This window comes from Caretta caretta, chromosome 11, assembly GCF_965140235.1.
Source record: "Caretta caretta isolate rCarCar2 chromosome 11, rCarCar1.hap1, whole genome shotgun sequence".
In the NCBI taxonomy this organism is placed as follows: Eukaryota; Metazoa; Chordata; order Testudines; family Cheloniidae; genus Caretta; species Caretta caretta.
In genome coordinates this window covers 9418591-9490311 of record NC_134216.1, presented here as the reverse complement: position 1 = coordinate 9490311, position 71721 = coordinate 9418591, and the positions used below count along the sequence as shown (strand labels likewise).

At 44.7% G+C, this 71721-nt stretch overlaps 1 protein-coding gene across 2 annotated transcripts; it reads left to right on the top strand.

The window, feature by feature from the left end:
• The first annotated feature begins 15217 nt into the window (after positions 1-15217).
• TFCP2L1 (transcription factor CP2 like 1) lies at positions 15218-57226 on the top strand. 2 transcript variants are annotated; one of them, XM_048870008.2, is made up of 15 exons: positions 15218-15364; positions 22217-22368; positions 38241-38317; positions 39731-39836; positions 40101-40207; positions 40893-41045; positions 42382-42492; positions 44324-44415; positions 45933-45981; positions 46079-46172; positions 47972-48062; positions 48791-48891; positions 50090-50232; positions 53784-53835; positions 54774-57226. In XM_048870008.2, the coding sequence occupies exons 1-15, from the start codon at positions 15303-15305 to the stop codon at positions 54809-54811; spliced, it is 1428 nt and encodes a 475-aa protein (XP_048725965.1). In that variant the 5' UTR covers positions 15218-15302; the 3' UTR covers positions 54812-57226. The 2 variants fall into 2 exon arrangements, with proteins under 2 accessions (XP_048725965.1, XP_048725966.1); XM_048870009.2 differs by lacking the exon at positions 38241-38317 and having other exon boundaries at positions 15235-15364.
• Positions 57227-71721: the final 14495 nt, after the last annotated feature.

Genomic DNA, 71721 nt, shown 5'->3' with positions numbered 1-71721 from the left:
TCCTCTGGTGTTTTTGAGTTCACAAGGAGCCGTGTTCTTGAAATCGCATCTGCTGAGAATTCTGAACTGATCTTTGGTGGGAAACAGAGATTTGGGTGGAGTCTCTTAACCAGCAGGCAAAATGAAAAATGCTGCTATCTTTCACATAAAAAAGAAAGTATGGCTTCATTTGCTGGCCGAGCCACAAGTGCCTCGTTCACAGTATAATTATTAACCTAGCTCCACATCATGGGGCGACTATTGCAATCACTGACATACATAGCTGGGTGATAGGCTGTGGGTAATGGAAGCGAAGGCCAGGCTGAATTCAATGGCTTGTACACGTTAATCACCATCTGTGATGGGTTGGATCACAGAAACCCCTTGGGAACTGCCAACTGATGTGCCAAGGCTACATCTGCCCCTGCTTTCCCTGCCAGCTTGAGACTCCAGCACCCTGTCTTGCTGAGCCAGACACGCCAGTCTGCTCCAACACAGACTCAGGGTCTGAACCACGTGCCCCAAAACTTCAGACTTAGCTGAAAGCAATTTAAGAAGTATTCCTGCCTTTAACACTCAGATGCCCAACTCCCAATGGGGTCCAAACCCCAAATAAATCCATTTTACCCTGTATAAAGCTTATACAGGGTAAACTCATAAATTGGTCGCCCTCTATAACACTGATAGAAAGAGATGCACAGCTGTTTGCCCCACCAGGTACTAATACATACTCTGGGTTACTTAATAAGTAAAAAGTGATTTTATTAAATACAGAAAGTAGGATTTAAGTGATTCCAAGTAGTAACAGACAGAACAAAGTGAATTACCAAACAAAACAAAATAAAACCTGCAAATCTATGCTAATACAGTAAGAAGCTGAATACAGATAAAATCTCACCCTCAGAGATGTTCCAATAAGCCTCTTTTACAGACTAGGCTCCTTCTAGTCTGGGTCCAGCAAGCACTCACACCCCCTGTAGTTACTAGCCTTTGTTCCAGTTTCTTTCAGGTATCCTTGGGGGTAGAGAGGCTATCTCTTGAGCAAGCTGAAGACAAAATGGAGGGGTCTCCCACGGGCTTAAATAGACTTTATCTTGTGGGTGGAGACCCCCTCCTCTCTCCTATGCAAAGTCCAGCTCCAGGATGGAGTTTTAGAGTCACATTGGCAAATCGTACGTCCCTGCATGACGCAGAACTTACAGATGGCAGCCATGGTTCACATGCTTCCTTGAAGGTCCTCAGGTAGACTTCCTATGTGGATTGGAGCCTTATAAGATTCATTGTCCTTTAAGTGTTTCTTGATTGGGTGCCTAATTTGCACATTCCTTTCTCAAGGAACTGACCAAATGCTCTACTAAGGTTACTTAGAAATCAAGCCAGTACACAGCCAATATTCATAATTTTGAATAGGAAAATGATACACACATATAAATAGGATTAATAGATTCAGTAGATCATAACCTTTACATAGATATGTTACATGGCATACGTAGCATAAAACATATTCCAGTTAGGTCATTTATATATATTCATACGCATATTTTCATAAAGCCTTATGGGGGGCCCTGTCACACCATCATCTTATCGATTCTTACTAAAATGGTGAAGGTTCTGGAATTGCTCCTGGCGTCTATCATGTCATAATCCTTAATTCCCTGCTTGATGCATGTGGCAATGATGTGTTTTGGGTGCTGGAGGGAAGCAACAAGATTGTAGCTGGCAGTATGGCAGCATGAGTTTTGGGCATCATTATTTGATCTGAGTTTCTTGCTGGGTGAGGATGTCAATCACCTTGTCTAGCATAATGCTAGCTAGCTAGTCCCTTTTAGAGCAAGACTTACCTTCAATGTTAAATTGGCAAATTTGTAGAGCTGGGCCTATGGTTCTGCTAAAGTGGCTGTCAGGGAAAACACTTTTGCAGTTTTTCCCCCACTTTTTCCCATTGGTGTTCCATTGCTGTTTGATCCAGGACTTTGCTAAGGCACATTTGGATGCTGATTTGATTACGTGGGTTGGGCCTTAGCATGTAACAGAGCAGATCATGAGAAGGTTGTCTTAATGCATGTCTTAATTTGACTCCTAAATATTGTAGTGATATGTGCCATATAAATACTAATATAGAGAGAAGTTTTTATTCAGTCCTTACTCGGGCTAACTCCCATTGACTTCATCTAGTTTAGCCAAGCTCAATTTCATTTTGAAACTTTCAGAATGAAGGTTTTTTTAAATTTTCCCTTTAGTGGGAAATTTTGTTCCAAAATTAAATGACACCCCCATCCCCAATTTCAGAATTTCCCTTAGAATGGAATTTCTGACTTTTGATGACCATTATTTAAAGGTCATCTTATTTATTTTTACATACTTTTTTTGGTTTACAATTAATAATGATGATACAGTACAAAGGGTGCGCTAAATAATCATTCAATGGCAATTTATGGACACCAACTTAAAACATTTTCTTTTCAAGGAGCTAAACTGTCTTTAAAGGATTTAAGATTAAAGGCTTCATGACATACATTTTCATGGTTACTTCTGCCCTGCAGTGATATGCATGTCTTAAGGAGTTGAGTATTTCAGATCTTTATACATGCCAAACTGTGTCTAATTATTATACTGGAATAATTTCACAAATAGTGGGTTTACATTCATGGCAATGTCTCCTTTTGTGTCTTACACAAGTCTCATTGTTACTATGCTGGTTCCAGATCTAATCCTCTAAATCCTTTTGTGCCCAACACCCGCCTTCCTTAAGGGACCCCTGTAAAAAAAGTCAACCTGTGCACACATTGCATTGATCAGTATGGGCTGACGGAGGAATTTGACTGATGGCAGTGCTGCAATTGGGTGTTTGTTCAATATACTGTTTCTGCATCCTAAAGAAAACCTTAACCTGACCACTATTGCAATGGATTTTTTATGTCATGATGAGGCATAGGCACATAGGAATTGCCATACAAAATCAGACCCATGATCCATCTACTCCAGTGAACTGTCTCCAACCGTGGTCAGCACCAGATGCTTCAGAGGAAAGTGCAGGAAACCCCATAGTAGGCACAGCACATATGGGGTAATTTGCCAGCCTTAGAGATTGTCTTAAACCCCAAGGCATGAGATTTTATGTATTCTTTCCCAAACTCTCCTTTTCCGTTGGCGTTAACTCTTATAACTCTGTTTTTTCTTGTTATCCAAATAATCATCCAATCTCTCTCTTTGAATCTTGTTAAATTCTAGGTCCTGATGGCATCTTATGGCAATGAGTTCCCTAGTCTGAACACATGCTGAGTGAAAAAGAGTTGGCAGGCAGCCCAGTTCCCTGGGCTGCCCAGTTCCCCAGCCAGGTGGGGAGCTGGAGAGTCCAAGGAGCCTGGGAGCCTGAGAACCTGGGAAGATGGGCAGCCCACCAGACAGGCTGCCAGGGAGCAACCCATGGAACTTATTTTGTTTCAGAAACACTGAAAAATTCCCATGGCAGGAATGTTTTAGTGTTTTCTAATAGAAATATTGTGGCTTTTTAGTCCCTCAAAATTTTTTGAATGTTTTGTCCCGATTCAGAAAAAAATTCTAAAACCTTGACATTTTTTATAGGTCAGAAATTTCATCTCCCAGCCAGCTCTCTGTATTGTATGAAAACACAACACTGGCTTTATTTTTGGTAAACTATCATGACCTACTTCTTGCTCATTTTTTTAAACTGCTGTTCCAGTTTTGGTTTGGTTTATGCTATCTCTGTGTGATATCTGTTTCCTATATATAGGGGAGTGTGTATATATATATATATATATATGTATGTGTTGGAAATGTTTCAGAGGAACAGCCGTGTTAGTCTGTATTCGCAAAAAGAAAAGGAGTACTTGTGGCACCTTAGAGACTAACCAATTTATTTGAGCATGAGCTTTCGTGAGCTACAGCTCACTTCATCAGATGTATACCGTGGAAACTGCAGCAGACTTTATATACACACAGAGAATATGAAACAATACCTCCTCCCACCCCACTGTCCTGCTGGTAATAGCTTATCTAAAGTGATCAACAGGTGGGCCATTTCCAGCACAAATCCAGGTTTTCTCACCCTCCACCCCCCCCACACAAATTCACTCTCCTGCTGGTGCTAGCCCATCCAAAGTGACAACTCTTTACATAATCAAGTCGGGCTATTTCCTGCATAGATCCAGGTTTTCTCACATCCCTCCCACCCCCATACACACACATATTATGTGTTTCATATTCTCTGTGTGTATATAAAGTCTGCTGCAGTTTCCACGGTATACATCTGATGAAGTGAACTGTAGCTCACGAAAGCTCATGCTCAAATAAATTGGTTAGTCTCTAAGGTGCCACAAGTACTCCTTTTCTTTTTGTGTTGGAAATGTTTCTATTTTTGCCTCAAATCTACGTATGAACTTAAACTTTTTAAGGCACCATATCAAGGAGTAATGCTAAGTATCAAAGGTTGGTTTGAGCATTGGCCTCATGATAGCTTCTTTAAGAGCTCCTACCACTCTTCTCTACCCTTCCCTCCCTGCTGTGGGGAACTACCGGCTGCCTCACCCAACAATGGACCTAGTACTTCTGCACTGGCCTTCACCACCCAGGAAGGGGAAGCGGCCAGCTGAGAGGTTTTGCGGGAAGTCACCCCAGCACCTACATAAACTCAGTGTGTGATACAGGCTGAGACACAAGCAGAGAAGACTAATTTTGAATTTTGGGAGTGAACTAAGCTAAACTGATTAGGGCACTTTAATTCTGAATGCGTGCATCCACACAGAGGTTTGATGTGGTTTAACTATTCTTTAAATTCACACCTTTGAGTAATTCAGATTAATTTTCCTGTGGGCGTGTCTGCACGGCACCAGCAAAACACACGTGAGGGGTGTGATTTGCAAGAGCTCTAACTGCCCTGTTGAGACCCTCCAGCCCACTCTGAAAGGTACCTCATTCTTTTGTTAACATCATCCTATATGTACCTTTCAGAGCATGCCAACAGGCTCTATGCAGGGCAGTTAAAGTGCAGAATGTTAGAACACTTTATAAATTGTACCCCTCTGGAGCGCTTTGCCGTGCCGTGTAGACAAGCCCTGCATGTCCCCATGTAGATAAGTCCAAAGGCTTGGTCTAACCACAGCTTTTATACCAGGGTAACTATGCTGGTTAGGGGTGTAAGTTTTCTACTGAACTAATGAAATTGGTACATCCTCAAGTATGGGTGCAGTTATGGATACACTTACACTAGCCTAGTTTATTCCCTTTATAGGAATAAGCTAGACTGGGATAAGCACCTTTATACTGTTATAACAGTGCCCACAAACAGGGGTGGGGGTGGGGGTTGTGTACTGGGTTAATTTTTCAAATAATTTTTTTCTGCCCCCCTTTTTTTGTAACTTTGTAGAAATAGAATCAGTCGGGCCCAATTCTCCTCTCTTTCCAGTGTTACCCCGGAGGGGCTTGTCTTCACTGGAGGTAAGATGTTTGTTAAGGCTAGTCTGGACATGCCCCACGTTTTTGTTCCAGGCTTCTAACTGCTTGGTTTTACTTTAGCACAAAGGTTTGGGCAGTTTCCAGTCCCAACGTGTGAACTGCCTCCAGTGAACTGGAAATCAGTTGACTGGAGGGGAAAAAGCTTAGTGTAGACATACCCACTTCTGTACATCCCAGCTCCTTGTGTAGTCCATCTGTGCCAAATGGGTGTCAAATGCTGCAATTCTGATCACTTTTCACATCTGTAAGTGGCTACACAAAGTGTATCAAGAAGGGCAATGGAGAATCGGGCCCTCTGATTTCAGTTGCATGATCCCATTGTAACTGAACAGGGGTAGCTTTCTTTTCCTGACATTTGTCAGACCTCATAGGGGTGTTCATTATGTAGCTTGTATCTTCTACTGTCATGTTGATTACTTAGAACCTGCATCTTGACAGCACTTTGCAAAGATTGGGCCTGTTCTCCACTGCCTTGTGTTGCCACTTACAGGGAAAAGTGGCGACCAAACACTAAAGGAGCAGAAAATCCAGATTTGGACACATACTACGCTCACTTTGCACAAGCATAAATAACTACACAAGGCAGTGGAGCAGTGAGGGGCATGGATCAGCGTTCATGTCGTGCTCTGTCAGTGCCTGGCCCAGGCAAGCTAATGATCCAAATTCGGTGATGAATCCTGGTCATGTGCCACCTGAGGCATGTTGCTCATATGCTAAGAAGAAGTAGATCATTACGTACACAGACAAATGAAGAGCTTCGTCTAGGGTGACCAGATCGCAAGAGTGAAATATCAGGACGCATTGGGCGAGCGGGGGGCGGGGAGCAGGGGTAGAGAGAGAAAGAGAGCCACAGGTGCATAGCCCCGACCGGGGCGCACAGCTCTAGGAAGCTGCAAGAGGGGTGTACGGCCCATGCTGCAGCCTGTACCACAAGCTGCCCATGGGGCAAGGACGCATGGCCTCAGCTCCAGCCCCTAGCAGAAGCCATGGAGCCAGGAGCACAGGTTTCTCCTCCCTCCCAGTGCCCTTCCCCACAGCCCCACCACCACAACTAAACAATGCCCTACATAGACCCCCACTGGCCAGTGCCCTGACACAGAAAGATCTCCCCCACTGCCCAGCACCCCCCAACAGGTCCCCACTGCCTCGCACCCCAAAACACACAAACCTCCCGCACTGCCCAGTGCCGTCCACGCCTTCACAGCCAAGCACCCCACACACACCTCCCAGACACTCACCATCACACCCTGCCTCCTTCCCTGGCCGCACTCACCAGCCTTGCTGGGAGGTCTCTGGCTCCGAGGGTCAGAGCGGCGAGGGGGGTCTCCAGACTGTCCATGTGCTGTGCCTGCCACAAGTGTGAGCTCCATGGCTACCATTGGCCAGGAAAAGCACCAATGGGAGCTGCCGGAGCCGTGGAGAGGGGCTTGCAGGCACCGGCAGTGTGCAGAGAGCCCCCTGCCCCCCTGCCATGACCCTAAGAGCCAGAGGGACCTGCTGGGGGGCGAGGTGGGGAGTCCTGGCGGTGCTTACCTGGGGCAGCTCCCAGGAAGTATCCGGCAGGTCCCTCTGGCTCCTAGGGTTGCATGGGGTGGCGTGGGGGGACGGAGGGCTCTCAGCCCGCTGCTGGCGCCTGCAAGCCCCACCCCCGCAGCTCTGATTGGGCAGGAGGGAGCCGGTGCAGCATGCAGAGACCCCCTCCGCCTCTGTGCCCAGAGGCCACCCGCACTGCAGGCTCCTGCTGGTGGCAGGTGCGCACGCGTCTAGGAGCTGCCCCAGGAAGTGCCGCCACGTCAGCCCCTGGACTTTGGCGGTGATGGTGAGCGGTCCATCCCCGATATCGGGACAAAGGGCGCCCCGACTGATGTGCGGTTGGGACTTGGGACAAATGGGGACTGTCCCGATAATATCTGGACGTCTGGTCACCCTAGCTTGGTCCTGCAAACTGTTATGGACATGGGTAGCATGTCCTGATGTGACTGGTTGGCATTTGCCATTTCAGGCCCTAAATTAATGTTAGCTGCAGTATTTTGGCTTTTTGTTCCAAATCTTTCCCATCCCAGGTATCTTCACATCACCCTCATAACTTCCTCCCCTCCCTCTTCTCACCTGCTCCATCCCTTTCACTCCCTCCTTTCCCTTGTCAGCAAACCCTGTCCTGACCTAAACCCCAACATGTCCCCTGTCATCAGCACACTGATCACTCTGCTCATGTTTTATATTCCTTTTCCCCCACCCTGTATCTGTCATGTCGATTTAGGTTTTGGGACAACGTGTGTCTTTTGCTATATGTCTGTACGCACTTAGCACGATGGTCTGTAATGAGGCGGCTTGCCCTTGGGCTGGACAGCCTGAGGCCAACCAGCCCTGATAACAGAATGAGCCCCACCTGAGGGGAATCAGGCAGTTTCCTGAAAAGAGCAGAAGGTGGCTGTGATGAGAATGGGAGAGGCCCCTGCAGGGAAGATCCTGAGAACAGGGGAATGGCTCTAGCGAGGAAGGGCTGAGCCTTGCCTCATTCTGACCAGTCCACGAGGGAAGGATTGTCTGTTTAGTTTTGAACTTTAAGTTAATAAGTCAGACCCTGAGGAGGGTTGTTGTGATTGGACTGGAAAAACCCTGCATGGAGTTTATCTGGGGATCCAAGAAGGGAAACTGAGGTGAAGAGCGGCATTTGGGGCTGCCTTGAGGCCACCAGGGGGCGCTCATCTGGAGGGGCTCTGATCTGGGTTGGTCCCTCAGCACTACCATAGCAACCACAATGAATAATAAAGTACTGGAGTTTGAGGAAACCTTTTGCTGCGAAACAAACTGCGTAAAGCAATAAAAGTGCAGCCTCTCCTGTCTGAAACCGTCTCCTAATTCTTGTTTCTGTGAGTTGCGTTAGCTCTCTGGACCTTCTGTTTCCAGCATTCTAGCAATGTAAACAATAAACACTGTGTTTGCATAGGACATAAAACTAACAAAAAAATTTGCTGGTGGGGCCAGAGTTGTCATTCTGGTGAGTGAAGCTTGGCGCTGTGACGGGAAATCCAGTGCCAGGAGCTGAAGTAACAGCATTTTAAAAGCTTCTGCTTTGTTGTCCTGTCATCAATCATACCCTTGTATAAACATGTTTGTTTTCACAACAGGGTTTTAAAAGAAATGTTCATTGGGAAGGAAAATAATACATGGTTCAATTCAGCTGATAAAATCAGGGCAGTTGTAATTACTAGTAATAATACTGATCAAGGCTTGCAAACTGGACCTAGATTCTGCAGCAATGACCGGAGATTTGGTAACAGCTGGATATTTGGTGGCAGCTTCTGGTAAATGAGAAAATGTTTGTTTTTTAATTAATGTAATAAGAAAATAATCCAATCTGTATGGTAGTCTTCTGTGTTATGTGCTTTGATATTCAGTTCAGGTTGGTTTTACTCTGCCCCTAAATTCAGTTTTCAACGTGTTACCAGTATTTATGTTGATGCCAGAATTTCTGGAGGTTTGGGCCTTTGGGTAAGGGACATGTGGGGCACCCGCTGGACATGCGGGGCCCCCGCTGGACACGCAGTAAGGCTTAGGAGGTCGTTTGGAATTGCTCTGAAATAAATAGTTATCAATGTTAACATTTAAATTGTCATCATTAAGTATCAGAGTCAACGGCTCTCTGAGATGAATGAGGGCCTTCAGCTTAATGTGTTTAACTCTGAAGCCCAGTGACAAGGTTGACTGGTGACCTAATTGCGCCTCCAGAAATAGTTCAAAACACTTTTTGCCAGAGTAGGGTTGGTAGTTCTGATATCTTGGCAAAACTCCAACATGGGTAATCCTATTCTGCTTGCCCAACATCCTTATACAGTGTCAGTTGGATACTTAAGTCTTTAGTTATCATGTAATGTTGCTGTGAGCTGCTAAGCAAACATTCCACCCCAAACTACTGTGTATGAGCGATAGGGGACGTGATCCCGTTTGTATAGCCCTCAGTCCCACAGGTGGATCTGAGCAGTAACCTTCTAAAGTCAATGGCCTCTGGGTAGGCACAGGGGTCTGCTAAGAGGAATCAGATTGCTGAACTGGGGCTATTGTTGATCCATCATTTTGGCATCCTTTGGAAAGATGGGGAGTATGTCAATGAAAGTTTTTGGTTTTTAATGTATAAAAATCTGTACTTGAGAGGAAATAAACTCTGTATTCTTTCTCTTTCCATAATTCTATATTTAGTTGCCATAACACATTAACACGTAAATGCATATGAAGTAACACTGTAAAACACATACAATTAATGGGATTAATGCTCTGGCTTCCCTGAATGTCCAAATACCTGCAGTTCATCCAGACATTTTAATTCTCAGGATATTGAGCCAGTGTCCTAGAAGACAGGTTTCAGAGTAGCAGCTGTGTTAGTCTGTATCCGTAAAAAGAAAAGGAGGACTTGTGGCACCTTAGAGACTAACAAATTTATTTGAGAGTATCCAGTTTTGAGAGCTCATTCTTAATCTTTCCCTGTTTGCTGTACAGGATATCGATCAGGTGGTTCCGCAGTTTCTTTGAGTGTGTGTGACACAAGCTGTACAGATACAGACAGACATCATCTTCCTTTCCAAATGCAAACTCCAGATGGACATCATACCAAAAGGACTGAAGGTAAAAAATCCATTACAATCTACATACCACACAGACTATGCTGACAGCTTTTGCCACACGGTCTCAAAAGAAACTGCAGAACCACCTGATCAACATCCTCTACAGCAAACAGGGAAAGATTAAGAAAGAGCTCTCAAAACTGGATACTCTCTAATAAATCTGTTAGTCTCTAAGGTGCCACAAGTATTCCTTTCCTTTGTCCTAGAAGACTTTCTGCATGTACCCTAAGAAAAATCTCCCTCACATCTACATGACATAGTCTTGGATATTCTTCTTGCCTGATACTGTAGATAGTTCATGTAGCAGATAGAACTGTCTTTGTTATCATGATTGCCTTCCAGCCAGCAAGCATGTCTGTCTGCACTAGCTGGTAGCCAGGAACAGAGCCATTACATGGACATTTGAAGGGTGAAGGTAAAGAAGCTGTGTGATCCTGATGATTACAACAAAAAGGAGGAGAGCAAATTCTTTCCCTTTAAATAGTGGATTATATTTTGTGGGATCTGTGCCAATATCAGACACTCTGGTTCATGCCTCACAGGGCAACTTACAAACTCCCCAATGCTGTATGAGCCAATTGGCACGTTTTGGAAACTATTCCGTACAGTACAATATAACATTAGAACTTGATTCTGGAAACACTTGCCAGTGGTCAGAGAGCATTTCGGGGGGTACCTAGCGTACAAAAGTGCCTAACTGAGTTAGGAACCTGTCACATTTTCAAAAGTGAGTTAAGGCTCCTAAATTGCATTGAAAGTCAAGTGTGGTGTGTTGAAAATGGTACTGAAATTGTCCGCTTTAAATGCTCCAGGGCGGTTTCCTGGTCCTACCTGCAGGCCAGGAGGCTCCCTTATAGAAGAGTGCAATCTGGGCCTAGCAGCAGTCAGTCTGAGAGAGCCAGACTAATTATTATAGTAAATGTCATGCCCAGCTGTGTCAGTAGGCCTGAATCCTTATTTTGTACTGAATTTTTCATACAAACGGTATCCCAAAATGCATTACGGAGGTACTTGACATAAACTGAGTTAAATATTTATCCTGCCAACTTTGTATTATATGGACAAAGCCTTTAGCAGCAGAACAAGGAGAGGGGGAAAGAGATTAGAGCCATAGGAAAAGCAGAAGAGCGAGACTTGCATCTGAGAGGGAAGTGAGATAAGGTGGAATGATGATCCAGGTGACAGAAGATGTGGAAGGGAAGACTTTTGTGTGAATTGGAGCCTAGGTAAGGGGCAGAGAGAAGGGCAGGGGTTGGATGAGCAGAAGAAAGGTGGAGGGAAAAAAAAGCAGAGAGAGAGAGAGAGACCAGGTCTATAATTTGGGGAAAGTTTTGAAAACCAGGAGAGCAGATTTGATACTGTGGGAGAGTTTTCACGCTGAAAGAAGCAGAAGTTTGACTGGGAATGAAGCAGAATTGGTTTCAGGAGAGGTAGATGAAGAACAGAGATGTCTTTTCCTCACAGATTTGGCTGAGAAAGGGAGGGTCCGAGGCAGGATGATTTAGAGGAGAAAGGTGCTGGGAGGAGGAGATGGTCAGCAAACAGTACTTTGTTTTCTGCATTTAGCGACAATAATGAAACTGGAGAGGAAATAAACAGAATTATTTTAAACTCACTTGACCTCCAACATTAAATTTCTAGAAATGAAGCAAACAAAATATTGACAGGCCAGACCCGATTGGATCATTCACATGGCCTTGCACTCTAAGACAAAACCGTGTATTTTACCAGCCAATGCTGCAATGGATCCAAAATCGTGGAATGATATTTACTATTTCAGAAGTCTCTGGACACCTCAACAAACTTAGTGCTGAGTCTCTGTTCAAGAACTGTATTTAGGTACTTTGCTCTAGCAAGCACCTGAACAGCTGTGTTGCTCAGATGTTGACTTGTGTGAACTGAGCTGTGCATTTATTGCTGAATAATTTTAAAAGCATTTAAAAATGCAATCCAGAATGAATCATTTTGCTTTGAAAGAAGCAAGCTTTCTTACTGCACTATAGAAGGGTAAAAAAAGAGAAGCTACTTTAAAGAGACACTTTAAAGTACTTTTAATACTGTCTCTCTGTTCTATTAAAGTTCTCAGTTTGTGACACCTTCTTAGTTTGAAAACAATAAAATACTCATAAATATATTTCTCAAAATACTTTACAGATATTAGCTGACTCAGCCTTCCAACACCTCTGTGAAGTAGGTAACAAATACACAGGATTCACATATCTTTTTAGATTGTAAGCTCTTTGGAAAAGGGACTGCCATTTATTTGTGTTTGTACAGCACCTAGCACAACGAAGGTCAAACTGTTTGTGGCCTTGAGGTGCTAATACAGTATAAATGTTAAATAATAATAATCAAAAATACCCTCACTTACTACTGAAATGGAATATAGAAGCTGTTAATCAACATACAGAAACACTACCTAACAGCTTAGACGAGGAAGGGAAGAATAGTGACTCTGATTGAAACTACAACGAGGAAGGTAGGTGAGGAGATTTAGTTACCTCAGTTCAAATTGTACTAGGATCCTTGGGGTTAACAGGGCTACTCCTGCAAAAATGTGCCATGAGATCCTTAATGATCACAGGTGAGTGTGAGCTCAGTTTTACATCTCATCTCAAGGACAGGTGGGAGGACCCAGTAGCGGGTGTGAGGCTGACACTGGAAAAAGGAAACTAAGCTGAGAGGACTGTGAAGAGCTTAGGGGGCATAAGGTTGAAAATAAGAGCACAGCTGTAGGTAGGGATGAGAATATATAGGGCTTTGTGGATTTGGATGAGATGCTTGAATTTGATGCAGTAGAAAATTAGATTGAGGGATGCAGGGAAGGGACTGTGTGTGGCACAGTTGGTATGGGAGGGCAAGATGATTTTAGCAGCAGCATTTTGGACGGACTAGAAGGGGAGATATAAGTTGTGTGTGACAGGCAGGGTGCCCTTGTGGTTAAGACACTGGACTGGGCCAGTGTTCAGCTCTGCCACAGTTTCCCTGTGTGACCTTGGGCAAGTCATTTAACCTCTCAGCTCCTCATCTGTAAAATAGGGATAAATTTCCCACCTCACAAAATGTTGTGATGCTAAATTCATTAATGTGAGGACCCAGTGTACTAGGCAGGCCACATACAATAGGCCAGAGATACAGTTACCATAATCTGATGACCTTAAATAATAGAACAGATACATTAAAATAAACTTGAACGGTTATCACACGTCCACACACGTAACCCTCATTGAAGTCAGTGGGAGTTGCTGGCATGACCCCAGGGCATGATGGGAAGAGAGCTGCTTATAAAAAAATAACTGGAGCACATACTGTACCTCAGACTATAAACAATCTATGGTGAAGGATACTGGACAGACTCCTTTAAATCTATGAGTGCTCCTAGGTTTTTAAAAGGCCCACCTTTTATTTTATATAAACAAATACAACAATTTACATACAGCTGTTGCTTATTCTAGCACTGGCCGCCTGGCTTTTAGTGTGTATGCTTTATTTCTGGAGAACCGTCAGTGGTAACACAGGCCAAGCCCCAGGCACCTCTGGTGCTATTTAATAAAGAACATCTTTTTACGGAGCATGCCATTTACAATAATAATACCTTACATACACACAATGCCCTTCCTCATAAGGAATCCCTGAGGGCTTTACGATATACCTAGCACACAGTGCCATTTAAATGCAGCTGCCTCTGGTGTGGCCGATCATGGCCAAAGAGAGTAAACATCACAAAAACACTGGGAGGAGAAATTTTGGGACAAACTCACTCACATAAAGCACCATTGTATAAAAAAAGTGGATTTAAACCTCCTGGGGCCAGGAAGTCAGTCTATGGGGCTGATTCCCTTCCCTACCCAGCTTCTGCTGGGGCTGCCGGATGTCAGGGGGTTGGAGCTGGTTAGAATGGCCCCAGATGCTCTAACTTACATTAGCTGGTTATGGTCCTCTGAAGACCATACAAGGGCTGGAGGTAGCTGGAGGTGCACTGGGCTCCTGCCACTCACCATCCCTGGCCCTTTGCTGGGGCTGCAGAGTGGAAAGTGCAGGAGCCAGTGCCAGGTGTACTCCCATTAGGGACACCCACACACCAGGAAAGGCCCCTGCAGGGGACTTCTGGGAGGCTCCTGCTCGCTTGGTGCCGTCTGAGTCTCAGTGCACAGGGAGCGGCTCTGCACCCATGTGTGGACGGATGCACGTGCATCCACAGTCATTTGGAAGGGAAAACCAAGCCCTGGGTGGTATGGGTAGGTGCGGGGTTAACCTACTGCCTGGGATGCAGTGCCAGACTGTGAGCCCCAGGGACAGAGACATGCCACAGGGCTCCCCCTGGAAACCCAACTGCTGCCTAAGGCAAAGGGGGAGGACTCCGAGGCTGTTCTCCACTGAGACTCTTCTAGGCCAACACCTTTGGGAGCTTATGGCATGGACACTTCAATCCCCTCTGGGGTGTCTGTGGGATTGGGTCACCTACCTGCCCCCTTCTTCCTGGGACACCTATGGGATTGGGAGCTCTGCCCCTCCTCCCCAGGGCACCTATGGGATTGGGTGCCCTGCCCTGCTTCTCTGGGGGCACCTATGGGTTTGTGTGCCCTATCTCCCCGGGGCACCTACGGGATTGGCTGCTCTGCCCCCCTTCTCTGGGGCACCTATGGGTTTGTGTGCCCTATCTCCCCGGGGCACCTACGGGATTGGCTGCTCTGCCCCCCTTCTCTGGGGCACCTATGGGTTTGTGTGCCCTATCTCCCTGGGGCACCTACGGGATTGGCTGCTCTCTCCCTCTTCTCCGGGGCACCTATGGGTTTGTGTGCCCTATCTCCCCGGGGCACCTACGGGATTGGCTGCTCTGCCCCCCTTCTCCGGGGCACCTATGGGTTTGTGTGCCCTATCTCCCCGGGGCACCTACGGGATTGGCTGCTCTCTCCCCCTTCTCCGGGGCACCTATGGGATTAGGTGTCCTGCCCCCTCTTTGGGGCACCTGTGGGGCTGGGCGCCCTGCCCTCCCCCCAGGGAAACGGCCGCGGCAAATCCACCTGCGCGCCCAGCCCAGGGTGGAGCCGCCCGGGCCGGGCAGCGGAGAGGAGGAGCCGGGGGAGGGCTCGGTTTGAGCTCGGCGCCAGGGCCCGGCCAACCAGCCGGCGGCGGGGCCGCGCCATAAAAGCGCAGGTGGCGGCGCGGGCGGCCGCGGTCCGGAGCGGTGCGCGCTGTGCCAGGCTGGGCGCCTGGCTCCCCAAGATGCTGTTCTGGCACACGCAGCCCGAACACTACAACCAGCACTCCACCGGCAGCTACCTGCGGTGAGTCCGGCGCCGCCGGCTGCTCCCCTGCCCCGGGCGCAGTGACCGCCCCTGCCCGCGCCGCGGCGGGGGGCTCCCGGGCAGGGCAGCCCTTGGCGCGGCAGAGGAGCCGGGGAGCGCAGCGGGGCAGGCTCCAGGCGCATTGGAAAGCCCGGTGCCCTTTGCCCGGGAGCGGCGCAGGCTGGCCCCACTGCACGTTCCGGCGGGGGGCGCTAAGGCGTAGCGGGGCTATGAGACGGGGCGCCCCCCTGCCCGCGGTGTCTCCACGGCGTTGTGCCGGGGGGGGGGGGTCTCCGCGCGAGTTCCCCGCTGGGCGGGCGCGGCGCTGCCCCGCTGTCCTCCGCGGAGGCTGCCCTGCCGCGCGGCGGGTGCCCCCGGCTCTGGGCTAAGCCAGCCTCCGCTGCAGCGTGTGTCGGCGAGGGAGAAATCCCCTGGGCGAGGGGCAGGAGCGTTGGTGTGCCAAGCTACCCCGCGTGGATCTCCTCGGGCTGGTGCAGATCCGCCACTCGGGTGACATTGGTGTGAAACCAATATTATCCGAATAAAGGAGAGGCGAATCTGCTGGCTTGTTTCTTTTAATTTGAGCTGTCTTGTGCTGTTTCCAGGGGGAATCCGCTTCCTAGAAAGTTTTCTTCTTTTTGGGTTCCCTTGGAAACGTTCCCACCTTTGCTGTCTAGAACTATGAACGGGTTTAAGGAATTTGCGTGGCCTTGGCTTTGAGTCACAGAAAGCTAAACTGGGGGTGAGGGCTGGGCTCTCCCCATTTCTTGCCAGAGCTGGCAGTCAGATCGGGTTGAAAGGGTTTTTAATAGACACTGCTGGCTGTTGAACTTTGGATGATCGCCCTTGAGGATTGCCTTCTTCTGTAGAGATTTAACTAGAGCACTTCAAAGGGAGAAGTTACAACTCTCTCTGCAAAGCACCGTCAAGTGGCTGTAGAAAATGCTGTCTTGGAAATTAGGAAGACCGATTTTCTCAGGATGTCGTTTTTTTTTTTTCCCCCTTTTCTTTTTGGAGGATGGCTAACTGGCCCCAGCTTCTGGCTGTGAGCTTGTCCAAACTAGTTATATCCTGTCTTGTTTTCACACCAGTCACATTGAATTAAATGACTAACCCCACATTTGCTCCCCTTTTACAGACTTCCTAGATAAAAGGTTAGAAGCATTGCTCCCCTCTAATGGACAACTGGGGATTTCATTTTTTGACTTTGCTGAATGTTCATGAAAATTGTTTAAAATATATAGGGGAAGACTTTCAGCTGGTGGGAAATGGCATAACTCAGTGGAAGTGGATAAGAGCTGATTTACACCAGCAGAGACTGGTTCACAACTTGTCATTTTCAAAGCATATCTCTGTATAACAGCTATCTCCGGGATCATTCAACTTGCCCATTTAAGCACTCAGAAGCCTGGTAATATCTTCCTTTAGGCTGCTAGACATGCGTTCTTAAACACTCTAGCCCCTATATGTATAGGATGCTTTAAGTACAAAATCCCTTGCTTTCTCCAGTGGTACAGTATACGATTTGAGTACTCTCCCCCCCCCCCCCCTTACATAATGGCCACTTTTTCATTGCCATGAAGGTCCAGTGTATCTTCAACTGTCTACATGACATGTTCTTGCCCCTCCCCCCCCCCAGGTATGTGTATTAATAACTTAGAGGGGTTGTTGCCCAGCTCCCTTTGCGTGGAGCTGGTAAATGAGCGAAGCAGGCTGCATCAACCCCGAGGGCTGGTACAGTGTGTCCGCTACCTTGGCTGTTAGGGAACATGGAGAGCATGCCATTCGCTCTAGTACAGTGACGGGTGACGGTATGCAACCCAAAGACTTCTGATGCCTCCGAACACTGTTCAATACCCCCCCCCCCCCATTTTGCACTGGAACATATGAAGACACCTGGTTTCGGTGAGGGCTACTTTTCTGCCAGACTTGTTGAGGCTTGTCTAGACTAGGAAAAGGTGCACAGATAACTACATGGATGTATCTACACTACCAGTGCAATCTCTGAGGCAGAAACACTGCGGCTGTGCAAAAGAGGCTGGTGTGTGATGTACTTTGGTAGTCTACCAGGGTAATTCAGCCCAATGCATTGGGGGTGTATTTTGGATTAAGTATAATACTGCCAAAAATCCCTGTACAAGCAGGACCTGAGGCCATGTCTACACTAGGAAGCTGAGCACTTCACTGGTCTAGGAATAATTTACCAGCAAAGCTTTCCTAGAGTGGATGCAGCTGTCCCCGTCAAAAAAGACTAAAGTAAAATCATGCCCTGTGCATGAAGCAAGCTATACTGGTAAAAATGTAGGAGCTGTCTGCACTGGGGACTTCTGTGGGTGCCCTGTATCAGCCAGGGATCACACCTCTTCACATCACTAACCGACGGCTATATGGGCAGAAGTCTGTAGTGTAGACCTGGTCTTCAAGTTGGGGCTTTTTGGTGGGGAGGGGAGAAAATCTTGATTCTTCCTCATGGGAACGGTGTTAATTTGTTTCACTCTCCTTATTCTCCCAATGGCGGAATCACTCAACAAACTCCCTCCCCGCACCTCCAAAAAAACATATGGTAAGTGCATTTGACCTCCGGTAGAGACCAGTCCTGGAGAACTTTAGCTTAAAAGTGAAACTTTAAAAATAAGTTCTGTGTGAAATAAGATGGGAACTGTTACGGAGCGTCAGTTATAGAAAAAACTGCTTTCCAGAATGGTAGACAGGACAGCACTTCACAATCTTTGTTCAGTTCTATTTGCCATGCCTAAATTTATGTACCTGCCATGTATATGATCTCAGTCCTTGACTGGCTGCTAAAACCTTGTCTCTTTGCCAGACTTTTGATACACTATGTGCCAAATACCATAAAGTAAAATGTTCTTTGTGGGTTTGATCTAAAGCATGTTATAGTTAGTGGGCTTTGGATTAACCCCTGTGAGATCATCGAATCATAGAATATCAGGGTTGGAAGGGACCTCCGAAGGTCATTTAGTCCAACCCCCTAATCAAAGCAGGACCAATCCCCAACTAAATCAGAATAAAAAGTTCTGTTTACTTATCTACAATAGCACTTTTTTGTGGAGTTTCCCAATTGTTTTTTATGATTAGACTTTCCACTAATCTTTCAAATGAAATTAAGAGTCCTTGAATGCTTGTGGTCATTAACTATCCTATAGCATGCTTTGCAAGTTTAGAGGAATTAGACTGGAATATGATATATGGCATTTAGGCACTTGACTTCTGCCTTCCGCCTTCCTACATTTCTCCATGTCATTTCAGCCAGATGAGGAATGTATCATTTGCCCAAAGTTGTTAATTATGGGCCCACTGGCTGTTTGTTTGCATTTGCAGGATCGGGCTCTTAGGGTACGTCTTCACTACCCGCCGGCTTGGCGGGTAGTGATTGATGTATCGGGGATCCATTTATCATGTCTCATCTAGATGCGATAAATCGATCCCCGAATCGACGCCGGTACTCCACCTCGGCAGGAGGAGTAAGCGGAGTTGACAGGGGAGCCGCCGCGGTCGACTCGCCGCCGTGAGGACGGCCAGGTCACTCGAACTAAGATACTTCGACTTCAGGTACGTGAATAGCATAGCGGAAGTTGTGTATCTTAGTTCGAACCCCGCCCTAGTGTAGCCCAGGCCTCAGACTGTGCAGCCTTTGAACAGGGACTGTGTGTTATATTTTCTGTAAAGCATCTTGCATCCTCGTGGCATTGTGTAGATAGTGCAGGGGTAAGAGCTCCTGTGCAGCAGAGGTGGTTGCATTTCAGTGGAGAATGATTCCGATATGAGTGTGGAAAGTATCGTGGAGTCCCTGTAGAAGAAATACTGTTCTCAAAATCTATCTGTAGGCATTTGGATCTTCTTCACTGTAATAGGCCTTCAACATCATATTGGGGAAAGCTGGTGTTTCAGTTAGGCAAGAATTGTGATCGCCTCTAAAACCAGGTTTCAGAGTAGCAGCCGTGTTAGTCTGTATTCGCAAAAAGAAAAGGAATCTGTCCACAGTATGCATCCGATGAAGTGAGCTGTAGCTCACGAAAGCTTATGCTTAAATAAATTGGTTAGTCTCTAAGGTGCCACAAGTACTCCTCTAAAACCAGTGCAATGAATGGGGCTGGACACTTTCGTGGTGGCTATAGAAGGAAAAAACTCCTGCCTTTCCTTACACTTCGCTTGATCTGCTCCATGGCTTTATTTCTCCATAAATAGGAGTGACTGTTTTTGAACCAGGAACTTTTGAGTCTTTACTGCAGGCTGCATAGTACCATTTGATTTAATGGCCTGGAGAGAGCTCCCCAAGGTTGTAGGTGCTGAGAGTTAAAAGCTAACAACAAGTGGATCATTAACCCGCATGGGCAGAACAAACTCCCTTAATGCTCTTAACTGCACAAGCATGCCATGTGCCTAGACAGTTGTTTTTGATGCTTGTTTGTGCACATAAGCATTAATGCAATGGATGGAGCTGCTGCCTGAATAACCTGAAAGTCAAGAGGTTTCATGTGCCTGGTGGAGACAAGAGGTGGCTGTAAAGATTTCTGTTCTGAGCCAGGAGGTGGTCGGGTTATACTTTAGTAGTCTTACAAACAGTACAGAATGAACAGAAGTAGGGCTCAGTGTTAGAGAAGCTGGGAAGACTAATGTGGTTCTTTATAGTGAGGCATCGTGAGATAAGGCTGCTAACACTGGCATCTATTTTCATAGGGTTTGCCTACTCTACAGCTGGGAGAGAACCCTCAGCCTGGGTGGGATGCTTGAGTTAGTAGGCTAAAAGTAGCAGCATGGGTTCGCGGTTGAGTCCAAAGCTGCCTGACCCCCTGTGTCTGAGCTTGGGTGGTTAGCCTGCACCTGACCGTGTCCACACCACTATTTTTAGGGCGCTAACTCAAGGAAAGCTCGGGCGAGTCTGTTTACGGGTGCTGGGATGCATGACCCCAGCTGCAGTGTAGGGATGCCCTTGCCTGGTCATGCTTTGACACTCTGAATGTGTATGAGCTTCGTTTTGTTCTGATGGTGTCAAGATTGATTTCATTTAAGTCAGTAGAGTTATGCCAGTGTGAAACTTGCAAAGGAGGTCAGATTTGGGTCCATGGGAGTTGTGTAGATGCATCTGAGGGCAGAACCTGATGCTATATTGTGGACAGATCAAATTCTAAAGACTTTTAAATTGGAATGAGAGAGGGACCTAGGCCAAACGGCTGGATCTGGTCTATTTTGGAGAAGCTGTGATATCTGGATTCAACCTGGTGACTGGCTACTCTAATGGGCTAGAACAAAACCCTGCACCAAGCCACAAAGTTTTGAGCTGAACTCCAAGGCTGAGCTGAACTCCAAGGCTAAGCACTATCTTCCAGTACAAACGGTACATACGGAAGCAAGTTATTCAATATGTGCCAAATCCTGAAGCTGTTTAACATAGTAGGATGAGGCATCCACATCCCAACAGGCCATATAAACTGGTTGCACAGCGGAGTGACTCTGGATTGTTGTGGAAGAAAGCTCATTCCCAATACCCATCGTTGTTAACCTGATGACTGTATTGCTTAACTCTGGCCAGGCCTCCCCCATTCTCCCCACCCTTTTTCCTGAGGTGCCCTGACCAGCCCTGACTTATTAGTCAGTCACACCAATTGTTGGGCGGGGGGGCTGACTTTTTAGGGAGTGATGAGCTCAGGGTGAGCTGATTGGCTTTGGGAGGATGGGATCAGTTTATGGGGAGTGTGTCTACATTGTGGGAGGGAGAGGCATGGTTTTGTGGGGGAATGGGAAGGGTTAGGAAGAGGAAGGGTATAGCTTGGTGGGGAGAAGGCTGTTTTCTGTGAGGAGAAGCAAATGGATGGGATTAGTAGGCGCAAGGAAGGATGCCTTACTTTTGAGAAAAGGGGCTGTTGCTTTGTTGTGCAGAATTAACCAAGCAATCCTTGACAGGTAGGGTTCATTTTACTTTTCTCTGAATTTTTTTTCCCAGGCTTTTTTCTTTCGGATGAAAATCCCAAAACTTTCTTCAAAAAGCTTTTCGCTTTCGTTGAAATGTTAGTTTTCATCATTTCCTCGCCCCTTCCTCCCCCCCGTTACAAAATCCACTTCTCAACCAGCTTTAATTTTTAGGTTTCAGAGTAACAGCCGTGTTAGTCTGTATTCGCAAAAAGAAAAGGAGGACTTGTGGCACCTTAGAGACTAACCAATTTATTTGAGCATGAGCTTTCATGAGCTACAGCTCACGCTCAAATAAATTGGTTAGTCTCTAAGGTGCCACAAGTACTCCTTTTCTTTAATTTTTACTAACTCAAGTAATTTGTGAGGACCTTCCATTGTACTGATGCTATGTGCTAAAGTGTGCCTGGTACTAACTTACTGAACGGGGAGACTCCATGCACTGTTATTCTGCGCAAGCCAAACTCTTATTTCCTCTAAAGGTACGATCTACACAAGAGCTGGAAGGTGTAAATTCCAGCTTGAGGAGACATATCTGTGCCAGCTCTGATTTAGCTAGTGCTCTAAAAATAAAAGTGTAGCCACAGTGCAGGGGGTGGGGGGCGCTAGCTACCATGGTCATAGGTATGTAGTAGGGACTGCTATCCCCTTCTACCACGGCTACACTTTTGTTTTTAGCACACAAGCTCAATCAGAGCTAGCACTGTTATGTCTACCCTGAGTTGGAACTCTCACCTTCCAGCTCTAGTGTAGACATCTACCTGTAGTGTGTATAACTCACTATGTGTGAGAAGTGATCTCCATTTCTTCTGTTCTGTTGGATCATCACCTACATGTCCAGAGTGAGGGAATTTCACATTTGGATTCTCATCTTTTGTTCCTCTAAGTTGCTGTAAGTAAACGTGTGTTAATTCTATGTTTCAGTGACGTCCTTGCACTGCCAATCTTCAAACAGGAGGAGCCCCAGCTGTCTCCTGAGAATGACACCAAACTGCCTCCGTTTCAGTATGTTCTCTGCACAGCCACATCCCCTGCTGTAAAGCTGCATGAAGAAACCCTTACCTATCTCAACCAAGGTAAGAAACTAAAGGAAGGAATGTCCCTTGGAAATGGCTTATGATAAAACAATTGAATTTTGCTCCTTTGTTTTGCCTGGGGGGAAAGCTTTGAATTTTGGACCTATATGGGTCAGGTTTTCAGCTGGTGCCAATTGGTGAAGCACCACTGAATTCATAACTGACGCACAGCAGTTAGGGATTGGTCCACACGTTTTCATGTAGCAGGTGCTGGATTCTGTTGAGCTCATTTGAAATTTTGCTTTTTGACATGCATTAGTATCCCAGCAATGGGGTGGGGGGAGCCCAGTGCTGATGGGTGAAGTTGGCAGACTGGTAAGCATTAGGAGTACCACTGACACAACTCAGTTATGAGTGCCCTAGCTGTATTTCAGTGAATTGCCAGTGGATGGGCCAGGAAGGTGTATGATGCTCTTATGTTGTTCCATGAAGAGTGTGACCTCACTCATGCTGGCCCTATCTCGTCACAGTGGTGGAATGTCATTGCTCCATGCTTCTGTAGACGGCAAAGCTAAGCATCTAACTTGGCAGCTTACTGAGCTGCAGTTTAGCAAGGTTCCATATTGCCTATATTGTAGGCTAACTTCGGCCCCCAGATGGACACATGCATGCACCTCCAGAGCAGGAGCAAACCAGAGCAGGAGAGGTTATGCTGCTTGATATCTGAAATGATCAAAGGGAGGGTAAAAGAGCTGATGAATCTTTCTGTGAAATGATCTTCCCGTCATGGAGGGTATGGGATCCTTTGCCATTAAAAGCAACCAGTAGCAAAATAATGTATCTGCCTGCAAAATACCCAAGCCCATTTCAAACTGCTCTCTCCTCTGACTCTGCCTTAGCTCCAGAGAAGGGTGGAGATGCTAATTTGCAGTTCTTCCATGGCTCTGCATACAGAGGCTGGAGAGAGTTCATGGCTAACCATCAGGTTTCCGTGAATGGGGAAGTCTAAAGTTCCCTTTGTAAAGTTGAGACTGATCATATTTGAACATCTCCTGATAAATCCCATTGTGACTTTGGGCTTTGTTCCCTGTTGTCTGTCAACAGCTTTGAAAATGGGGTATCTCCTGCTCCATCTTTGTAAGAGACAAAGGGCTTGGCTACATGAGGACTCTAATTGATTTGCCTTTGTCTTCCTGAAAGGCATGGAGTCAATGCATGTATGTTAAAGTGCATCAGAACAACCACGTGGATGCTTTTACTCAGGGGTAAAGTGATCTTAATTTGCTGTAATTTAATCATTGGATTTTTTTTCTTTTAACAAAGCCGGAAATATGAGTGTGTGGAGAAGGATTAAGTTACAGAGAGCATCCACTTGGGGTGTTTAACACACCAACACATGGGCATTGACTTCATACCATTTATTGATTTGCCTTCCCTCTCCTGAGTGTCCCCATGTAGACCTGGCCAAGGAGCCAACTTCCGCCCTCATTGTAATAGAGAAGTCAAGAGGCTTGCGCGGTGTGATGGGCACACAGACTGGGGTTTTCAAAAGTGCTCTGCTTTGGCCTAATTCTGCTCCCATGGAAATGGATGGGACTCTTAGCAATGACTTCATGGGAGCAGAGTTAGGTCAGTGTTGAGCATTTCTGACAATCCCACCTAGAATGGATTTGCCTAAAGGAGTAGGGGAAGGTCCAGTTTTGGTCTTTTCTCTAGTGGGGTCACAAACAAGCTGGCTGCAGCCGTGGCTAGCTGGACTGAACTACAGTGCAGAAGAGCATGACTAGAGTAGAATGTGAAAATGGGCTTTGTTGTTGTTGAGAATTGTATGAGACAAACTGTGCTGCAAGTGTGGAATCCTGCTCTGTCTTCAGCGTGTGTTCTGGGGAGGAAGAGGTATAAGGAATTCCTGCCTCTCGATAGGAGGGTCCCAGAGCTCCTGAGCCCAAATGTCTACACTGAAGTTAAACGGCCTCTTAGCCCAAGCCCCACAAGCCCAAGTCAGCTGGCACAGGCCAGCCATGTGTGTCTAATTGCAGGGTAGACATACCCAAAGTGACTAGAACATTCCCTTGAAATTGAGGTCTGTGCAGAGGGCCAGCTCAAGATCTATGCACTGCTTAAGTCAGGAGTGGGCAAACTATGGCCTGTGGGCCAGATCCGGCCTGTCAGGGCTTTGGATCCGGCCTGCGGGATTGCCACTCCCGTGGTGCCACGGGCCCGCTGCTGCTTCCAGAAGCAGCTGGCACCATGTCCCTGTGGCCTCTGGGGGAGGGAGGGCAGAGCGCTCTGTGTGCTGCCCTCACCTGCAGGCACTGCTCCCTGCAGCTTCCATTGGCCGGGAACAGGGAACTGTGGCCAATGGGAGCTTCAGGGGAGGAACCTGCAGGCGAGGGCAGTGCGTGGAGCCCTCTGCCCCCCTCCTCCTCTAGGGGCCACAGGGACATGGTACTGGCCACTTCCAGGAGCAGCGCGGGGCCAGGGAAGGCAGGGAGCCTGCCTTAGCCCCGCTGCATGCCGCTGCCACCCTGGAGATGCTCCAGGTAAGTGGTGGTGTCGGGCTGGAGCCTGCACCCTGAGCCCCCTCCTGCACCCCAACCCCCTACCCTGAGCCCCCTCCTGCACCCTTGCTCCACCCCTTTCCCTTGCCCTGAGCCCCTTCCTGCTCACTTGCCCTGAGCCCCCTCCTACACCCCAGCGCCCCAACCCCTTGCCCTGAGCCCCTTCCTGCACGCTGCACCCCCTCCAACACCCCGCACTCCCTCCTGCACCCCACCCCTCTGCCCCAGCCCTACATTCATGTCCCTGCATGCAATTTGCCCACCCAGATGTGGCCCTTGGGCCAAAAAGTTTGCCCATCCCTGGCTTAAGTGGTTTGCTCTGTGTATGCAGATGAATTTCACCCATGCTCATGGCATGTACCTGCTGAAGCTAAATTGTATATATTTGGTATTTCTTGGTATATATTTGCAGTCAGCTCTACTCTGCGCTCCACACAGTGCCCTCCCAATAGGAAGGATAGGATTTAGTCCTTCCCTGGCTCTCTACCGCATCCCTCAGACAAAAATCCTTTGTCCTTGCTGGTTAGGGAAAAGGTGCCAGAGCCCTGCTAGCATGTCTCTTGGTTTGATATAGACATGGCCTTTTCCGAGCAAAAGCCAAGCTTGTATTGGTCTAGGGATTGTTTTAAAATATTATTTCTGGGGTAATCTCTTGTGGGGTGGGGAGAAGCAATTTTAAATTCCACCTTCCAATCAGATTTGCAACGGGTTTTGCACTAAATTAAAAATAAATCATAACTTGCCTTGAAGTCCCACGACAGAGTCCTTTTGAACTGGCAGATGATGTCTGATTTAAATGGGCACTTGTGTTTGTAAACTCCTAGAGAGGAGTATTTATAAATGTCTCCTTCCCATTCCTTGTGTGTCAAAAGTCTTGTGGGAGCATTGACCTCTCTGGAGTAGAAAAGTAGGACATGCACCTGTAAATTTTAAAAACAAAAATTAGTCTTTTAGTCTAAATAGCATTTTGTTTTGAGGAGAAATGTCTTTCTTCATTGGAACTATTCTTGAGTCTTGAGCGCCATAAAACTTCCACTTTGTGTTAAAAAGGCCTGATCTCTTCTCTGAGGAGCTCACAAACCAATGCCAGATATGACCCAATGAAACAGATGGGTAGGAAGTGTGTGGAGGGAGGGCGTTTGTGGACCAGCTCTGGAAGGATGTTCCATGTGTAGGGGCAAGCTTGGAAGAAAGCTCAGGAGTCTGACATGGGGCCTTGAGGTTGGCATTATTGACTGAGTGAAGGAATAAGGAGGATCAATAACAGAGGATGGGCAGAACTAAATAGTGTCTTTGAAGGAGATGGCAAGAGTTTTGAACTTAGTTTAGTGGAGAAGGAGCCCGTGGAGGGAATTGGACGGGGCTGATATGGCCTGAAGAATCGGCTAGGAAGATCTTAGCAGTGACTGTATGGAGTGGAGGGGGCTCAGATGGGGGTTGGGGAGGCCACACAGGGGAAGGGTATATACCCTAGGGACAGATGACTGGGGTTGGGAAGAGTTTTTAGCTGTGCAGACAGAGAAAAGGAGAAATATTTTGGAGGAGGAGGTGTGGACTGGTTTCTCCTGGATGGGAGCAGTGGGGTGGGGGGAATTGAAGAGGACTCCCAGGTTGAGAGCATAGTGTCCCACGTGGGGAGGGTTTATGAAGGACATCAAGGCATTTAGTCTTAACTATTGTATTAAGCTGACAAGAGGCCAAGCTCATTGGCGAAAGGTTGAAACCCTAGATTCTTGTTGGCTGCAGTGAGAGACCCAGCCTGCAGGTCAAACAACTGAATAGTCAAATCCACGCAGTCTGCGCTCCAGTGACTGACTCCTTACTCTTGTCTTTTGCAGTCTCCTCCCCTGGGCTCCCTCATTCAGTGTGAAACTGGAGCCAGAACCCTGCTAAAATGGAACCATTTGGGGCCAACTGTTTTCAAACACCATTGGAACTAGCTTGTTTTTTTGGTTTGCTTTTTTTTAAGTGCTGTTTCGGTGCTTATTGTGGATTGTCTTAAAAAAAACCTTATCGAGCAGCAACCCTTCTACAGACTACCCCATTAGCAAGGTGTCTTGATACAGTTTGTATTCCGTGGTTTGTAGCAGTGGGGTGTGTGGATGCAAGTCATGTAACAGCCGAGATTCTGTTGCAGTGGTGTATAGAAGCCCCAACCAAGCTAAAGGTGCAAGGTCCTGTACAAACTTAATATGGCAGTCTATGGCCCAAATACTTTTCAACATGGTTACCATCCTGAATGTGGAAAAAGGGCAAATGAAGGTTAGTTTAAGCAATTGTCCCAGCCGGAAATAGTGCAAGCAAAGCAGGCATGGGAAGTATAGGAAAGTGAGACGTGATTTGAAGAAGACACCCCGAAATCCTAGTTGTCTGGGGAGGAGATAGAGCTACCTAGAGGAGAAAGTAGAAAGAAAACCTTTGCCTTGGTTCTATTTTAAGTCTCCAAATCTGGCCACAGGACTTTTCTGTAGCTGGAGAATTGGATTTTATGCTTGGAGATTTATGGAAATGAAGAAATCTGTTTTTGTATTGACATTAACTCTCACGGAACTGAATTTTTATAGGGTCATGACTGTGCTTGAATGTTTATATGTTTCCTGGAACAGTCTTTTGTTTGCCTAAATGAAGAGAACAGAAAGCTGGGAGACCAGCTCTGACTGGGTGAGGTTCTCGGTTAATTATAGCTGCATTTGCAAGAATATTATTTTCATTTTGCGTGACTCAGAAGGATTGGCTGTTTTTTCTAATCATCATCACAATTATTGACAGGATCTTGAGCCTTCCAAAGAATTAAGTTCCCTTCTGGCCTACTCTTTGCTAACATGCACCCTGCAGGAATCTCTCTTCCTTGACACATTTTTGGTCTGTCCCTGGCTTCCCATCATTGGTCTGTCCCTGGTTTCTTTCTAAGAATTGTTTGTAAAATTGGTTCTTCTTTCTCTTCACTTTCATGACCAGTTGTTGAGACTTTTTGTCCTTCTGTTGGCACTTCTCAGGCTGTCTCTACACTAAAGCTTACAGTGGCGCTGTATGGATGCAGCTGCGCCGCTGTAAGATCTCTCTCCCTTCAGCGCAGAGCGGCTACACGAGAGCTCTCCCATTGATACAATTAATCCACCCCAACAAGCAGCGGGAGCTATGCCGGTGGGAGAAGCTCTCCCGCTGACATAGCGCTATGCAAGCTGCCACTTATACCGGTCTAATTTGTTGCTGTGTGTGTGTGTGATCACACCCCTGAGTGACATACGTTTCGCTGACATAAGTGATAGTGTAGACATAGCCTCAAGCTCAGGGAATGGAGTTGGCCCTCTTACCTCAATTACAGGCAAGTCTGGATAGGTTCTTGGTGTCATACCCCAGCTCCTTCATTTTGCTAGCAGGATTTTTCTTGCTTCTCACGTACATTTTGGCAGTGAGGTGCAGGAGACACAGTGCTATCTCCAAACCACACCAACCCTAAGGTCACCATCAATCTTGCTTCAGGCAACAAGGGGCTTGGAATAAGCAGAGCATCCGAGCACAACTGTCCATAGGAAGCAGGAATCTCCTGGCTGCCCTTTAACCTGGGAGACGGTTTTCTGTCCTTCCTGCTATCCTCTCTTTACTCCCATCTGGGTTAAATGGAAGTCTGTGAATTTGCAGTCCTCACTCAGGCAAAACTTCTGCCGAGGCCACTGGAGCTGGTTCTACTCTCACAAAGCAGCAGTGACCGAAGTCTGCGGACTTATGCTGGTGAGACCAGGTTCAGGACTGTGTGTAGACTTCAGGACTGGACTCTGTTTCATTGGTGACAACCAGCAAGACTTCTGGAGCGTTTTCGTGAACTGTCTTTTTTTTGCGCTGGGTACTTTTCTGGACGTTTTTAACTTTGGTACTGAAGTTTCTCCTACATTTCTACCATGTTTGATTCCTGAATTAAAGCACGTGTCAATCCAAGGAGCTAGAGTTGTTTCCCAGTTAGCTGTTTCTACCGTGAAGTGTCCTCGGAAGCTGCACTTTAGGTCACGAATAAGCAGTTTGGAGGGCATTGTGGAGCCTTGTTTGACCGAGCTATCTATACTGGTTGTTGGCTTTGTAGATCAATGAAGGAGATGCTAATACCTGATCTGTATGCTATAAAGATGTTTGGAGTTGCCCCTTTTTAGGGGACCCCTCTCCTTCACTTTCTTCTCTGCATTTGTTTAGGTTGGGTGTTCTAGGAAACCCAGGGGGGTGCTCCTTGTGCTTGTGTACCAACTGGTAGTGTAGCTTAGTGTCATGTGGGTTGTACATGCTATTTGTGAGACGAGCTAAGGGCCTCTGTCTCCTTCCTAACAGGCAGCTGTCCACAGCACGGTCTCTTCCCCCACACAGCACGTCAGACACTGACGGGCGCTCTCAATTGGTTATTTTTAGCAGAGAGAGCAAGGAGTGAATGACCAGGCCTGGGTACTGAAATGCATCCTCATCCCTAGTTGAGAAGCCTCCAGGTCAGGGTTAAGGAGTTCTGGTGGGGCAATGCAGGGAAAGATGCATTGCTGCTGACACTAACATACTGCACCTATTCTGGGCTCAAATAGAAAACGCTAGTCTCTCTGGAAATAAGAGACTGGCCATCTCCTGTAAAGTTGTAATGATATGCTCTGTCTTTTGTGTCTAAGAGGCTGTTCATCCATTCTAGTTCATTATTCCTAGTAATCACAGAGTAATGGTTTATATGAGAGCTATTCAGATCGTGAAAAACTTTCCATGAAAGCTAAACCTGGCACAGCTCTGTCCTGCTGGATCTTCAAAGTGTGCTACTAGGTGGACTGGCTTTCCCAGCCCAGGTGCTAGTGAGCAGACAAACACTCTACTTGACTTTCCACTAGAGCTCGTTGTTGTTTTGTTTGTATTGCAGTAGTGCATAGAGGTCCCAACCGAGCTAAACGTACAAGGTCCTGTACCAACTTTATACGAAATAGTTAATCGAAATAGAAGAGACAGACAAATGTGGGAGACAGCTGCCTTATCCCCATCTGACAGATTGGGACCTAAGGCAGAGAAGGATTAAGTGACTTGCCCAACATCACACAAGGAACCCATGGCAGAGCTGAGGGTTGGACCCCAGCTCTTCTGAGTCCCGCTGCAGCACCCCAGCCTCAGACCATCCTCCTTCTTGGTTACCTGGGGAACGTGAGAAAATACTAGGCTTGCAAATGGCACAAAAGAAACCAATGTTACCATGAGAATCGCACTGTCAAAACCTGCAGCCAGGAACCTTGTGCAACAGACGGTATCGGCCGTATACCAGGACTGACCGTATTAGCTGGAAGCCAGGGCCTTTACCCCACCAGCAGAGAGTCTGTGATTGCACGCTTGGATCTGGACAGGCAGAGGTACTGAACACGTAATCGAGATCTACTCATTACACCTGAAACGTGCTAGATCCTTATTGATTCAAGAGGCAAAGGAGAAATCTATTATAGGCACCAGCCAAGGCCAAGTTAACAGCCACCATACTATAATCAACCCAGAGTAAGTGATGTCCGCTATCACCCCAGGAAAAGAGCCAGCAATACACAGGGCTGAATTTAAGTACAGTTCCTAAATTAGTCACCTGCAAAGTGCTTCTGAACCTGTTGGCCCGTACATTCTCTTAGTTCAGAGTTGGAAGTGTTGCCGCAGAGGAATTATTAACTAAACTTGAACAAAGGGTCTGAGATGGTGTAATTTTAATACCTGTAAGCCTCTGAGCATGCCCAGCATGAACTAGATTGTTTGCAGAAGTTTGAGCAGACTCAGGCTGAGCGGAGTGTTGGTGCAGAGGGCTGAGCCTTCCCTCCAGCAAACCTGGCTCTTGAGTGTGTGTTAAGAGGTACGGGAGGGAAGAGATGTGCAGGGAAAAGAGGGAGGGAGGGAGGGGGGACAAAGGGTTGAGAAGAGAAGAGAAGAAGCCACAGGAGGAGACAAATACAGGAAGAGAACTGTTGGAAGGGCAGCTATATAAACTGGTATTAGACTGAACACCTGAACTGCACTCCATTATATTCCTCCAACCCCTCTGTAATGAAAAGCAGGACAGAAACTGTCTGTGAGCATAATCCTCTGGCCCAGGGAAGGGCTGTGGAAGACCCTTGGACAGAGTGGGACATAGTGGAGCCGTGTGGGGGTTGCATTCCCTGGCACCCACATGTCTTCCTCCCCCCCCCCCCCCCTCTCTCTTCTCCCCGCCTCCCCCCGCCCCCCCCCCCCGAGGTTCCATCGTCTTAGCACAGGAGGGAGGTTTGAGGATGGCCTGTCCTGTAGCTAGTGGATCCCCAACATCCACTGGCTAAACATCTCATGCTGCATCTTTGAGCTTACTCAGCCCTGAGGCTACTGTAAGTAACCACAGAGCAGCTTCCAGTGCCACTTGTGGTCTAGGATGGGAGAACTGTCACCCACCTGGCACTACTAATGCCTGTGTGTACGTTGTGTGTGCAGGGAGCAGGGTTTCACTTTTGCTTGTCTCTAGCTGCAGTACATGTGTGGCATAAAGTATGCATGGTCAGGTGGCCCCATGCCCTGAAAATATCAGCCTGAGGTTTTATTGAGTAACCCACTGAAAGTCTTTATGAATTCCCATCCATCTGAATAGTCTCATTAAAGTGTTCTTTCTGTCTGCCTTGTGCGTGCTTAAGTTTTGCAGAAGAACGACTTTTCCCTTCCTTTTCCCTCCAAGCTGTATTCAGCTGGGCTCATTCTTTCACGTTTATCAATGCTGCATTTTTCATGTCCTTGTTAAGTTGCTAAATGGAATTGTTGTTGCTGTGGCCCATAGTTTAGCTTAATCCTTAAACAGTTTCCAGTTTGATTCTTTCTAGGCCCCCTGCTTGTCACTAGGATCACATATTAAGGAAGAGTATATTTTTCTGTTTCTAGCTTCCACTGATTCAGTGAACATATTATACATAAAACCGAATCTTATAGTCTACTTAGGTGAGCTACTTACTTTTCTAAACAGGCCTGGAGCCTATTGGTTTGGCATACTGAAGTCATAGCTGGAAATCAGCATAACACATTAACATGTTGTGTAGAAAACAGAGACCTTGCAGCGTAAATGGCATTAGAAATGTAAAGCCAAACTGGTAACTGCAATAGGATTTGTAGTTGTGTGGGAAAAAGTTCAGTGTTTTTACAAAATGTAACCTTAAATTTTAAAATAACAATTCTTCTTAAAATCAGAAAACTCCTACGATCGCTAATGACTAAATCCCAGCAATGAACTTGCCGAAGCTTAGGAATTAGGTGTTACGTTTTTAGCATGTGAACTAGTCTAGTGACCTCTTGTTAAGTGATAGGATTATTTTTGTCTTCCTACCTTTTGGGACAAAAGAACATGGATGTCAGAAGTTTGGTAATGATAGCAACAATTAAATTTTATGCTGCATTAATTGTCAGGGACAATAAAAGTAACAAAAGTAAACTGCCTATAAATCTCTTTAAGACAGGTGGAGTTGCTTCATGAAGTAGAAGTTAGGAACATTGTGTGCCTGGGTGGTTTACTACTTTGCCATATCCTAGTCTTGTTTGTACAGCAACAGAGCATAAACTCCTGCCTAGTAATGGGATTGTGTAAATGTCTGTTGTTCAGGAACTGCCCTTTTTAAATACACACTTCCGTACAACATCCTCCCTAAAGAGTTGCTGTAATAAAGCTAGGTCAGAGGCTAGGCTAATGCCTCTGAAGATTTCAGTGACTTATGAGGCAAAGTGCCTCTTTGGCCTTTTCTTCACTGCTTATATGTGAGATATATATTTTTACCACAGGCTAACACACATGTGTGAGCTAGCCTGAGGTAAAATCACAGTGAAGACAAGGCATTTTGGCCCAGATCCACTGCAGGTATGCTTACACTGCAATTAGACACCCATGTCTGTCCTGGGCCTACTGTCTCGGGCTTGGGCCAAGGGACTGTTTAATTGTTGTGTAGACATTCAGGCTCTGGCTGCAGCTCAAGCTCTGGGACCCTCCCTCCTTGCAGGGAACGTCTGCACCGCAGTTAAATAGTGCCTTAGCCTGAGCCCCTTACCCTGAGTCAGCTGGCCCAGGTCAGCTGCAGGTTTTTAATAGCAGTGTAGACATACCCAAAGGGACTTAGGTGGCAAGTCCCAGTTTTAGGGTCCACTGCGATCCTCAACATTCCTGCTGACTCTGCATTTGCCTAAACGTTCAGGGTAAAAGTTCCCTTGGCGCCCAGGTTTCTCCCTCTGAGCTTTCGCACTGCTGCCAAGATTTAGGCACCCAAATACCTGTCTCCTGCCTCTGCTTGAGTGTTAGAAAGGATTATAGAATCCTAGAACCGTAGGACTCTATGGTGGGGGAGGGATAGCTCAGTGGTTTGAGCATTGGCCTGCTAAACCCAGGGTTGAGAGTTCAATTTAGGGATCTGGAGCAAAAATTGGGGATTGGTCCTGCTTTGAGCAGGGGGTTGGACTAGATGACCTCCTGAGGTCCCTTCCAACCCTGATATTCTGTGACAGAAAGGGACCTGGAGAGGTCATTTAGACAAGTCCTCTGCACTCAAGGCAGGACTAAATATTATCTAGATTTTATCTAACTTGCTCTTAAAAATCTCCAATGATGGGAGATTCCACAACCTTCCTAGGCAATTTATTACAGTGCTCAACTACCCTGATAGTTAAGAAGTTTTTCCTAATGTCCAACCTAAACTGCCCTTGCTGCAATTTAAGCCCATTGCCTCTTGTCCTATCCTGAGAGGTTAAGGAGAACAATTTTTCTCCCTCCTCCTTGTAACAATCTTTTAGGCACTTGAAAACTGTTATCCTGTCCCTTCTCAGTCTTTGCTTCTCTTGAGTAAACCCATTTTTTTCAATCTTTCCTCATAGGTCATGTTTTCTAGACCTTCAATAATTTTTGTTGGTCTTCTCTGGACTTTCTCCAATTTGTTCACATCTTTCCTGAAATGTGGCACCCAGAATTGGGCACGATACTCCAGTTGAGGCCTAATCAATGCGGAGTAGAGCAGAAGAATTAACATCATTCTGGGATTTATTAGCAGCAGTGTAACGCTGTTGACTTATATTTAGCTTGTGATCCACTATGACCCCTAGATCCCTTTCTGCAGTATTCCAAGGCAGCCATTTCCCATTTTGTAGGTGTACAACTGATTGCTCCTTCCTACGTGGAGTACTTTGCATTTGTCCTTATTGAATTTTATTCTGTTTACTTCAGACCATGTTTCCAGTTTGTCCAGATCATTTTGAATTTTAATCCTATCCTCCAAAGCACTTGTAACCCCTCCCAGTTGGTATCGTCCACCTTAGACTTGGGGTCTCCCACACCTCTGAGGAGTGTGCTGTAGTATAATCATAAATCTATGAGAGATTCTGATGTTGGCGTCCCTCAGTCTCTCCAGTTAAAGTTGTTCCAGTGGATATAAATATAAAGAGACACAGGAGCAGGGGGACTGGATTCTGTGTCTCCCACCTTCCAGGGTGGGCCTGCTAACCACTGGTCTCTAGACTTGTTCTCCCTCTCTGGCCCTAATGACTCCACAATTATTTATACACAGTGGAACCATTTCAACAGTATGTCCACAATAGCGAAAGTGGGACCATATGTAATTATCCACTGGTGCAGTTTAGCCACTGGTGGAAGCTGGAGTGCAGACAGGGTTCGGGTGTCTTTACCACTGTATTCTTGAACCCTATTCTATCGATAGTGGTGAAAGTTAGTAGAGCATCAGCCATGAACCAAAGAAATCCCCCTCCAAGTTGATACCGTGGGTTAAACCATACGGAGGTATATTTTTGAGAATGTAAAAAGAAAAGGAGTACTTGTGGCACCTTAGAGACTAACAACAGAATATCTGGCCTGTTGGTATAGGGCCAAATTCTCCTCACTCAATGGGGTTGGACTGTATAACTGAAGAGAATGTAACCCCTAATTACCAGGTTAATTCAGATTTTCCTTAGTTGTGACACTGAGGGAAGGCTTTGTGGAGAAGTAGAGAATGTGCATTTCAGCTTCTATATCAACACGTCTGTGCTGGTAGCACGGCCCTTAAATCAGGTCCCGTTCATGCCCTGTTCTAGTGTTAATGATATGTATGGGAATGCTGGTAGGAATGTTAACCTGACCTGTATTCTAAAACTTGGTTTCAGGGGTGGTTGTGGAAGGGAAGTGTTTTCCATGGGAGATAATTTATGGGTAGGAAGCTCAACTAGAAACATTCTTAATATTTAATTATTTTGTGGCGGAATCTGTATTTAACACTCAGGTTGTAGGGGAACCAGCTAGTGTATGAATAGCCTTTTGAATGATGATTTTCAGGGAATCCGTATTAAGTTCAATGGCTTCTTTCACATGACCCATATGTTTTGAACCAAAACATTTTATGCCTTGTGGCTTCCATAATATTAAAATAACAGAGGCCTACTTGGAGGCAGCATTTGCTAAAGAGCCGAACCTCTGTTTCTGGCCAGTTTGAGGTCTGATCCAAGCCAAACCTGACTTCAATGGTAACTTCATGCGTGGAACATTTGCCAGTTCAGGCCTTCATTTTGTATCCAGAATGTGAATATTTTGTTTGTTGGTAGGAAAGCACATGGCGCACAGGTTTCTGGATATACCAGTGACTTGTTGATTTATCTGATGAACGAAGACCGCCTAGAGGGAGTGGGACCGACTTTCTTATGCCCAGTAAAGCTCTTTTAGCTGTTCACATAAGACAATGGTAAACCAAGGGGCTGGACAGTAGACACTGATGGGAGAATCCATAGCAAATATTCCACCAAGTGTCAAGCTGTCTGGTACCCTGAGCATTTGACTGAGAACTAGAAACTACTTAGTTTTAGTCCTGGCTCTGGCACTGGGTTACTTTGTGGCCTTGAGCAAGTCACTTAGCCTTTCTATCTGTTTCCCATCTGTAGAATGTGGCTAGAAAGACCCATCTACCTCTAGAGAAGTGTGTGATCTCTCAAATAATAAAGTAGGCTGTGTGGTGATTAATTGGGTTAATATTTGCACAGTAAAGCTCTGTAAGTACAAGAGGGATCTGAGAGAAGCTAAATCCATTGAGGCAATGCGATGTGTAAAGTCATGCTAACAATGAAAGTTAGACCCAAACTAAGACATCTTCGATGGACCAATATTTCCATTTGGCTTTGTCAAAAATCTGTGTCGCTTTAATGAAATAATAGCGGTGGGAACAGGCTGGGGCTGACGCTGAGCCTGGGTTTTGTTGGGATATCCCTGACTTATACCAGTGTAAATGATATCCAAATTGGGGCCTGTGAGTATTTTTTTTTCTGTTTTGTTTTTTTGTTCTTATTATGTAACACTTTGGATTACGCAGAGCCAGTGCCTTTGCATTAACACTTGATAGGTTATCTAGGGCCCTTAAACTAGGGGTTCTCTCACACGCATAGCATTCACCTTAACAGAAAGATCCTCTTGGCTTATCTCCCCTCCCATCTGTGGTCACATCCTCATCTCCCTCCCACGTGCAATTACTTGTCTGTATCTTCCAGTAAACTACTGAATTTTCTGTAAATGAACCTTGGGGCTTTTTTTTGGGTCTGGCTGGGATTTTAGGAATGCCTTGTAGAGGTCTGAGGAAAGTGAGGTCCCAATCATGCAAAGCACTAAGCATGTGCTTAACTTTAAGTGCTTTAAGTTCCAGTGAAGAAAGTGGAGTTACTCACAGTCTTAAAGTCAAGCACATGCTTATGTAGCTTTGTTATGAAATCTGTGTAAGACCCATGGGATTTCTGTTTCAGTGAACGAAATTTCTCTGAAATTGCCATGTGAATAAAGTTACATTCCTGATAAAGAGAATACTCAATGGAGAATATTTCCTTGGTACAAACACAGGATGTCCCATGGCATTGTGTGCTGGGATTATTGGTTACAGACACCATCCTCTTTCAGTCCAACAGTCTGTTTTGCCACAAAATATAGTTCTCCTTGGAAGTAAAAATGGTGGATTTTGCAAAATGTGGGCTGAGATTTATGTATATTTCTAGCACCTAGGAATTAATCTGTAGCTACATGTGGCTTCCTTTTCTCCGTTAGCCAGTTCTTGGATTCAAGGGTCATAGCCTGCTTGTGGAACTCCCATTGACATCTGTGGGAGTGGTGTGCAAACACTGAAGATGGAATATGGCCTCTCTACTCTATTCTATTTTTCCAGGCAGCAGAATAAGCTTGGACTATCCCAGCACTCCAGTAACATTGCCTACACTCATGTTGCCAACCTGCAATGCTGCAATTCCCAAGAGGAACCCTGTTCTAATGCAATATCTTTCCATTAGTTCTGCTGTCCTAAATCTACTGCTATTTACAGATTTGGATCCAGAAATGTAGCATTTTTCCTTTACCAGTGGCAGCTGCTTGGGGGCAGATGTATCTGCTATGCAGTCTTTTGGAGGATCAGTGCTAAAATGACCTTGGTTAAACTAGAAAATCTGAACCAATCACTGTTTCAGATTGCCTCGTTATACGATGATCTGCATTCTTCACTAAAAGGGATGGGGGCGGGAGGCGGGGTGGGCAGCAAGATAAACTGGAAAAACCAGCTGTTGTGTATCTATTCCCTTTATTTATTGTATTGATAGTGTCCTGTCCTTGTTCAGGCACTGGTTTACTACACAGAGTGGGTTACACACACAAGGTTCATTGCACTGTCCAGGTTCTGGTATCTTACGTCCAGGTGGCTTACCAGGTCCAGACAATAGCATCAGCATATATGACTATCGGCAAATTTCTTAATATGGAAGAAACCAATACTTGGATTTGAATCCCTCACAGTGATAGAAAACCATCACCGCTGATCCTGCACAAACAAGCGTCCCAGCTCATTTCTGTATGTTGGAAGGCCACAATCAAGCCCAACCTTGTGATCCTCGGGCGCCCAAAAATCCTATTGAAGCTCGTGATAAAGAAAGCAAGATCAGCCCCAGATTATTATCCCTGGCATTCTAGTAGAGCACAGAGGCCCTATTGTGCTAGGTACTGTACATACATATAGTAAGAGACTTCAATACTTAGACCAAGTAGACAAGACAGACAAAGGAATAAGTGCTATTGTCCCCATTTTACGTGGGGAATGACAGCACAACGATTAAGTGACTTTCCCAGTGTCTAATAGGAAGTCTGTGGCAGAGCTGGGAAATGAACCCAAATCTGCTAATGCCCCCCGTCCAGGACATTAACCATAGGACCATCTTTCCCTCAGATTTCTGCCCTGCATTAATGCCCACTCATTAATGGGACAAACGAGATATGTTGCCAAGAATGACCCTTCCTTGATCAGTCTTATGCTTTATTAGCAACATAAATGCCAGCATGACTCTCTCATTGCTACAACATGTTAAACACCTTGGAAATGTTTCCTTAAACTCTAGGTCAGTCTTATGAAATCCGTCTACTTGAGAATAGGAAATTGGGAGAGTTTCAAGATTTAAACACAAAATATGTAAAGGTAAGGAGAAATATAGATTTCTTTTCTTCCTGCTACTACATACAGACACAAATCAAGGCCCTGACAGTGCTTATCATGGAGGACAATGGGAGATATTTTGCCATTGACTTTAATGGGAGCAAGATTGAAGGCTAATTCCTGAGTTGGTTAGAGCTGCATGTGACCGTGCAGTTTTGCTTTGCAGGGTTTCAGCTAAACCTTTGCTTTGGTTACAATCGTGCCCTCAGAGTTTTACTCTGAGTTTTGGGTTCAGATGAATCCCAAAATTCAAAGCTAAACTGGGTTGAAACCATTGAGCATCACTTCATCTACTGGCTTAACCCATGCAAAGCTATAAACCAACCCCAGGTTCAACGCACCTGGGCTCAGATACGTGTTCATAAAGAGGACTCCAGCTTTTCACATAGCTTTCTCACACAGGTCTTGCACAACTCAAGTTTACGTTAGTAGTGGACTCAACCCACAACATACAGAACTACATTCTGAGTTCTGGGTTGTTTGACTATGGGGGTTGGATTTTACAAATACAGGGATTTTGCAAAATTTGGATCCAGATCTTGGTTCTGGTTTCAAGCCCTCCTGGCCCAAATTCTTGTGGTTGTGATCCAGGGATTTTCATTAGCGGGGGGGCCACTTGCAAAATTTGGATCCAAATCTGGATTTAGACCATCTACAAAGTTCAAGCATATTTGGATTCCATGTTTTTATTCAGCCCACTACACGAAGGATTTATAAAATGTGGCTCTGGGTTCAGATTTGCACATCCTCTCTTGCTAGGAGAGCAAGCAAGTGCTTGGATCTAGGTTTTGGTTTGGGGCCTTTCTCTAATCTATATGCAAAATTAATCTCTCACTTCCATTCAGAATGGATGGCAACAAGACAATGGACTTCCTTTGGAAACTGGGAGGTGAGGGATAATTATCTCGTGGTAGTGAAGCACTTTGCATATGCAAAGCAATACATTAGTACAAAGTCTCTTTGGCTTTGCCTGCATTGTGCATTTGTCCTGATTCTGGCCATTGATGCAGCTGCACCAGTCCAAACCTGAAGTGAAAGGGGTGCAAGCTCTGCTGGTGCAAACAGAGGCTTTCCTAGTCTACACTGGAAGAGGTGCACTGGAGCAAACCCTACATCAATGGCTTGACTGTCGATTGCTGGAATCAAGGCAAATTCCCACTGACAAGGCCTCTGAAGTGCAAAGAGCATTACCTTGATGAACCGTCTATCAATGGAATTTGACATAAATGGAGATGGGTGGCTTTCATTGGGACACTCTGATCTCCTCCTCGATGGGAGTTAGACACATGGAGGAGGAACAGATCAGACCCCCATCTCTGACACTGGGAAACCAAAGTCATCTCAGGAAAAGGGCTTCTGGCTCCCCTAATTCATCTTGCCCTCCTCTCTTAACAGAGCATCCTTCGGGTGGTTTTCCATGATCGACGTCTGCAATACACAGAACACCAGCAGCTGGAGGGCTGGAGATGGAGCCGGCCTGGGGACCGCATCCTTGATATAGGTGAGATTATTTCATTATGGTTCCCATAAAGTGTTTGGAGCTGGCTGTGAGCTGCTTGAAGGATTTTTTTTTCAGAGTTTGCTTTTTTACAAAAATTGTAATGGTGTGTGCAGAGAGGGGTGAAAGAAACCACAGCTGTATTGGTTTAAACTGGATACCTCGTTGGTTGTCTTGGCTTTTCAAATGAGTCTGGTAACTGTATGAAAACTTGGTTTGTTGTCTTCAATTTAATATTTTTAAAATTTTAGGGGTTTTCTTCTACAGATATCCCACTGTCAGTCGGTATCTTAGATCCCAGGGCCAGCCCAACCCAACTAAACACTGTTGAATTTCTGTGGGATCCGTCCAAAAGAGCATCTGCATTCATTCAGGTAAGGAACGAATGGATTTGCGTGCAGTAAATGGAATGGTATGATGTCTATTAGGGATACTTTTTCAGTCTTTGTGTATCTGAGGCGTGGGAAAGAAATATACTAATGAAAATACCTGTGCGCCATTGATGTGTGTGTGTGTGCATTGACGTCCTATTTATAGGCTACTCAGATGTGCCAGTTTAGCTTTTGGGGGTGGGGCTGCATCTTCTATTCTTAACAGAGCACAGGCCTTGTCATAGGTCGAATGATCTGTATGTCTCTCTAAATATCCACTCTCCTCTTAAAGATGGGTTTCGTTTATGGGGGGGCAGAGAAGGCCACAAACTCTAGTTTTGCAAACACCCCAAATGGCTCACAGTGTCTGCAAAATATCAGACTTCATGGGGCTTTCCTACCCTTAATATCAAGTATTTATCTTTTTTAAATCTGTATGTATGCGATGCAAGGCCAAAGCCTGCTTTCTATATGTTCAGTTTTTCTCCAGGCTGCTTGTCCTGTCACTCTTTTGAACTCTTTATTTTGTTATGAACTCTTTCTATGTTTCCTCCACAAAATAGAGATGGGCCGGAACTAAACTTGAAACCCCCAGTCGCATACACCCCTGAACTACAGGGGCTTGAAAATCAGATTCTTTGAAACTTTGAGCCATCTCTAGTTATAAAGACAGCTTCTGTTTTGCCAGGTACATTGTATCAGCACAGAATTTACGCCAAGGAAACATGGTGGAGAGAAAGGGGTGCCCTTCAGGATACAAATCGACACATTTAAACAGAATGAGAATGGCGAATATACCGAACACTTGCATTCTGCAAGCTGCCAGATCAAAGTGTTCAAGGTATGGGCTAGCTCAGGTTTCCCAAATTCTCTCGGGAGTTCGAGACATGGAGCATGTTGCTCTTGCTATGTGTAAGGTTTTAAAAACGTTTGTTAGTATTTCAGGCATTACAATAAAGCAAAAGAATAAAGGTATTAAACAGGTGGTGCTCGTACTCTCATCAATAGTAATTATGGAAAAGGCCCAACATCCTAGTGTGTCTAGCAACAGAGATCCCAAAGTGCATTCCGTGGACCGGCTTCATGCACTCAGACCGAGATCAGCCCACAGCTCAGATCTCAGTCCGTTCTGTTATCTGGATTTTTAAACAATCCGCTCTGCTTGGACGGGATAACAGCTTCTTGGGAAGGCACCAACGCAGAGAATAGAGCTCTCGTATCGGAGTCTCTTCAACCATAAAAGATATTGTCCAGTGAGTCATCAATAGCGGGAAAGAGTTAGCCATAGAGATGGTGTATATGGTCTACCTGTTCCAGACCTGGCACTTGGTAACTTCCGTCACTGCCTGTTAAGATACCAAAGCCAACCTTTGCTCTATTACATTGTATAAATCCAGAGTATTTTCACTGGCTTCAGTGGCGTAGTCTGGAGTTACACCCATAGAGCTGAGAGCAGAATCTGGCGACTTTTTTAGCTTAGTTAGTTCTTAGTTAGCTCATCCCGAGTAGCGGAGGAGAATAACGACTCTCTAGACTATTCTCTGATAAGCACTTGAGAAGGGCCTTAAATGTTGCAAGTAGTTCCCCTCGATTTCACACATGGAGCGGAAGATGGGCAGCCTTGTTCTCGGTCTCCGTTCATGTTTGAAGCTTTTTGGCAAACCTGGAATGAACAGGTACTCTAATCCATTTCAGGACTGGCGAACAGGCTTTCGGTTAGATCTGAATCTAAACTTTCCATAGATTGGTGAGGGGTATGGGGGGCTGGATTTGGTGATCCACTCTGACTTCTCTTTAGTTTTCATAATACCTATAGTTCCTGGAGAAATAACACAGGTGCTCGTTAAAGTGTGTTCCTCAATCAGAGATTCAGGCTCTAAAATAGCATCAAATCCTAGGGGTTGCACTGTGAACGCATACAGATTGTGTAGCGCTCCACGTGTTTAGGAAATGCTACAGGCATGGCAATTTTAACAAAGGATGTTCTAGATACAGTAGAGGTTTTTCTGTGAACTGCTGCTTGGAAAATAGAGGCCTTGCCCTGCCCTTGTTTCATGTGTAGAAAGCCCAATTATGCCAATGAGGCTTTTGTGCACAGATCAGATGAAACCTATGGCCCCCTGTTACCCACCCTGTGAAGCGAGGCATAAGGAAAAGCTTGTGCTCTGTGCTTGTAGCCTAAGGGAGCTGACAGAAAGCAGAAAACTGATAGAGAGAAAATGGAGAAGAAGACTGCCCAAGAGAAGGAGAAATACCAGCCCTCCTACGATACAACCATTCTCACAGAGGTAAGATGCTTTAGTCATGTACAGCTCACTGGTTTAATATGTTGGGCCACACGCTTAAAATGACAAAAGGTGACTTCTGTACAGGGCTGAATTAGTTTCTGGGGCTTCACTCAGCAAGGTCTCATTGAGACTGAGAGCTTAATGAAACTATATAAAAGGAATTAGACTTTTCAGAAAAAGCTATATTAGATGGAACTAAAGTTTATAAGGAATATTGGACCCTTATGCTTCAGGGCATAAACCAGCCATTAATTGGGTTAAGGAGCGATTGTCTTTCACCTCCCACCACCCATGAGTTGTCCCCTCCAAATAAGTGTCCCATACACATGGCTTACACTTTCCTCTAAACCATCTGGTTCTGGGTGGAGTCAAAGACAGGATGCTGGAATCCTGATCCAATTGTCAATTTCCTTTCCTTCATGGATGTCCTTTAGAACAAGCCAGTACAGTGAGCTTGGTCTTTGCTAGCTTCACTCTACAACTGGCTCAGGTTCAAAGAATGTTTTGCATGTGGTATGGGTCATATGAGAGAGACTTTTTCTTCTTTTTAACATCATGATTATATTGTGCACTAAAGCTTGTGCATAACCCGCATTGGGCTGCAGAAGCACCAGCCAAGGGCACCTTTATAATCTGTTTAGGGGTCAAGTACCACCTTCATTATGGGAATGTTCTACAGGCTGGCATTTTAGTCCTGGAACTGCCGCTGATGGGAAGATCTAGTTTTTTATTTAAACAGTGTCTCACTGGAGCTCCTTAAGATGATTTCATTTTCTTTTTGCTTGTTTTAAATAAGCTCATTCCGTAAGAGAATGGCTTTTGGTTTATCGTTACTTGGAATAATCAGATACTATATAATTTGTCCTATAATCTAGTAGCCTTTGCTAGCAAGACCCTGCTGTGCAAAGAGACATAATCCTACAACATGGGCAGATACAGAGCTCTTGCTGTTAGCACCAGTGCACTTTAACACATTGAATGAGGAAATCCTCTAGCCCTGGTTGCTGAAGGGTTAAATATTTGCTTAAAGCTGTATTTGTGGAGGTGATAAAACTCCAAGAATGCCACAGATTGTCTCCTGCTTTATCACGGCAAACAGGGACGCTGCATAGTATAGTCATGGGCTCTTAACAGGTTGACTACAGGTCCCGATTCTGTTGTTCTGGGTTTACATCACTGTAACCAACTCCATTGGCTTCAGTAAAGTTGCTTTGGATTTACACCATGGCAACTGAGTGTGGAATCCGGCCTGTCTTGCAGTGGTTTTTGATTACCTTATATGTGTCTGCCTTAGGTTTTCCGATAGCCCCTATTTATAAACTTGACTTCCTTTGCTGATACTTTTGAATGGACTAAGCCAAATTGTGCTCTCATGCCGGTATAAACCTGAGGTATCTCTGCTGGTGTGCTTGTGGCTCATCTAATTAGTCACTCTAGTCTGGAGTTACTTGGGATTTATAATTGAGACCAGAATCTGGCAGCTGGGAAACTTCTGCCTTGTGGGCCAAATCCTGCCTTCAATGACGATTGATGTATTGATGTGGCCTGGATGTAAGCAAGAGCAGAGTTCGGCTCAGTGTTAGTTTGGGACAGGTTTTCTGAAAAGGAATATATGGAGAAAGCATAATTAGAACTAACTTGGTACAGCCTCAGTCCTCTTGCAACGCAGAGTACAGATCCCTGGGCCTGCTCCTCCTTTCAGCACAGGTAATTCGCTGACCTCAATGGAGCGACAGTGTCATACGTGGTGTGAGGGAAGAATCAGGCCCCCTATTTCCAATTGGATGAAATCCTGCTTTGCTCAGTGTCCCTATTGGCTTCGTTTTCACAGTGTTCTCCATGGCCAGATTTGCCTTATCAAGTAAACAATACTCCATCACCAAGTTACAACAGTTCTCCAAACAGCTTCAGCCTTGGAGATGGGTATGTAATAAATGCTTTTGCTTCTCAGTTAGCATGTAGTGTGTGTGCGTGCATTGGTTTGATATTGTATAATAGCTCAAGAAGCAGCATAGTCCAGCACTTGAGCTGGAGCTCGGTGCTTATTCCAGCTTTAAAGTCCACTCTTCCCACAAGAATTCCAGGAAGAAACTGGCTGCATTTCCCACCTCCTTGCAGTTTAACTGTCTGGTTACACATTCCTGATCTGCTTGCTGTGTTGGGCGGAGGAAAGGAATAATATTTTACACTGAGACACTCTGAGATGGTCAGTGGAAGCTTTTCTCTGTCCATCAGCGAGGGCAGCGTTAAGTCTTAAGTGTTTATAACAGATATCTAGTGTTCTCATTTTAAATTTGGTATATGAAAACAGGCGTGATGCTATCTCTGCACTGACAGACTAAGGCCTGTGAGGGAGGGGAAAAATTCAGACTGCAAAAATAGACACTAGCATGCCAGCTGATAACTCTTCTGAGCACTCCCCTCTATTCGGAAGTAAATAATTAGCTCTATAGGCAAATCTTTAGCATTTTTTTTAAGGCCCGGTCCACACTGGAGGATAAAACCTGTTTGTTTGAAACATGGTTTAAACCAGTTTGGGCAAACACTGTTCAAATACAATTTGCCCTGTTTAAAATATTAACACTGGGGTCAAATCGTGGGGTCCTTCTTTACTCCGTTTTTGCATAGGCAAATTCCTGTGACCATCCCTGGGAGTTTGATGGAATAAGGACCTTAGGGCTTGGCCCAGGGATGGTAAAATGTTTGTGCCCAGCCTGCATTAGCATGAATGGTTTGAGGATCGAGACTTGCCCAGCTGAAAAGTTTGAACTCCGTAAGAACTCCATGTGTTAGGGACAGGTTTCCTCCCAGTATGTGGGAGACCTGAAAGTGCACTCAAAGTTGCTGTGATGTGCTTTGGTTCAGTACAGAGCTTAAGGGGCCTGATCACGCCCTCAGTTGCACCTCTGCAAACTCCAGTGAAGCCAGTGGGAGTAAATGTGTGCAGCTGATGACATGTTCAGGGTCAAGGTTAGCTTCATTCTATAAATGTGACATTTCAGAGTAAACATGACGGCTTTCTGCAACCTGCTGAAGATTAATTCCAGGGAAGTAGGATTATTAAATCTGATGGACCCTCTTCCCTTCACTTTCCCACATCCCTTTTCCTTGGCACACATTCCTCTCAAGGAGTTAATACACCATCTTGGGGAGAGGGATTGGAAGGCAATAACTTTTCTCCAGCACGGCCCATGTGCTCTCAATCCAGATGGATTTGAAAAGCAACAACAAAGGGCCAGTGTCAATGTGAGTTTAGTGGCAGAATTTTGCCCAAACGGATTTAAAAAATAACTGATCCAATCAGAGGAAAAAAATGTCAACCTGACATAAAATCCTTGACAGTCAAGACAAGGGGGTGGGGAAAGATAACCAGCAATTTTCAATGTCAATTTTAAAATAATGTGTTGTTTTCTCTCCCTGCTTTATACAATTTTTTTTAGCAACAGTTCTCCAACCCACCAAGCGGAGCTCCTGCCTTCCAGCAATGATGTAAGTATTTGAGGTCATGTTAATGTGGTGCTTTTCTTTTTTTAGGACACTGCTGAACAGTTCATTTCAAGACCCTCTTATTCTTTTTGCAATGTAGCACCTCCTTCCCTCTGCTTCTATTCAAGATGTCCAGCAGTGGCTTCATCGTAATAGGTTTTCTCCATTCTGTAGACTCTTCTCAAGTTTCTCGGGTGAGTTTAAGTGATCCGTGTGTTTGTTTTGTTTCCTGTTACCCGTGTGGACCATGCTTTGGAGGTTGGTAGTGTTTGTCAAAGAAAATGGTGAGCTGGGGTTTGGAGGAACCTCTAATAAAAAAATTGGTCAGGGTTTCCAAAACTGGATGCCTAAAGTTAGGTTCTTAAGTCCCTATACAGGCACCTAAATAATCGTAATAGGAGCTGTTTAAATACTCAGCACTTGTGTGAACTGGGCCACTCTTTTAGGTGCCCAAATATGGGCTTTGAAGTCTAATTTTGGCCAACTTGGTTTTGAAAATCTTGGTCACTGAAATTCTACTCTCTCATTGGTGCATGAAATGTGTGTGGGTTGTTCCAATTTAAGCTAAGTTTCATCATGCATGCAGGAAGGAACTGACTGCGAATATCTGAAAGGTACATACTAGGAGGTCACACACTTTGTAGCTTTGGGAAGGCTGAGCTCGTTGGACACATCAGGGGCTCCTTGCATCCCTCTGTCTCCCCGCCCACAAGCTCCCTGTGTGGCAGCCTCCCATCTCCCTCTGTTTCAGGGACTCTCTCTGCAACTTCTTTCCCCATCTCCTTTCCTCCCCACCCTGGCAGGGGTTCTGTGTGCCTCCCATTTCCCCTCTCTCATACCAGGGTCACCCACTCTTCCCCCCCCCCCCCCGCCCGCCCCAACCCCCATGCTAGCTGCTCTGTGTGCACCTCCCTTCCAACCTTCTCTCCCATATTAGGGGCTCTGTGTGCCTCCCATGCAATCCTCCATTCTCCCCTCACATGCCAGTGGCTGTGTGTATGCCCCGATTCTCCCCTTCCCCACCATTGCTAATCTGGGAGATAAATGCATTCCGTTTGTCAAGGTGTCAATGAGTCAGACTCTATTAGGAGGCTGAGGAAAGATTGGGAATTGTTATGCTGGATGTTACTAATGGGTGCAATCAACCCGATGCTCAACTAGAGACAATGTGGAGGTAGTTGAAGTTGTGGCTGTGGTAATCAGAAGGCAGGGGCTCCATGTATCCCCTATATCCCCTCAAATCAACAGGGGAAATCCAATATCCATTGTTCTCTAGTACTTCCTCCAGAGAGACAAGGTGGGTGAGGTGTAATCTCTCTTATTGGACCAACTTTGGTTGGTGAGAGAGACAAGCTTGAAAGCTCGTCTCTCTCACCAACTGAAATTGGTCCAGTAAGAGAGATTATACCTCACCCACCTTGTCTCTCTAATATCCTGGGACTGTCGCAGCCCCAACAGTGCTGCATAGTGTGTTCTCTGAAGCATAGAAATTGGTCAGATGAGGCATTCAAAAGTTGTTTTACAGACAGACAAACAGCAGTGTTGTCAAGTTGAGTTTAAGGCCTCCACAATCTTCGTCAACAAGAAGACATTTTTAAATGTCCCTGTGCAGCAGGAAAGTTAGGTCTTCTACTCATGACCAGCCCTCGCCATCTAGGGCAGCAAGGGTTGCATGGTCAAATTCTGTTTCATGTTACTCCATTAAAACCGCATTGATTTGTGTAGTTGAGAGCAGATTTTGGCCCACAGACCAGGAACTCACTCTAGCTTATGCATGTGGCAGTTGAAAGCACTTCCTCTGGACCACTGCTCAGTATTGGCCATTCTGTGGACTTGAAGAAAATCTGTTGTGAAGGGATCAATTGCAGTGTACACCCTGGGAATGTTAACTGTTCATCCAGCATCTCTTAACAGGTCCAGCTGTACATGTTTCTGATTATTTGTAAGCTTTTTTGATTTGTTTAACCTCTAAAAATAACCTCGAAATGTCTAGGTGCTGACTTACTGAAAATGTCCAAAGAAGATTTTGTTCAGATCTGTGGGCCTGCTGATGGAATTCGGCTCTTTAATGCAATCAAAGGAAGGTTTGTACCTATCTCTTCCAGATACTACTGTTGCAGCATCCATTGGTGCTTCCAGTGTTAATTCAGTGTCTCTGATTAGAGCGCCTCTGTAAAGACCTACTTCGAGGACTCCATAGAGTCTGGTTGGCTCAGGGGGGTTGGCAGTGGGCTGTTTACGCTAAGGTATGAGTTTGAATACTGCCTAGGTCAGAGATAAGTGAAAAGTCATTAGCATAATGTGGTTCTTCAGTGGTCTGTCTGGAATCAGTTAGTGGTCTCAGTGTGCTCCCCAGTAGAGACATGTTCACATCCCATCTGGTACCTGTGTTGCCTGTCTCAGCAGAAACCAAGGGGTGAATGGACTAAAAAGACTGAGCCCACAAATGCCTCCTAACCCTCATCAAGAGGCAGCGGCTACACTCACTAACCAGCTGGTCTGGGTTCAAGTCAGTAAGCGAGGGCTTTAGCCTTCTATGTATGAGGGCCTCCTGTGCAGTGCTGAGCACCCTCAATCTTATTTGCTTCATAGGGGTCAAGGATGCTCAGCACCATTTCCAGCATCTCCCAGGGTTAGGAAGCTTCTGTTACCTCATCTCCTGCAATGCTAGTGTCAAGATTCCCCTTAACTGCTTATTTATGTACTATCCAAATGAGTCCACAACAGCTATTCCAGTGTGTTGTGGACCAGTTCACACCAACAACACAGTCTAATAACAAAGAATTTATCACTTTTGTTTTTAAACCCATAGAAATGTAAGGCCTAAAATGACAATTTATGTCTGTCAAGAACCAGAGCAGAACAGGTCTCATCTGCACCAAAAACGAGAGAATGGAGATGGTAATCTGTGTGGTAAGTTTCCTGACCTCTGCTCCCATAAGTGCTAGTCTGATGAGCTGCTTTTGGCTCTGAGCTCCACATCTGACCAGTAATTCCACTGGGTTGGCTTCAGCTGCACAAGGGCATGGAGCACAGACAGCATCCTGCCCACCACAGAGATGCAACTTGTGCTGACTTGAGGGTTATTCAGGAAAGGCAGGTGATGTTTGCACTGCCACCCTCCCTTAAGGAAGTCGCCAACACAGGGCAGCTTTAATTTCTGCCAGTGGCTCACCAGTAGCCCCTCCAGTGGAATGCCACTGAGGAGACCAATTGAATCAGTGCATCCTCTCCCAGTCGTCCTGGCCATGCCCTTTCTCCAGCTGGCCTTGCCTGCTTCAGAGGTTCTGCTTGGCCCCCTTCAAGCCCTTTGATGGAAGGGAGATTATGGCTCCTTTACCCTTTTTAAAAATCAATGTTGTCAAACATTACCACCCATTGGTATCCGGCCTACTGCAGTTATCACCTCACGTGTAAAATAGGAAGTAACCGATAACACCATATAGGAGATGTTGACTTTTTAATGGTGACCATTGTACTTTAGTCAACTGTTTCAGTTAACAGAATTTGAAGAACAGATGCAAGACTCTGCTCTTTTGAGATGGAACATGTAGATATGCAAGAGAGTAGTGGGGCCCAGAGGATAGGCCACAGGATTGGGCATCAGGAGATCCAGGTTCTGTTCTGGGTTCTGCTTCGAGATCTTTGCATACAAAGAACTATACACGTGCTAGGCTTTTTTCTTCTTAATATAGAAACTCATTCACCTTCCTATAGCTCAAACTAATTCTCTTTCAGATGTATCCAAAGTACCAAAATGGGGTCAGCAGAATCACAAGATTCTCTAAGAAAATCAACGAGCACTCCTCTAAAGGGTGTTTCATTTAGTGTCTTGCAATATGTGGTTTTATTGGCAGTTCCTGAGTCTTTCTGTGGGCACACCTGGGCCAAAACTTATCTAGATTGTCCTTGCCTTCTGACATGCAGAGAGATAAATATTAGCCATTTTGGGGCAGATCCTTAGCTGGTATAAATTTGGTTCTACTTCAAAGGCACTATGCTGACTTACACCAGCTCCAGATCTAGCCCTTGATCTTTATATCCAATTCATTCATTGAAGCCAAGCTTTTTGGTTGTATGTATAAAGGCTTGTTTCCCTTAATTATTGCAGTATATCATGCAGTCTTCTTGGAAGAGCTGACAACCCTGGAATTAATTGAGAAGATTGCAAACTTGTATAGCATTTCCCCACAGCAGATAAATCGGATCTATCGGCAAGGACCTACAGGGATCCATGTATTAGTGAGCAATGAGGTAAGGGGCTAAAGCAAACACAACTGGTACGAAGTATCGGAGTTCAAAACAGCTTTCTGACTCTTTTTTTATAGTTAGGCCGACCTTTAAAACTATGCAAGAGTCTCCAAGGGAACTAGTCAAGATTGTTAAGTCCGAAAAATTTGTTTGACTTTCACACTTGTCCCAGATATTTTTGAGTCTTTTTAAATCAAAGAAATCAGCTATATGACTCTCTTTTTGTTCTCCTTAAGAGAAGTTCTTTTTAAGTGATTTTTGCAGTAGCATGAAATATATTTAAATTCCAATGAATTAGTGAATTTCAAAAGTGGTCACTTTTTGGGTACCGGATCTGAAAATCAGACCGTTTAAGGTTGAGCACCCGGAAATCACTTGCCAGTCACTCTTATGTGTTAGCCAGTGGTTGCAGACATTGAGCCAAATCATTGCTTGCTAGGTGTATGTAACAATGTCCCTGAATTCTTGGCAGTTGCCTGCTTACGCAAACGCTTCATTTGGTCTGTTCCATTTTGCATGTTAATAGTGAATTGCCCCAATCTTTTCTCTTTTGTTCTTTCTCTAAACGACTTGCTCTTTTCATGCACCAGAATCACTTAAGGAGCTTCATTTAGATGGACTGGCACTACACCTGAAAGGAACGTTGTTAAAGCAAACGAAGCAGAGAGCGGGACTCAAATGGGGCCTAAATTTAAGCCTGTAATGCTTACTCTGAAAGTCTCCTTGCCATTTCACCCCGATTAAATCAGAAACCTTCAGCGTTTAACAAGCATGAAGTGCTTTGAGGCAACCTGTGAGGAGGGGGTGGGGGAGAATTGCCTCAACTACCCCTGGTGTGAGGGGCCTTAATTAAATACTTAAGTTACTTATTAACAATATCTATTACTTTATTTTTGGTCTTTTGTGTTCTAGTGGCAGAGAGGCACAAGTGATGCAAAGGAGAGGCACTGAGTCAATGTACTTCATGCATCGTTAGGTGCGCGTGTGCACACACACACAGTGCAGTGAAGTCTAATTTGGTTGGGGGGAGGGGGAAGAGAGAGAGGAGGGGAGTTAACTTAGCCTGAGGGGAACTAGAGGTGGAAAGGGAGTTTAGCATGAGAACTTAAAGAGAATGGAAGTGGAATTGCTCTGCTTGCCCTGGGGGTCAAGTTTAAACAGGTAGGGGCCAGATTTTCAAGTGCTCTGCACACAATGGGAGCTAAACTCTCAAAAGAGCTCAAGAAGTTAGGCACTTGACTGCCTTCCAAGCTCTGGGCCTCAGCTCCCATTGGAACACTTTCAGTGAGTTTTCCAGAGGAGCTCATCACTCTGTGCCCAACCTGATCAGTTATTTGGGGATTTAAATGGTAGCTGGACTTTTCTTTAAAATCTGAACGCTTCTCATGAGTAACTAGCTCTGCTTAGGTTAGCTACTAACCCTACCTGCAGTGATCTCACTCTTCTCTTTGAAAAAAGAAAAGGAGTACTTGTGGCACCTTAGAGACTAAAAAAATTTATTTGAGCATAAGCTTTCGTGAGCTACAGCTCACTTCATCAGATGCATAAAGTGGAAAGTACAGTGGGGAGATTTATATACATAGAGAACACAAAGCAATGGGTGTTACCATACGCACTGTAACAAGAGTGATCACTTAAGGTGAGCTATTACCAGCAGGAGACGGGGGGGGGGGGGGGGGGGGTCAGTCAGACGGATGGACGAATGGATGACGACGACACCTTTTGTAGAGATAATCAAGGTGGGCCATTTCCAGCAGTTGACAAGAACGTCTGAGGAACGGTGGGGGGGAATAAACATGGGGAAATAGTTTTACTTTGTGTAAAAAGAAAAGGAGTACTTGTGGCACCTTAGAGACTAACCAATTTATTTGAGCATGAGCTTTTGTGAGCTACAGCTCACTTCATCGCTGTAGCTCATGAAAGCTCATGCTCAAATAAATTGGTTAGTCTCTAAGGTGCCACAAGTACTCCTTTTCTTTTTGCTAATACAGACTAACACGGCTGTTCCTCTGAAACCTGTCATTACTTTGTGTAATGACACATCCACTCTTAGTCTCTATTCAAGCCTAAGTTAATTGTATCCAGTTTGCAAATTAATTCCAATTCAGCAGTCTCTGGCTGGAGTCTGTTTTTGAAGTGTTTTTGTTGAAGAATTGCAACTTTTAGGTCTGTAATCGAGTGACCAAAGAGATTGAAGTGTTCTCCAACTGGTTTTTGAATGTTATAATTCTTGATGTCTGATTTGTGTCCATTTATCCTTTTACGTAGAGACTGTCCAAGTTTGACCAATGTACATGGCAGAGGGGCATTGCTGGCACATGATGGCATATATCGCACTTCAATCTCTAACTTAGAATAAAGGCTGGGAGTAGATGGGTCATTACACAAAGTAAAACTATTTCCCCATGTTTATTTCCCCCATCCCCCACTGTTCCTCAGACATTCTAGTCAACTGCTGGAAATGGCCCACCTTGATTATCTCTACAAAAGGTTTCTCCCCTCCCTGCTCTCCTGCTGGGAATAGCTCACCTTAAGTGATCACTCTTGTTACAGTGTGTATGGTAACACCCATTGTTTCGTGTTCTCTGTGTATATAAATCTCCCCACTGTATTTTCCACTGAATGCATCCGATGAAGTGAGCTGTAGCTCACGAAAGCTTATGCTCAAATAAATTTGTTAGTCTCTAAGGTGCCACAAGTACTCCTTTTCTTTTTGCAAATACAGACTAACACGGCTGCTACTCTGAAACCTGTCCTTAACTGAGCTGTGTCCTTTCATTGAACAAATATTTCACAAGTAAATCCATTGGTAGACTTCAAAAGGGACCATATCTCAGCAATTGTAAATCGGCATAGTTCTGCTGAAGTCAATGGAACTACGCCAGCTTATACCAGCTGAGGATATGATCCATGACTTTTACCTTCCTGACAGTAAGATCTATAGCCCTTGTCAGGCCGTGTTGACTTCAAGGGGTGTTTTGCCACTGACTTTGGTGGTGCAAGATCAGGCCTTTTTGGAGAGGGGGAATAGTCAGTCTCCCCAAGGAAGTTCTAGAAGCCCTGGTGCTTGGGACGCTTAAAAATAAACTGGTGAAAATACTAGTAAATGTATAATAAACCTGCATGGCAATCCCAATCCCAGCTGGTGTAAATTGGCCTAATTCTGTTGAAATCAATGGAGGTAAGCCAGTTTAAGGGCCAGACCCTCGCCCGATCTAGAGTCGGGGACGACTGGGTGACTTGATGTAGCAGGAAAAAATGAATTTGTGTGGTAATCTTTGGACTTGATCCTGCAAAGTGCTGAACCCTATAGATCTGATCCAGCAAAACACTTAAGTTAGTCCCATTGGCTTTAATGGACTACCCGTATATTCAATTGCTTTTCTGTATTGTGGCAAAATGGTTAGTACTTTGTAAGATCAGATGCTCAGTTGATTGACCTTCCCTTTAAAAGTTATATTGAGCATTGAATTAAAACTTGTTGTGCTCAAAATGTTAAGACATCAACTGTTATGAAGAATTTTATGTTCTTGTTTTTTTCCCCTGCCATTCAGATGGTGCAAAACTTCCAGGATGAGTCTTGTTTTGTTATCAGCACATTAAAAGGTATGCTATTCTGATGCTACTTACTGTTTTAGACTATTGCTTTCAACTACCGAAGAACTTCAGGGAAAGAATGGGGGGAAGAAATTGAGACATGGAAAGGTGGGATATGGCAGATATAAATAACCAAAAGTTCTATAAATGAAACGTTGGTTTCCTTTGTTGGCCATGTAAATTTAAGTAATATGTAGCAAATAACACTGCAGAAGTCTAATGCATTTATTGACTAAAATATCTCTCATCCACACTTAAATCCATATTTTGATAAGCCTAGACATAACTGAGGTGTAAAGTAATTCTTCTTAATGAAGGTTTTTATTTTATGAAGAACCACTGTATAATCTGAGATAAGAATCTGAGAGTGAGTATACAGGTAAATGAATCCTCAGACTAGCTTCTTCATGAAGCATTTGAAGTCCTGAGTCCCTTCTAAGCTATCTGGAAAGGGCTGACTTTTTCTGATTTGCATCTCCAGCATCAAGCAGAACTTGAGTGGTAGCTGAATGCATAAAAATAAATATGAGGGCCAAATTCTGCTCTCCATTACACCAGTGTAAATCTGAAACTAAATTCTGTTCTGTTACACTGAATTTAGGTGGATTATAAAGCCACTGAATTCAAAGGCCCAAACCTCAATTGGTGTAAATCATCTTAGCTCCATGGAAGCCAATTTTCAGTAGATGAGGATCTGGCCCATATTCTCTATTTATACTGGTGCCAATTTGGCATAAGGCCATTGACATCACTAGTGTAAATCTCCTATTAGAATCATTTTTAAAAATGCTTTTGTTTGAACGTTCAGTATTAATCCTTATTAATCAGTTGTGGTAGCAGAGTGTAAGCTGTGTTAGAGGAAAGACTGGAATGTTACATTTCTTCACCTTTTTTATATAAAATAAATTGCAATAATCTTTGCACTGAAAAGCATTTCGCTATTACAGCTGAAAGCAACGATGGCTACCACATCATTTTAAAATGACCACTCGGACTGTAACAACCTAAAACTTCGATGCCTCACCAAGATTGCTACGACCCAGACTGGAAACATGAAGATCCATTTGGATAAAGCGCTCCCATGAACTGAAAAATACCAACGGTCTTAAGGAAAAACAAACTTCATAGACAAGTGGTTTTCTGAGAATGGAAATAAGAATATCTTCAGCGAGTCTGTGTATTTGTCTACCCCTTCCCTCCTATTTAGGCTTTTAAGTTGTTGAGGGTCCTGCTTATTGCTCAGATACATCTGCCTTTTTTTAAAGGGAAATGCAAAACTAAAAGCAATTCTCATGGCTGGAACTGGTTTATCTACAGTGCCTTCTGAGTACGCTTGCATTCAGCACCAGTTTCATCTCAGATACAAGCTCTTATCCTCTTTCTAGGCAGGGGACTATGGGTGGGATCCATGAGCGGGCGTAGGTGTAACAACATTGAGTATCATAGTGCCTAGAAAATCCCTGGAACAACATCATGAGTCACAAAGCCAATTTAGGCACCTTGGTGCCCTGTACAACAAATGGGGAGAGAGAGGCGCCTTTGACTGCGATCCACAAAGTCAGCACGCTGCATGGAGGCACCTATCTTGGCTAGTGATTCACAAACTGGAGGAACACAGGTGCTTGGCTACCCGTGTGAGACCCAAAACATAACAGCTGGAGGGAAGGGGAGGAAGACCTCCCTTATGTTTAGCCTGGTGGATATAGGGTACTTTCACAGGATGTGGGAGATCCCCAGTGCAAGTGCCCCCCCTCCCCATCCTGAGGGGTAGAAACTTGGAAGATCCCTGTTCAGATTCTCTCAGGTGAGGTCCCTAGCCACCAGGCTATGGAAAACTCTGAGGTGGGGTTCCCTCAGTTTCTCCTGTTGAAGTTGTTCCATTGTTTGATTAAAGTGGAATCTTTAGATGCCTAAGTCCGTTTGTTTTCTGGCCCAATTAATATTTAAGTATCTGCGTGCATCCTAGCCTGTGTTCCTATAATCAGTCGGTTATGGCTGTTTGTGATTCACACTGCATTGTTCCATCTTTCCTCTTAAAACAAACAACACTTTTCTCTCCTTCTCAGTGCTCCTGGTGAGCATTTTGTCCTGCTGCCTTCCCATTCAATTTGACAACACAGCAGACACTGGGCTAATTTCCTCCTAGCCCATTTTTTGGTACCCTGCTAAGCTTTTTCTAGACCTCTTCTCCATCTGTCCTCTCTCTTTTTTCACTCTGCTGTAAGACCTGCTTTCAAAAAATATATAATTTTTTTTTTGTAGCTACATCTGTTCCACTGTTGCTACTAGAAGTGAATGTGTATTGTTCCATTTTAGCCTGCTGCCAGAAGAACTCCACATGGATGGAAATGTACACGCAAACAATCCAATGACATTTTGGAGGATGCAAATGAGGACAAATCAACTTGAGGCGAACAGTTCACACACCATGTTATATTTTTTAGCTTAGAATAGCTTCAGTCAAGTGCATTGGTTTTTGATAAAGTGCTTTTGAAGTGGTAGACTGACTTTAAATCTCTTGACAACTCAACTCTGGATTTATTCCATTCAACAAAAGCTTGTGGTAACTGATACTTGCTGTAAATGTTAGGTTTTAGTTGTGGTAGCTTCTATTTTCTACAAAAGCTATCTGCTGTAGCAAATGTAATCTGTTTATTTGAATCTAAGATCAGGTAAGGGGGCATTCAGAGTACTTGCTCCTCTCATACATCTGCTGTGTCATTCTTGCTTCCTGTTTGCATGCCCGTATCTACTGTTCTCCTTTTCATCCTTATGGGCCTGATCTGGCTCCCATTAAGCTAGTGGGAAGACTCCCATTGATTTCAGTTGAAGCTGGATCAGGCCCTGGTTGCATTTCACTCTTTGGTGGATAATTAGGAGAGCTGATTGAAAATGAAAATTTCTGTCCTGTGGGCAATTGAAACTGCCCTGACTTGGTCTGAACAGTTGAAATCCAAATGTTTCACAGAATGAAAAGTTTTGAAAAACCTCAGTTTTGGAAATATTGAAACAAAAAGTTTCAAATTGGAAGTGTCAAAACATTGTCGAAATGAGTTGTAGTTCAGGGGCCTCCTGCTCCCCTTCTCCCCTGGGGGCTGGACTACAGTTCCCATGATGCATTGTGTAGTAGCTTAGCCAGCAGGGGTGGGGTGCAAGGTGTGCATGGCAGCATAGTGCATTATGGAAGATGTAATGTGGTCTTGAGTCCAGCCCACAATGGAAAATGGGGACACGGGGCACTCTGGCAGATCGATTAATTTCTAATGGACACAACAATTTTGATTTTTTTTCAAATAAATAAAATAAAATATATAGATATATATGGGGGGGGTGGAATCAAAATTTTCCAATGGAAAGGTGTGTTTTTTAACAGAAACTGCCTCTTCCTGTCTCCACCCCCCCCCCCCCAAAATTACTACAGATCTTTCCCAACCCCCTCCGCTATTTAACATTTCAAAAACATGCCCCGCACTTGCCCAATTGACTGCTTTGTACACTGCCCCAGCTGAAACCTTGAGCAGAAAGGTGGCCAAAGCTCTGGTTGAATGAATTTTATTCAGATTGGAGCAGGGGACTTTTCTTGTGCCCCTGGTTTCCTGAGTGCAAGATCTGAGCCACATAGTTCTATCAGGGCTTGTCTACACTCTGCAGCTTTTAGCCTTGTCGCTAAAGTCAGAGTGTGTAAACACGCTCTGTCAGTATTTTGTCAGCATTTTTGCTGACAAAATACTTCTAGCCCCACGAGTGGCATTAGCTTTGTCGGCAGGTGTCATAAACATGCAGCTAAGGGTACCATAAAATCCCTCCTTTACCTGTAAGGGGTTAAGAAGCAAAAATAACCTGGTTTGCACCTGGCCAAAAGGACCAATAAGGGAAGAAGATCCTTTTTAATCTGTGGGGGGAGGTTTTGTTTGTGATCGCTTTGTTGTTCTCTCCAGCACAGAGAGAGACCAGGACAGGAAAAAAATCTCCTAAAACCCTACCTGAAATAAGCATCTAAGATTACAAATTGTAAGTAATAGCGAGGAAATGGATTAGATTCTTTTGTTTTAGCTTGTGAATTTTCCCTATGCTAAGAGGGAGGTTTATTCCTGTTTTTTGTAAATTTAAAGTTTTGCCTAGAGGGGAATCCTCTGTTTTAAATCTTATTACCTGTAAAATCAGGATGGAAGGTAATTTTACAGGAGGTGCTTCTTTTACTTTATTATAAAGTTCTGTTCTTAGAACCTGATTGGTTTTTAGTGTCCTAAAAATCCAAGGGTCTGGTCTGTGTTCACCTTGTTTAACTATTTGGTTGGTAGATTATCCTCAAGCATCCCCAGGAGAGGGAGTGAAGGGTCTTGGGGGGATATTTTGGGGAAATGGGAAGTCCAAGTGGTCCTTTTCCTGAATCCTTGTCTAACTCACTTGGTGGTGGCAGCGATACCATCCAAGGACAAGGAAGAATTTGTGCCTTGGGGAAGTTTTTAACCTAAGCTGGTAGAAATAAGCTTAAGGGGTCTTTCATGCAGGTTCCCACAACTGTACCCTAGAGTTCAGAGTTGGGAGGGAACCCTGACCTGGTGGCAGCGCGGTGGGATCATTTTGAACCAGAAGCCCAGACATCAGGATTTTAAAAACATTTTTTCTTTTGTCTGATTGAAAACCAGGGAGATTTTTTTTAAAAGGACACTTATTTCCTCCCCCCCAGCTTCAGGGAAGAGTAGTTAAGTCCTGCAAGGGAATTCACAAGCTGGTTTTTTTGTTTTGTTTTTTCTTTTTTCTTTCTAGCTCTTGGGTTAGGCTAGGCTAAGTACAAAAAACAGGAATAAACCTCCCTTTTAGCATAGGGAAAATTCACAAGCTAAAACAAAAGATAATCTAACACATTTCCTTGCTATTACTTACAATTTGTAATCTTAGATGCTTATTTCAGGTAGGGTTTTAGAAGATTTTTTTCTTCCTGCCATGGTCTCTCTCTGTTCTGGAGAGAACAAAGTGAGCACAAACAAAACCTCCCCCCACAGATTTGAAAGGATCTTCTTCCCTTATTGGTCCTTTTGGCCAGGTGCCAACCAGGTTATTTTTGCTTCTTAACCCCTTACAGGTAAAGGAGGGATTTTATGGTACCCTTAGCTGTACGTTTATGACAGCAGGAGAGTGCTCCTGCCAACAAAGCCGCGTTCATGCTGCCACTTGCGTCGGCAAAACTTTTGTCTTTCGCAGGGGGGCTTTTTAAAGTACCCGTGAAAGACAAAAGTTTTGTTGACAACACTGCAGTGTAGACAAGCCCTCAGTTGGAATGCCCCACTCCCTTTATGGACCCCTTGATTAAGTTGAAGTGTGAATCTGAGACAGTGCCACAGAACTTCTCTGGGCACAAGTTAGGAGGATGGAAAGTCTTTGATTTGGAAACAAAAAACACCCTTTCCTGGAGGGGGGCAAGGGATGGAGGATTTCTTGCATAAGAGCTCTGCTGTTGGCGGGAAGGCTACTGCTGCCTACTAGCTGCAGTAAGACCAAAGAGGGGAGAGCATAGGTAAGACATTCATTTGTATGCTGAGGGTCACCCTAAGCTCAGCTCTCGTAGACACAACCATTCTCTATGCCGGGCACTTGAGACTTTCTCCTGCTCAATAAGGGGGTTTAGGAACTAAAGTCAGGTCTTGCTGGGATGTGGGATCCTAAGCTGTAGATAAAGGTAGATATAACTTCAGCTAAGAATCTGGAGGTAAGGGGTTAGAACCTACTCCTCTAACTCATTGGAACGAGCCTGAGAATACTTTACAATTAGATTCTTCTGGGGCTTGCAAAATCCCTTACATTACAGTATGTGAATATTTGGAAATGAGTGGAGGAGGGGAGGAAATGTGTAGTGTTCGGCTAGTATTGCCAGAAAAGAAATCCAAGTTAAAAGGCCCAGAGGTGCCTCAGAAATCTCAGCCAAAATGTTCATGAGCCATTGAAGCTTTAGACTTGTAAATTCTGCTCTTCTGTATGTGCTTAATGTTATGCACAGACTAGTGGCTCTAGCATCAGGGCCTGTATTTAAAACTACTGTATTTAACTACCAGTTTAGGCGCCTGGCAAGTTAATACCGCCCTACATTCTAAGACATTAAATGCATAAATAACAATGTCAAGAGTCTAACTTGGACCAAGAAATTTAGAGTTGAGGTTTCTCATTTTGTCCTTAACTTACAGGTAGCTTCCCTAGTTTTAAAGCACATACTCTGTGTGCTGCGTTGTTAGTTTCCTCTTGATGAGTGGCACACAACTTTCACTAATCATGGAGGTGCCAGGTAGTGATTCCATACTTCAGGCTGTGTTCTAAAATGGGGAAAACATTCTAGTTTTTATCTAAGAGTAGGTGCCTAATTAGTGTGAAGTTTCACACTGGGTTAGTTTTTATTCCCTTTGAATTTCCTATATGGTGTCTCTTAATACTTTTTAATTAAAATTTGGGCTTTGCCTGCATTTTTTCCTCTGCAGTCCTATTTTATACTGTAGAACAATATCTCCTGAAAACGTTGCATACCTCCATAAAAAGAGTTGAGCAAATCGGAATAGTTTTGTTTTTTAAAAATTACTAATTAGACTTCTCATTTTGAGTAGAAATCATGCTGTCCTAAAGGTCTGGGACTGCAGCAATGCATAAATACAAACCCTAAGCAGGAGATAGAGGCCTTAGTTCTGAATATTCTGGAAAATTTCACTTTTATCGTGTTTTTAGTGGAATCATTTATAAAAACTAAATTTAATGCAGACTGGTTAATTAACTCTGGTTTATTTTAAAAACATTTTCCCATAAGTGTAGGAGATATGATCATGAAGTACTATGAAATTCTGGTCAGCTCTGCCCTTTGTACTAGTTAGAGGTGTGATATATATATATATTTTAAAGCCGAAATACTTATACGGGTACTACCCCAATGTGGATGCAGTTATGCCAGTATCAAGGTGCCATACACCCTTTTAGCTTGTTCTCTTCTCAGACAGGGATAAGCTATACGGGCATAAGCACTCTTACAACCGTACAAGACTAGGGAGGACTATATTGCTTTAATTGTACTCGTATAGTTAGTGGTACAACTTTTATGTGTAGAAATGCCCTAACTTGTGAGGGAATAATTATAGTTCTATTGGGATTACACTGACTCAATGGGAAGCTTGGTAGACTGCACTTGCGTAATTAAAATCTATCTGTACAAATCTGTGTAGGTGCATCCTGGCTATAAGGGTGCATTTTAAGAACTTCCTGGTGCCTGATTTTAGGGCTACTGGGGTTTTTTAGAACGCCTACATAGACATGTTATTAATATAATATGTCCTAAAGGCCATATGGGAGTTTGCATTGACTAAAAAGATCATGCTGTATAATCCACAGATACTGCTGTGATGGATGCATAGTCCAAAAATCTTTATCAATACACTGCCAATGCATATAGGGACACCAGTCAGAGCAATATCTTTGGGTCAAATCTAGGAGCATGATGCAGGCAAATCTCCCACTGCAGTTATGTATGTTTTGCCTTAGTAAAGTCTGAGCAAAGACTTCAGATTTTGTCCTCTTGGCTGTTCTGTATGTGTGTTAAATGTCTAAAGTAAGAAATCTCCACTATGCTCAAATTACTTTCGAATAACCTAGTTTTAATTTAATTTATAGCAGATTTGGAATCTATAGAAGTGCCTAAATGTCTGAACCCTGTTATGATTTTGCCCTCTCTGATGTGCTTTTAAACCCGAACTAAAGCCCTGCTTCTCGCTCTCAGGAGAATGCAATTTCTGTACTTTGCCCCTCTCCAGCTTTTCATCCAGAATTTGCATGGTAGATTTTAGATTCCTGGAGGTTCTAATGAAAACACACATTGTATCCTGAGTGGTCATGGGATCTGCAACAGTCGCAATGCAATACAGACTAACACGGCTGCGACTCTGAAACAATGCAATCTCTGGCTCAGAGCAGGATAGATGGGTGTGAATGAAAGCAATTTGACACCTCCCAGCATGAAACCAGGCACGAACATATTCCCAAAACAGAGCCACAGCAACGGCTGAAGTTATTTAATCACCTTATCACCAGGCAGACAGGAGTAAGTGTGTGGGGACAATTAGTGTCTAATTGGTGGTTGTCAGAGAAGTCTTGAAAGCCCCTAAATATGCATATATTCAGCTTCTGGAGGAAAAGGTACAAATGTGCTGATTTGAATGAGTGCCTTCCTCTTAAAATGGGACAGTTGCTGTTAGTCAAAATGTAAACTCCACTTGCTTCCCCAGGTACCCACTCCTTGTTATGTTAATTGGCCAGAATTTAAACAGTCGGAGATGTCTCCTGATGCTTTTCAGACTTGTCCCTAGTTGCACTGAGTGGGATCTAACTGGATATAAAATCTCACGTTAAACACATTGAAGAATATCTGTTTTGTTTTGTTTTTTAAATCTTTGGAGGGCAATTCCGTAATAATGTAATATATATACTGCACTGTGTATATTGACATATATATGAGCTAGGTATTTGCTGTGTCCTTTGGCTTTAGTTGGCACTCTGCTTTGTTTAATTTCTGTTCACTGTAATGAACTCTGGTTGATCAAGCTTAGAGACTCAACTGGCCCCATTGGGTAGAAATTTAAAAGTATGTAATCATTGCTGTGGTTTGAATTAAGCTTGGTACGCTTGAAATGTCATGAGTTTCTATGGTATAAACACAATGCCTTGGTAAAGACAACCATATTTTTTTACACTAATACTGTTACTCTATATTGTAGCTTCTGGAAGACTGAGTTAAATGCAGTTTAAAAAAAGAGATTGGACAAAGCTTTGGAATAAAAGCTATTCTGTAAGCGGAACAACCACACAGCAACTATGATAGCTTGATAATGTATTGCTTAAATGCTTTGTTGTAATTCCAACAATCCTCCAAAGGATGACCGTGCTAGGGCTTTAATTTGACTGTACTTTCAAAGAAACGCTTGCTCAGATGGTAATTATTTTCTTCCTCCTTCAGCGATGAAATGGTTAACTTTCTGCATAATAAGCCAATACTCCTTAATACTTTGCTAAGATTATGATACTCTGTTTGACAGCACAATGTACTCCGAGTGGCGCAAAAGTTGTCTGTTGGGATTAGCATCATGCATATGAAAAGGCAGACTGGCGTATATTTTAATACACCTGTCTGTTTAAAAATGGGTTAAGTTAGTGCCTAATTTTCTGTGCATTTCAGATTTGTACCTTTTTTGGTAATTCCCTAAAATTTATTCAGCACTCCCCACCCCCTAGTTTTTTCATTTTTTTTTTTAATGGCTTGTATTTCTCTAAATTTAAAGTAATCCTTTGTTTTCCCAGTTTGATTGGGGTAGGTGTTTTTCTTTCCCAGGGCTATGGGAGTCTCCTCTCTTCACTGACAATGCAGCCATTGACCAGTAAGTCTGTGATTAGCAAAGGGCAAATGGAGGTGGGTAGAATGGAGGCTGAGGCATTCCAGTTGTGAGTAATACTGCCACACTTTTTGGTTTTTTTTTTGTTCGTGAAATAAAAAGCATATTTTGCACTGGCTATTGTACTGTTGTGCAGAAGAAAAGAAATCTGTATCTAGAATCTGTGCTCCAGTCAAAATGCAAATAAACTTGTTTGTAAGAAATATTCTGTCTTATGAAATATATTGTCCTTTAAACTTTGGTTGAGATGTATGGTCCTTTTTGCTGTAGAAGGATGTCTTGCAGCACTATCAGTTTGTCAGGCAAAGGCCTAGATTCATCTCCCTGCCTGAGCTCAGCTCTGTGTTGGGACCAAAGGTTTGATCCTGCTACATGCTGATTGCTCTAGCCCTTCAGTGCTTTGCTTGATCAGGGCCAAAATGTTTGCAGGATTGAGCCTGGAAGGAGTGGGCAAAGTTGGGTTTGTTACCATCGCTCTTCTGCTAAGCTTAGGGCTGCTCCTCTGCTGGGGTTGATCTAACTTCACCTGGCTGCCAAAAGTCCCTATGGCCCATTCCAGCAGCAGGGAATAACTGGGATATAGGTACACTATGGGCCATGCCACCCTTCCCCTTCCTCTTCCCAGGAGCAACCACATGTCTTCTGTGCTGGAGGCTCCTGCAGAAGGCCGTGGTGGTTGTGCAGAGTCAGCACATGCTGAAAAAGTGGGTTTTTTACCCACAAAAGCTTATGCCCTAATAAATCTGTTAGCCTTTAAGGTGTCACCGGACTCATCGTTGTTTTTGTGGATACAGACTAACACGACTACCCCTCTGATACTTACATGAGGGAAACTCCCCAGGGGGCCTGAGAGTGGTAGGATGCCACCTTATGTAGCTGGAGCCAGTGTCAAGTGGCCATGTGGGGCAGCCATTAGTTTGGTCCTGGCGGCCTGGCTCTTCTCTTGCTAGACTGTGTTTAATTCTGATGACTTAATGCTCTGTGTTTAAAGTGCTGTGAGCGAAAGGAGCATCAGGTGCCAAATCCTTGGTTGCAACACTCAGAGTCCACCAGCTTCTATTTGCTTAGTGAGCTCTAACCTGCCGTAGAGCATGGGCCTGCACCCTCCGCTTTGGAGCGGTTTGAGCTCCATTGCAGGTTGGAGTAGCACATGCAGAGCCAAGTGACTGCCCAACGCAGCTCACGAAGAGGAGCCGCCTCCTGCAAGGTGCTGACTGTCCTCAGTCCATCAAAGACCATGGGATTGAGGTCCTCCAGAACTGAACCTGAAGGTAGGGAGTTTAGAACCCCATGCGAATTTCCATGGCTTTTTGTCAGAGTGTAGGTGCTGGAGAACCACAGTCGTGTTAAACTACACTAGGATGTTTTGGCTTGCTGCAAACAAAGTTATTTACTGGGGCCAGGTCTACATTTAAAACGATACAGTGGTGCAGCTGTAGTGTTTCAATGAAGACACTGATAGGCCAATGGGAGAGCTGCTCCTGTCAGTGTAGTAAATCCACCTCTCTGGGAGGCAGTAGTTACGTTGATGGGAGAAACTCTCCTGTCTCGACCAGTGGTGAGGTCGGTATAACTGCATCACTCGTGGTGTGGATTTTTCACACCCTTGAGTGATGTAGTTATACTGATGTGAGTTTATAGCATAGACCTGGCCAGGGAAATAAAGTGAATCTACAATGTAATGAATTCACATCTAATCTGGGTTGAGGGAGTTGGAAAATCTAGAACTCTTTCATGCAAAAAATAATTACAAGTACCAAAGCCTTTAATCACACATCGGTGCTTTCAGCCACAGAGTGCACAATATTTGACTTCAGTTTTGTTAATCAATAGATGAAATGGCTTTTTCTCAGTCTTGAGAACCTACGTCCAGCAAAGAAGAAGCATTTGTTTCACTTGTAAAGCCATCTCTCATTTGACACTTCTTACATGGTGGAACATATTGAAGTGTTGGCAAGAGAGGAGAAACTTGAAACTGATCTAGAATCGATCTTTAAGCGTGTACGTTATTAGCTGAGCTGAGCAGTGTCTCTAATCAATATGTATTTGCTGAGCTAACATTGAAACATGGATATATTAATAACAGGCAGGTTAGAGAAAACAGTTCCCAAATTGCATGCAAATAATGCTTTTCACCAGCCTGAGTATCAAGAACAAGGCAAAAGGAGAAGGAATCGAGAGGAAGGAGATATGCTTCATCAGGATATCCATTATAATTCCTTGTACAGTTCTGTTAATTATATACTGCTTGGGATGCTGGCTACATTTCTTCAAAGGTTCTGGATTTCTGACGTCGGCAGACGCTTCCAAGACCCGCTCAATGACTCAGCTTGTCCTGCAACATCCGAGAGCAACTTCAATTTGTGCTTTTGACTTCCAGTTAGAAGTATTTGAATTATGAACCTAGGGCTGCATGAGGATGGTGGCACAGAAAACATTACACAAGGTTTAGTGATGGCAGCTTCTAAACTGAATGATTGGGCCCCTGATCAGTTCTCCAAAGAGAACTGGAAATGGACGTGTAACCAGTGCATTCTGACGGGGGAGGGAGAGGATTGTCTACTCTAGCTGTCTTGTCCTTAATACTTGATACTACCCATGAGTGCAACTCCAATGGAGTCAGCTGCCAGTCTGTGCCAAGGCTCCCATTGTTGTGAAGTTCGAACCACTCAAAGCAGGGTTATGTAGCAGGAGCAGAGACTGCTGCACTGATGGAGCCCAGCAAGGGCCACCTTTTCCTCCCAACACCCTTCTGGCCTCAGAACTGGGCAGGGGAGACCCCCCCCCCAGCACTTTGCGGGTGCTAGGATCCATGCAGGACCTCCCCTCCCCCCAGCCATATGAGCTGCAGAGAGGAGCTGGCCAGAGACTCTACCTGGTATGACAGAAGCAAGCCAAAGCTGGGAATTTCTGTCTGACCTTTGCACATTCCAGTCACAACTTTCTCTGATTTTTCTGTCCTGTGCAGGTTTGCTCCAGCCCTTCTTTCCCCTCCCTCAGTCTCTTCACCTTCGCTTCTCTGAACATCTGCCCCAGCCCTCCTACCATTTTCTCCCCTGCCCTGTCCCCTGTTCCCTTCCCTTTTTTCTGCTTTGCGGATCCCCTTCTAACTAACCTTCTCCCCTCCCAGCCCCCCAAAATAGAGGACCTAACATGACTTTTGCTGCCACCATATTGTTCACTGTGTGTGTTAGACCCCCTGCCCCGGGTTTGTCTTGTCTATTTAGACAACACTGTCTCATTGGTTCCTTGGTCTGTCTATGCATCTGTTGTCCCTTGTCTTAGGTGTAGATTGTCAACTCTTTGGGCAGGGGCCAGCTCCTTGTTCTGTTTGTGCAGTACCTAGCACAGTGGGGTTCTGGTCCAGGACTACGGCTTCTCGGTGGCATGGTAATACAAATAATAATATCCCCAGCTGGATTGTCTGCAGGGATTGAACCCAGCACTTCCAGCTCCACAAGCATAAGCCTCTATTGCCTCGGCTAAAGGATGAGCACAACTCGTCCAGAAGCAGCTGCAGACTCACCAACCCCTGTCCGTGACCTAGCCACAGGTGAGGGAGAAGGAAACTCGCTATGTAAGCACAGGTTACGCTAAGGCTACATTTATACTATGAGCGAGGGGTGCAATTCGCCTGCTCGGGGTGCTCATCCTCCCGCTAGCTCTCACCGTTTGTCCTCGGCATGGCTCCTCAGTGCCACTAGCCCAGCCGTAACGCTATCTGTTCTCACGCTAGCTCTCTTTGACTGAGCGGGAGTCTAGGTACACGAGCAGGGGAGTCGCACCCCTAGCTGGTAGCATAGACATAGGCTGCCATGTCATCTCAGGCTTTCTCAGCTAGTGCTCCCCCGCTTCTGTTCCCCATGGAGCGGCACTGATGGTAATGCTGGTGGGAAACTTTACGAAAATAAAGTTTAGTGCAGATGGGCTTTGGAGATATTTCCCCTCATTCTCTGTGCTGAACTGGTATGCAGTGGCGTGGCTATGCACCGTTCACAGCTGCCATGCTTCTCCAGAGGTGGATGCATGTCAGTGGTGGATGAAATGATCCCTCCTTGCATATATAAAGTCTGTAATGTACTGTAGGATCGTCATTAAGATGCTGGCAGTAGTAATGACCTATGGTACAAAGCAAGTATGGACAGAGAACAGACTAATTGGTCAAATGGCGCTTGACCCACATCAAGGTGAGGGGAGCAGGGGATTGGACTAGATGACCTCCTGAGGTCTCTTCCAACCCTAATATTCTATGTCCCCCAGGCTCAGCTGAGACCAGCATTTCACATCACCAAATTGAAGCAAAACTCTTTCTTTTCTGTGATAAGACCAAAGCTCAGACCTGATGGGTTTAGTTAAAACTAAAGATGAATTCTTGATCCCGCTTTTAGCTAAATAAGGAGGATTTAGAACTAGGGCAAGAGTCAACTTTGGTAAGTCTGAGGTCTTTGCTAAATGACCTACCAGAACAGATTTAAAAAAACTCCCAAACCTCTGGAAATTCACCAGCAAACAATAGCTGTAATTGTGATAAGGCTGCACAACAGTTGAAAACAGTCTTTCACACATGAGGCAAGCCAAGTGCTGAGGTTAGAACTCCTTGGTCAAAGCGCTGGGCTAATCTCCTTTAAATCCACAACAACAAGCAAACTATTTTTTTTTAATTGACTTTTTCCACCTTATAAAACAATGTAGTCTTTCAGTTGAGATTACTGGCACCGTCATGGAAATCTCTCTCTCTCTCTCTCTCTCTCTCTCTCTCCCCATGAGTAATAGCTTCCATAGGTACTAGCCAAAGAAGGGTTATACCCTTCTTCTATTATTTTTATAGATATTATGGTAGAGCCTAGGCGTCCTAATCAAATAAAGGTCTCACTGGGCTAGGTGCTGTACAAACATCAGAGGCTGGCTCTACCCTCTGAAAACCTTCCAATCTAAATAGGTGAGACATGCAACAGGTGGGAGAAAGACAGCAGTGGTAGCAGCCTCGTTTCACAGATTGGGAACTAAGCTACTAAGGGTCGATCTAGCGAGGATGCCACGATACAGGGTTCAGTGCCAGCCGCACAAGCCTGGCTCCCTGGCTATGGACTCACGTATATCTTCATCCATGGCATCCTCCCTTCTATTTTCAGCGAGCTAACCAGAATACCAGTAGCGCAGGTACGTCTACGTGAGCTGCCCTTCGCGCTGCTGGCTGCACCGTGGCAAACCCACTGGAGGCATGGTTTTCAAAGGCGCTGAGCGTTTGCAGCTCCCAGCATGGCTAGTCGGCGCTCAAGGCTTGTTCCAGCACCTCAACCAAAAGACAGCCCTTCCCGCTCTTTTCTTCCAAGCCTAACACAAGCCAAGCCAAGCAGCCGCAAATCTGATGCTTTGTGCTGCAACTTTAAGACTCATTTAAAAGACCAAAAAACCAAACCAAACCAAAAAAACCAAAAGCCAAATTTGAAGGCCAACATAGACTGATAATTAACAGTGTGTTGCTCCTGACCTTTGCCTAAGGCAGGGTGGGAGAGAAGGAAACCAATAATAGTTAAAAGACAGGGCGAATACATTCAGGGTTAGACACTCCTGTGGACCAGCACAAAGGCTAGGCACCAATTATGTTTTCAAAATATGTCTTTAAGTGGGGACCTAAGTAGTCATAGGCCTTGCGCTGGCTCTCTATACTTGGATGAACGCCACCCTCAGAGTAAATGGCAGTGCACAAACCATTGCAGTGGAAGAATTACAGAAAAATGGGCTTTCTACTAATCCTTATTATTTACATAGCACTATTTATCTGAAAATACCCTTAACTTTGGTTAACCGTTATTATTCCAATTACGCCAGCGTGGGAACTTCAGCATAGAGCAGCTAAACAAATTGCCCAAGAACATCATCTTTTCCATAGGGAAAAGATGGAATTATGTCCTTTGAAAAGTTCTGTGCATTATAAAAATGTATATTATTTTTTCCACATGGCAAAAGAAAATGTCTTTATCTTCCCAGATTTTTCCTGGCTCTTCTGTTTTTGAAATGAGAAGGATGAAATATGACGTGAAAAGGAAGATTATAAAGAGCAGTCATGGGCTCAAGTCAGATGTTTAAAAATATGAATCTCCAGTCATGATGATTAAACAACAATATAGAATGATCGGAGAAAGTGAGTAACTGAGAAATCACTTTCATATGGTTCAAGTTTAATTAAATAATGAGGTTAAGAATGTGACCTTTTTGGTTGGAGTAACAACATGCTAGTTGCGATTGGGCAAATGCAAAATTATGAAGCATTGCCACGTGAAAGAATTTTAAAGGTCATCTTGGGGAGTTATGAAATCTCCCAGAATAAGCAATTTCTGGGCATTTCGTGCCAGCTCAGGAATTCATTTATGAAATTCCAACAGGAAACATCTTAAAGTGGTATGAGGCTGTGGCAAATTTTAATTGTGATAGAATCAGAATTAAAAGTGAACTGAAGAGGCAAATAATCTGTGATCTCTTTTGTTTCTTCTTTATATTTTATAAAGAACACGTGGAAGGTTTATGTTTTGTTTTTAATTTAGAGGATTTGGGCTTTTGTTTTTTACTGTAGGACTTGCCTTCAAGTTACTGAATTACACTGAGTTAGAACATGCCCTTGAAGAGTAATATTAGCTAATGCAATGCTGATTGCAACTTTGCAGTCAGAGTAGGTGGCTGGCTTTATCATGTCAGTTTAGACAAACCCTGAGTAATATCAGGAATGCCTAGTCTTGCCTTCCTTGTGTATGCATGTGGTCTCAGACGGAGAACCTAGAGATGCAGAATCCTTAAACAGAATGTGTGGAGCTGTCAAAACTTTAACAAAGTGTTATTTTCTTCCAACTGGAATAGAGCTAAACAGATGTTATCACAGTTTGTAGAGAAATCATCTCCATTTATGAGGTCTCACTTGCATGGTATCTCAGATATTATAATATTGCTAGCCCTGAAGTTGTCAGTGTAGTCTGTTAGAAAACCAGACCTGAATTTCCAGTATAAAGAAACCAAAAACGAAAACAATAAGATTAGGCCCTTTCAATATATATTAAAGAAGCAAAACACGGGCAAATCCCCTCCCTTCTTCTTCCCACCCAGTTGAAAGGAAAGAGAATGATACAGTGGCAACACATTGCTGCTCAAAACATTGCAATCTAAAAGAGTATAAAAATGCACCAAAAATTAGCTGAAAATATTGGGTACACTTTTGCTCTAACTCCCCAAAATTTTGTTATAACCTCACTGAATCCTATGATGTTTCAAAATCAGGGGAGAATTTGGTCAGTTACTTTCAGTTATCCAAATTTTAGCTATGATTCATAGATATTAAGGTCAGAAGGGACCAGTATGATCAACTAGTCTGACCTCCTGCACAATGCAGGCCCCAGAATCTCACCCACCCACTCCTGCGATAAACCTCTCACCTATGTCTGAGCTATTGAAGTCCTCAAATCATGGTTTAAAGACTTCAAGGTGCAGAGAATCCTCCAGCAAGTGACCCGTGCCCCATGCTACGGAGGAAGGCTAAAAACCCCCAGGGCCTCTTCCAATCTGCCCCGGAGGAAAATTCCTTCCTGATCCCAAATATGGTGATCAGCTGAACCCTGAGCATATGGGCAAGATTCACCAGCCAGATACCCAGGAAAGAATTCTCTGTAGTAATTCAGATCCCACCCCATGGGATTTGGGATATTGCCAAATCTTGTTTTCTGATAAACTACACTTGAGTCTCCTTGATATCAGTTCACCCATGCCCCATGAACCTTGCTTTTTAAAATCATGGCTCAAAGCTTTCTCTTTCTCTGTTCCCCACAACTACAAAGCAAAAGAACGATGCCAGCCCCATAGACAGGACACCAGATTGAGAGGCAGGGGACCTAAGTTCTACTCATGGTCTACTGGGTGACCTTAGGCACAGAGAAGTGAAAGGATCTGCCCATTTCCTCACAGAGCATACCTACCTTTGTAGGTATGACAAACAATCAAAGTGTTTGGGCTCATCCTTGGTGCACAAGAGGAGGCTGCTTTGAGATGACCTTCACCCAAAATAATGAAGAGGGTCTGAAAAAGTGGAACAAGATTTACAGTGTTACACCGCCTGATGTTTGAAGATCATGCCTTGAATTCCGAAATGGAACTCTCCCCACTGAAACAGGGAATCTGTCTTCAAAATGCATAATGAAACATGGCTTTAGGGAGATGAGAAACACCAGAGAGTTAGGGATAGAGTCACAAAGAAATATAGGCAAGATGATGCTGAGTGTGACTATGCCTAGACTTAGGCACCTAGAAAATCACTGGGATTCACAAAGACTGAGTTATGCACCTAGGCTAGTGACTGCTAGACACCTGCTAGGAGTGGATGACGGGATTGATTGATCACTCAATAATTGCCCTGTTCTGTTCATTCCCTCTGAAGTTTATGGCACTGACCACTGTTGGAAGACAGGATACTGGGCTTGATGGACCATTGGTCTGA

Excerpts from the sequence above, each read along its gene's own strand:
- TFCP2L1 (XM_048870008.2), top strand. The coding sequence starts at position 15,303 with ATGCTGTTCTGGCACACGCAGCCCGAACACTACAACCAGCACTCCACC. Across the intron at positions 22,369-38,240 it reads CCTTACCTATCTCAACCAAG|GTCAGTCTTATGAAATCCGT; the intron begins GTAAGAAACTAA and ends CTTAAACTCTAG. Across the intron at positions 53,836-54,773 it reads TGTTATCAGCACATTAAAAG|CTGAAAGCAACGATGGCTAC; the intron begins GTATGCTATTCT and ends TCGCTATTACAG.